General features: G+C 42.7%; 2 protein-coding genes across 2 annotated transcripts; both read left to right on the top strand.

Annotated features, from left to right (window-relative positions):
- The first annotated feature begins 35,677 nt into the window (after positions 1-35,677).
- LOC126852891 (uncharacterized) lies at positions 35,678-36,892 on the top strand. Its single transcript, XM_050598172.1, has one exon. The coding sequence runs from the start codon at positions 35,678-35,680 to the stop codon at positions 36,890-36,892; it is 1,215 nt and encodes a 404-aa protein (XP_050454129.1).
- A 2,399-nt stretch (positions 36,893-39,291) lies between these two features.
- LOC126852892 (neutrophil collagenase-like) lies at positions 39,292-40,896 on the top strand. The gene has a single exon (XM_050598173.1). It carries the CDS (start codon positions 39,292-39,294, stop codon positions 40,894-40,896), a length of 1,605 nt encoding a protein of 534 aa, XP_050454130.1.
- Positions 40,897-72,089: the final 31,193 nt, after the last annotated feature.

Genomic DNA, 72,089 nt, shown 5'->3' on the forward strand with positions numbered 1-72,089 from the left:
AGAGTCACGATTGTATCGAATAGTCGTATCGTGTCTGAGATATCGTTCGAGTTCGCGCGGCGGACGAAGATTGCCGAAGCTGTCGTAGTAGATCGCGTCGTCGTCCTTTTTCGCGTACGCCACTCAATGAGTTCCCGACCTCGATGCGTTGTCTAAATTAACGATACCGCTCTCGTTACGGCGCGCTCGCGTCGGAAGAGCGTCGCGCATAAACACGCCTCTAAAATGAGGCACGCGCGAGAATATCGCGGCGCGATTCAACTGTTCGTCCGTCGTCGCGCCGATGGATGGAAGAATCCCTAGCGTCTTCCGCGAAGTTTTTTTTTAATGCTCGTTCTTCTTCTCGAAGATGCACCGTCGAAGATGCGCCGCTTCCACGTTTGTAAGGAGCGAGATACAAACCGCGACCTTCCATCGCGCGATTGTGGCGCTTTGCCGTACAATCCAGCTCCTCTAGTCGCCGTCGCGTCGCTTTGCCATCGTTCACCGCTCTCGCGATTCCCGCCGCTCCTCCAGCCAAGGAACCGAGAACTCCTAGCAACGGTAACAGGGGCAAGAAGCCGCCGCGTTTCGCTACGGGAAGCGTTCGTTTTCTCGTAGCGATCGTTTTCCTCTTCTCGCTTTTCTTTCTCTTCGTTCTCGCGAGCGCACCCATTCCGAACTTCGTCTTTGTTTTCATAGCCGCCCATACGGCCGTCGCGGCGGCTTTCTCGCCTAAGGTCGAGTCGCTCGCTGCGATGCGCTCGCGCGCTCTCTCAGCGAGCGCTCGATCGGCAACGTGTTGATCGGCGAGATCGCCGCTTCGCGAGTACGCGATGTCGTGCTCGCGGCAGGCCGCGTCCAACGGATTAACGCCTCGATCGCCTCGCGCGAGTCTCCTCGCGATACGAATACCCGGCCCGCAGAATTGATAGCCCGGTATGTGTAGCTCGAAGGGCAGCGCGTTTATCGCTCTGTTCAATAAACCCGCACCATCGATATTACCGGTTACACCGTTCCGCTTCGAGAATTGTATTCGCAGCAATCTTTAATGAGCGGCGCAGGTTCGTCGATATGCGTTTGTTGCCAGGGACGATTGTAGTGTTCTTGACATCGACGGTAGCGCCGTACCTCCGTGTCCGCTTTTATATGTTCGGGTAGTCTCTCCCACACTAGATCCACGTAGCGACCGAAGTGTCGCAGCAGGATCGTCTTCGGAATAAACCGCAATTGTTCGGCGGTAAGCTCGAATATATCGTCGCAGTCTAGTAATAGGATGAACATCTCGATCGACCGCGCGATTCGCTACTGCGCATTCGACGATCGATTTGCATATAAATAAGAGAGTCTCGTTCCATCTCGTGAGTATACCGCGCACGCGCGCAACTATCGAGAGGGATGCGCTTCGTGCGGCAGTCGATCGCGATAAAGGTGTCGAATCTAGACGATAGAGCGCGATCGTCGGATGACGCGGGATCGCGCAGACACGGTCGTCTTTTGCCGAACGATATTCGTTGCGTCATTTGCGGCCCCTCCAATTGCGGCAAGACTAACGCGCTGATAAGTCTGCTGGAAAGCCCGCACGGTTTACGCTTCGAGAACGTTTACGTTTACTCGAAATCGCTGCAACAACCAAAATATAGATATTTAGAAAATTGTTAACACCGATGGAGGATATCGGTTATTTTACATTTTCCAATAACTCTGACGTTATTCCATCTAACGAGGCGCTTCCGAATTCGATATTCGTGTTCGATGACGTAGCGTGCGACAAGCAGAACACCGTTAGGGAGCACTTCGCTATGGGCCGACACTCGAACGTCGATTGCTTCTATCTGTGTCAAACGTACGCTAAAATACCGAAACATTTAATACGAGATAACGCGAATCTATTGATTCTCTTTAAACAAGATGGCACTAATTTACGGCACGTGTATAATGGTCACGTGAACACCGACATGTCGTACGAGGATTTTCACGCGCTGTGTCGCGCGTGTTGGCAACGCAAATACGGATTTCTAGTGATAGACAAAGACAGCGCGCTTCGCAACGGTAGATACAGACGAGGGTTTAACGAGTTCGCGATACCGTAGAGCGATCAGTAGTCGCGGATACGTCGAATGCGCGCAAGCGAGAGAGGATCGATTCGTTCGCGATGGCTACGAAGAATATCGACGAACGAGAGAAAACGACGAAGGAGATAGCTAAGACGCGCGCTTCAATTCGTAAAAAACACAGAGCGTTAAAAACCGGCAAAATGGAGAGCAAGGTCGCTATGGAGACCCGTTTCAAGCCGATCGTCGAGCCGCTGCGCCGCATCGCCGAACACGCCGAACAAGACGAGCGAGACGCAATCCAGCGCGAGACGGTCGACGCCGAATCCGCGACGAGCGTCGAGAGAAAATGGAAGAGAGAAGAGGAATCGCTAACTCCTACGCGGGAAAAACCCGAGGTGAAACGGGTACGAGCGAGAAGACGATTGGAAATCTCTACTCCGTTGGACACATCTCCCGTCGAGAGAGATCCGCTCGCGCTAGGCGAAGAGGAGACGTCCGAGGATCTCGAATCGCCCTTAACGTTCGAAAAATCCGTTAAACGAACTCTTCGAACTCCCCAGGGTCGCGAAATATTGCACGGTCAACTAGGACCGTTGGGACGAAAGTACGTGAAGGCTCTTCTCGGCGGTGAAAAATCGAGCGAGATCGATCACGTTTACGGAGTATACATCGACGAGAACGGCGCGATGCTCGGGAATAAGCGATTCGACGTTGACGTCGACGATTCTATACTCATAAATGGAATCAGATACGTCGGTACTCCCGGTTTGTGCGAATTGATCTTCAAGAGAATGCCCGACGATCTCGCGTACACCGAGAACGATAAAATAACGTAAAAAAATATACTACTAATAACGAACGCTCACAGGCGCGACGAAAAAACTAGCAATCCCATTTTAGGAAATAAAGGATACAAGTACAAGCACGTTATCGCTCCACTAATGCAATACGCGGGCGCGAAGATGGGCGCGGATCGCGTACCTCGACTATGCGAGTCACGGGAAATAGAGTCAAATACGTTCATTGGGACGATCCGAACGAGTTAGTGGATCGTCTACGATTGCTAGACGCTTCGCGTCGAGCCGGAAACAACGCTCACGATAACGAGATCCAATCGTTAATCGAGGAGCTTCGCGAGGCGGGCGCGATCCTATAAATCGATCGGTCGCGTCGACGATCGTCGCAGTCGCGCGCGAAACACGCACGATGTCTTGAACAAGTTCGGCATACCTCTGAAGAAACGCGACAACGATGGAAGATTACGCCCGGCTATCGAATCTCTGCGAAGTTACGTGCGCAATAACGCGCTGTGCGCGAGTTCCGCCGACGAGTACGACGCGAGAGAGCGTAAGATAAAGCGTTTAGCCCCGCCGAAGGAGGACACCGACGCCACGAGCAAGAGCTACGTCGATCTCGCGTTACGCGTCGCTAGAAAAGACGAGATCGAGTATCGCGTGAAAGCCGAAAAGATCGCGTCGCAATTGAGAAAGGACGCGAACGAAGCGGGGCAAAGCGTAGTGCTGTTGTTCACGAGGTTAGCTCAGCTCGAAAGTGTTTTAGACAAACGATTGGACGTCGCGGAGAGCTCCGTTTCGAAGATCCAGATGAGCGTCGACTCTTTGAAAAAACAGAGCGAAAATTTTAACAAGCGAATCTCGCAAAATTTCTCGAAAATAGCTACGGTCGAAAACCTTCTTGACAAACGAATAGACGCCGCGTGGAGAGTCATTTCGAGGATCGAATCGAGTATCTCTAAGAAAAACGTAGAACTTAATAAAACGGTACAAGAACTAAACGAGAAAATGCAGATCGAGACGAATTCCGTAGAGAAGATAAAAAGGTTGGAGGAGTTAGCGTCGCGATTAACGAAAGAATCGAACGAGTTGGAAAAACGCATAGAAGATTTAGAGGGAGCCGCAAGCTCATTCTCTAATAAAGCGAGTCCGAATTCGCCAGTTTTGATAAAGGCTCCTTTCAAATCGTAAAAAGATGTCGCTTCGATAAGGATAGAATGAGCGTCTAAAAACGAAGACTGGTGGAGGAGTTGCACGCGCCCGCGAGGAGAAACTTCTCGCGTCGTCGCGTCGCGATGCGCGGATACGACGATCTGTGGCAGGCGGATATGGACGAGATGCGTCCTTACGCGAGATTCAACAAAGGCCACAACTACATACTCACCGTTATCGACGCGTTGAGCAAATACGCGTGGACCGTACTGCTCAAGAGCAAGAGCGCCAGCGAGGTCGCTCGAGCGTTATCTAAGATAACGCGAGAATCTAAACGGTGTCCGAAAAATCTACAGACCGATAAAGGAAAAGAATTCTACAACGCCGAAATGCGAAAGTTCGCGGAGAAGCACGGGGTGAATCATTACTCGACGTACTCGGTGATGAAGGCTTCGAGAGATTCAATCGCACGCTTAAGAACTCCATGTGGAAGTATTTCACGTTAAACGGAACGTACAAGTGGATCGACGCACTGCCCCGTCTCGCGAAAAAGTACAACGCGCGAAAGCATCGCACTATCCGTATGAGGCCCGTCAACGTGACTCCCGCGATCGCCGATAAACTTTTAAACATGGTGTACAGCAATATAAAGATAGCCGTTCCCGCTAAATTTAAGCTGAACGATCCGGTACGCGTTAGCAAATTTAAGACGATCTTCGAGAAAGGTTTCACGCCCAATTGGACCACCGAGATATTTCGAATAACCAAGGTGCAGCGAACTAATCCCGTAACGTAGTTTATTGAAGGATTCGCGCGACGAGCCGATCGCCCGAGGATTCTACGAACACGAGTTGCTGCGCGTCTCCGATCCCGACGTTTATCTCGCAGAGAAGGTGCTACGTCGAAGGGGCGACGAGACTTACGTAAAATGGTTAGGAATGGACGAAACGCACAATTCATGGATAAACAAAGCGGCTGTATTATAAAAATGTATTTATTTTAAATAGTTTATTAATAAAATAATTGTATTTTATTATACGTTATATATTTATTACATAGCAATAAAATTCTATTAACTAAAAATAAAGATTATTACAGCGGTATTTTATAATGCCCCCACGGTAGAGTGTTCGTCGTTCCGGGTACGACGTACCGCTTGTCGTCGTACGGACTAAGCGCGATCTTCGACTCCGATATCGTGTATACCTTGTGTAACTTCGATCTTAAGCACGACTGTTTGCGCGTCACCTCGATATCTCGTCGCAGGCAACGCGTGTAATCGTCGAAGGTTATCGTTCTCGCGACGACGGCGCTCGTTACGCCTTTAATCTTCTTCGTTTCGTCTTTACCGTCTACTAGCAGCGCGTACATCTTCGCTCTAAGTCCGACAAATTCCGTCATAATTGCGCCATTATTCTCGTCTTTCATTAAACCCGGTACTTTCTTATTAACGAGAGGCATACCGTACGCATTGTCCGTCGCGTAATCGCTCGTGTCGAATCTATCGATATCGCGCTTCATATCCTCGTACACGTCTTCGCACTCGACGCGATAGATAAGACTGTCCGTGTACATTATTCCGCACTTGTCTCGATACAACGATAACATATACTCGTAATGAAATTCGTACAAGCGAATTTTCGATATATAGAGGATACACATCCCTACGTAAATCGGTTTGTAAAATTTAACTTCCAGTTTGCCCAGTTCTACGGCCATTAAATTCTCCGCGAAAACGCTCCTACTATGAAAGTTTAGCGATCATCGCTTCCGCGCCGTATCGCCCGTCCCACCGAGTCACTAGTCGAACGTCCGAGTGATTACGCACGTTCTCCATAGTTTTACCGAACACAGCGTTGTTCATTAATTTGTACAGATTTTTCTCGAACTCATTTTTAGCGTTAATTCGCAATCGCGTCTTCAGTTCGATGTATTCGCGCAACCACGAAGATTGCGCGAATTGTAATATTCTATGTATTTTCGTATCGCGTAATCCGTGTTTAACGCATTGTTGCAAGTTACGATAGTGCGTTACGTAACGATGCTTATCGTACAGCGTTGCGAGAAGTTTGTTCTGCCGTTTTCCGGGCGGCTTATCGCGTATCGGGCAAAACGGCAAGTCGGCGTGAGAGTCGTGAAGATTGGACGGATACGCGAGGTCGACTTCTATAATATAACCGGTAGGCGAATTCGGCATCACGGACATTAAATCGATACTCGAAACGTCCTCGACCCATTGAAAATTCTCGTAAGGCAACGATTGGCACATCGCCCATCCTTATAAGTTATTCACGTCGAAGTACATAAGATATGACGATGGTTCCGAAGGATTATACGATTGTAAGTATTTGTTATTAGAGCGCGCGTATCTATTGGAACACTGACTCAGTCCGCCGCATATTCCGCGTTCCATGAACATCACCATATCGATATCGGTTAAAAGCTTGAATCGAACGCCTGTATACTTTAACATAGCGTCCCACATATATCCGGGTAACGTGTAATAATGCGCGGGATCTAAACCGTAGCTCTTCATACACGCGTCGCGAAAATTTTTGAAAATATCGGCTAATAGAAGAACGTCGGTTTTTAAATACAAATCGCTATATTCGCCTAGCGTCCGAACGCAAAATCGCTCTCAGACTTTTATCGCGCGCTCGTAATCGCTACCGGATACGGTATCGCCGGTCAGCGAACTACGGAACGCCTCGCGCGGCGGCAAACGAGTCTCGCGCAACTTATCGAGCTTCTTACTTTATCTTGTCGCTTCGCATCGTTAAGATACAACAAATTAACGTGTCTCTCCCTCTTGCGATTGGTGAGGCGCAGAGGAACGATATCTCTCTTCTTATTCTTCTTATCTCTCTTCTTATCCTTCTTATCTCGAATAGTATATACGTTGATAGATATATTGTTGAGATGCTCGAATCTAACGATTCCGTTCAAATTCATAGGAAATTAGACATCTTCCAGATTCAATACCGCTGTATAGTGAGGATACCGCGAAGTTCTCTCCGCGTGCTTTTCAACCGGATATAGAGCGGCGACCACCGACCACGCGAAACACGCATTGTCCATAGATCGCACGTTAATTACTACTCTTTTTAACTTGATCTCTCGCAGAACTTCGACATAACATCCGGCGCGCACAGAATTATATCTGTTCACGTTCACCGTTAGATTCAATATTCGCGATAACGCCCATCCACTATCGCGCTCTTGAAACTCTTTCAACGACGCTAGAATTACATCGACTACGCGCTTCTCGTACCACTCTCGCAAATTGGACGCGGGCAAAATGGATGATTCTTCACGACGTCTTAACAGCGATCTTGTCACCCGAAACGAACTCGCCATTGAACGCGATATTGACCTTGACGCTGTCGTATTTATTCATAACGTCGCGTACTCGATCGAGCATCGTATCCCTGGCGTCCTCGAGAAACCGCAATGGTTCGATGTAATCGATATTAATAACGGCACCGGTTAAAACGCGCCTAGCGAAAGCCGTCTCGATCTCCGACCACGAGAATCCCTCGCGCCCCCCACCACCACCCGAGCGCTCGAAGCATCGGCGCAGATTTTCCCTCGCGCCCGTCAGTCGAATGACTCGAGCGATCAGAGAGCTGATCGTCCCGGTGGATCTCCCTCGACGCCCCTCTCGACACCTCTCCCGCAGAGACTCGAGACGCTCGTCGCATCGTCTCGCCCACGCGAGATACGCATCCGTCGACGCGATGTTCCGCGCGCTATCGAGGAGATCGTTCTCGTCCGTTTCTCTCTCCATTTCTCAATATATAAGACTTTTTATTAATAAATTGCGTATCTTCCTTAAACTCTTCGAGATGAAACAAAGCTCTCGTCTCGCAACCGCTGCTCCGCGATTCCTCGATCCATCAATCGTTTCTCAACGCGCGCAGAATCTTCCTACAGACGAACCACGTTTCCCCCTTCTCAAACTCCTCGATGTAAAACAAGGCTTTCGTCTCACAACCGCTGCACCAGTGTCTCGATATGTCGAAGATCTCGTCGATGAGATAACTCTCTTGCACCACCTCACCAACCGTCACCTCCGTCACGTGCGTCGATACGCTTCTGACGTAACTCGGTCGGTGCGCGCAATCCGCGCAATACCTCTCCTCCTCCTCGATATATCTCCCATTATCGAACAAGCAACCAAACTGATATTAGCAATGCACGACGTGATTCCTCTTCCACGAAAAATCCGGAACGCCGTACCAACACTTCCACTAGCGATAAAGCAGATAGAGATTGGCTCCGACGTCCGCGAAGGGTTCGTCGAACCGCGCCTCGTTCGCCTCTCGCACGAGTTTCTCCGCGAAATCGATCTCCTCCTCGCAATATAAACAGTCCTCTATATAATTTTTACGTAATTCCTCCTTCAAACAAATCGGAATTTCTAAAACGCAAATATCATCGATACTATTAATATGAGTATTAATCGCTCTTCCGGCTAATCTCGTCAAAGCACCGGGTACGCTTCTCATCGCAACGTTCCGGAAAAATATCTCCGAACGAACTAATATCTCGCGATAGCGACATCCTTTTATAACGACGAGAACAATGGAAAAAAGCGCATCTCGGTTCACCGGATAACTCCGTCGCCGGACGCTCTCCTTATCGCCGAACGACGAGAGAGGCCGAACGAGGCGATTATCCTCGCTTCTCGTCGGACGTTGCGACGCCTATTAATAAGCGGCGCGCTCGAAGCGGCGCCCGTAAAAGAAACCACGATCGACGCATCGCCCTCTAATTAGACGCATCGCGCTCTAAGCCGCGCCGATAAAAAAACCGCGAATCGTCCTTCGAAACCACACCCCCCTCGCCCCTCCTCCACCCCTCGCCTACGACGGCGCGCGCGACACCCCCGCCTCCCTCGCCATACGTACCTCGCCTCTCCTACCGCCGTGCCGTCTCCTCACCTCCGAGATATCTTTTTATCTTACTTTTTTATATACCCGTCTCTTTTACTCTTACAGCGTTTCTTAAGAGCGAAGTGGGTTAGAAGCGGCCTATCTTTTCTACTTCTATGGTTCCAACCTTGTGTTAGTTTTAACCGTGTTTTTTCAAATCTATGGAGATTTAATCATTGATAGTTAATTAATTTTTTACATACACATACATATTTATAAAATTAATTATATGTAATATAATAATATGTATAACTCTAATTACCTGTTTTTTCAAAATTCAATTAAATCAAAATTATACACATATACTTAATATTTAAATTATCAAATATGCAGCCATGACAAACTTTTATTGATATGAAGTAATGTATAGCGCAATATCGAGATAATCAATCAAGACATGTTGAGCACATGGATGCGATTATTGAGAGTTGGGATGAAATAATATCAGACAAGGAACAATAATCGCATGCTATCTTTGTTTCTCTAGCGTTTGCTTTATGGCCGAGATACGGGCTGAAAATGCTTTTTGGCTTTTTATGATAAAAAGCAGTAACGCAACAAGACTAATAAGCATCCACTTTTTGCAAATTTTATACTTGCGTATATACATATGTGAATATATATGTTTAAATTATAATTAAAATTATATAATGCAATTAAATATTGTATGATGATCAATAATAATAGTCAAATAATAGCTAACAGAATGAACAAATACAAAATATGTAAGACACGGGTGTTTTTAAACCCTTTGACACACTTATTGGACTTGATGATTTGTTGCTTTGTGGCTATCGATACTTTGTGTATCATATCAACCTAATATAAAAATAACACGGTTGTAAATTTTTGTTTGACATTATTGTTTAACAATTGTAGTTGCAATTTTATAAACTAACAATAATATTATCTCTTTTCAATTCTTTAGATATTGTGTAAATACAGATACATTAAGTATTGTGGATTACTAATACGTTCCACAAATAAAAGTATTATCAAAGTAAATCTCGATAAAACAATTCTAAAAAAAAAAATTTTATTATATAAATTTTCTATTAAAATAATTTATTTTTATATATAATATTTTTATTATTTTTATAAAATGTTAAATACAATAAAATATATTTTTCCTTTTACTATATTGTGTAACATACATATCTATTAAAAATTATTTTGTCTGTTCGGGAGTCGACCGCGACGCGAACGCCTGAATCTTTAGAAACGCTTAGAAATGAGCGAGAAGTAACGTGAATCCGTAGGTCCATTAGAGGACAAGGAGATGTGAGAAAATACGCGAGAGCAGATTGGTTTGAATAGTCGTTTATTGAAAATGCTAGGAGCGAGCGACGGCACGTAGTCCGCGATTTCGCCAGAAATCTTCAAAATGTCTTGTTAATCACTGCCTTTTACGCGGTTTGGAAATCTTGCAGAGCTTCTTGCTAGAGGCTCTCGCGAGAACGGATATGTTGAATGCGGACGCTGGATGATGTTTAGCGCGAGGCAGAAGACATGCGCGATGCGGTTAACGAGCGTCTATTCTCGGACTCCTCACTCACTTAAATATCACAATATCTTAACACTAAAGAATTAACGAATGTGATTTGAGATGTGACCAAATTGACCGCCGCGAAAATATGAACGCAACTGGATGCCAGACAATTCGGAACGTTTGAGACGAGTAAGCCTATTGAGTACGCGACACGAGTAAGAATAAGCGAAAAGCAAATTAGAACGATCGATGAATTTCGACCGGCTCGAATCGTTGTCATAGACAGATTAAATCAATCGACCGCGGAAATTCGTGTTCTGCCGATAGGAATAACAAGGTTTTTCGATATCGAACGTTCTAGAACTAGGTGTTTGTCACGGTTTTTCACTATACGAATAACGCGATTATGCACGGCGGGTGACTGCGACGCTATTTGTTCTCGTTCGTGTTTTGATTTTTAAGGCAATCGTTTGAATATAACGATGATGTTCGCCGTTAAATTTTAGACGCGAGTTTTAATGTTTCAATTTTGAACATACCGCCCTTGGAACGATAGTTCCGAAATAATTGTATGAAACAACAAGAGCGCTTGTCATAATTAACATCATAAACGCGAATAACGATACAATATGATGTGACTTATTACCGCCCGCCTTGGCGGATTGACAGTTCGCAGCTTAACAATTTTAAACTTAAATTTACGGAATTATAATGACGTGAAACGCAACGCAGCGAAAGTGTCTAATTGCTGTGCGCCTCACTTTTGATCGGTAGTGCGCACAGTTTCACAATCGGTCTTTTAAATTCAGATGTGGCCGTTTTGACGACCCGTACGAAACCGTCGGGCCTGAGATGACATTGCGTCTCGGCCAAGTTCCCATTTGCAGGGAGATAGTGTCGGATTTCGCAAGAGGACGAGTTGCCCGGTCTCGATCTGCGGCTTTACCTTTTGCCATTTTGCTCGTTGTTGCAACGTGTTGACATAATCGTTGCTCCACAATTTCCAAAATCGTTCGGTGATGTGTCGAACGATTTGCCACCTCGAAAGATGATTTTCGTTAAGATCGAGCAATGATGGTTCCGAGTTTACAGTAAGCGGGGATCCAATAATAAAATGATCGGGAGTGAGACACTCGTAGTCCTTGAGAGTGTTGAAGAGAGGTGTAATCGGCCGAGAGTTTAGACAAGCTTCTATTATACACAGCAGGGTAGTGAATTCCTCAAATATTAGCGTGTGATTGCCGAGAACGCGACGCAAATGATTTTTAACGCTTCGAACTCCTGCCTCCCTGCCAATCCGCCGAAATGTGGAGCAGATGGGGGTATGAAGTTCCACGTAACATTATCGGAAGCTATTGTATTGAGAAAGTTCGGATCTTGTAAGGCTGATAAGCGATTGATAATTCTCGGTTCCGACAAATGTAGTCCCGGGTTATCCGGGTACATAGATTGCGGTAGGCCGCGACGAGCGCAAAAACGAGAATAGGCGTTTAAGAAAGCTAGCGAGGAATAATCTGCCACTAATTCTAAATGTATAGCTTTGGTCATTAAGCAAATAAAGAGTACCGTTGTACGCCTTGCGCGATGTAATGTCTCGCCCTGCGGAGGCGCGAATTTGCACGGGTCCTGCGTAATCGAGGTCGCAATAAGAAAAACAGCGAGTGCTTGTCGACACTCGTTGTTCAGGAAGATCGCCCATAATTTCTGAGGGAATAGCGGCTCGCTCGCGAAGGTACGTGACACACTTGTGAATGACAGATTTCATGAGATTGCGCGCGCAAATTATCCAGAAGTCGCGGCGCAAGATATTTAGCGTTGCGGTCCGGCGTGTAACGCCTTTAAATGAGCGTGATGCACGATCAATGTGACGCGATGGTGAGATGATAGAAGGATCGGATGTCGAACCGGCATTGACAATGGAGCTTTGTTAAGCTGTCCACCCACTCGTAGAATTCCGTCCCGATCAAGGAACGATCGAAGAGAAAGAATCGAGATTCTTGTCAAGAGGCTATGTTTTTTGGATAGTGAATTTATTTCCGATGAAAATTGTAACGATGCGTACATCGTTACCCGGCCGTTCACCCGCCGGATACCGCCCAACAGTCACGAAACCATAGAGCGAAGGCGCTATGCACCCCAATGTATAAAAACCGTTGAGCGAAAAATTTATATTTGTTTATATTTATATTTATGCCACCGGATGAGCATACCGTATCGGAGCACGAGTCGCGCACTCGAGAAACCGCTCCGACCGTTTCCGAATATTCCCGAGTCGCGAACGGGCTCAATCGAATTGTTTAATAAACAATTATCGCGCTGAGGCGATACCACCAACGCCGGGTATAAATAAGCGTTTAACACGTAAAAAGAACAGAATTTTCTCCACCGTCTCTGAAGTCGGTAAAATGCTCAGAGCTCTTAAAGAAACCATACGCTTGAAAAGCGAGATCGAGATTGGGAGTACTCCGCCTCTTCTGGGTTTTTTCAGCATCCCGCAAGCAAAGCATTCTGACCGAACCTGCAATCGTCCGGCAATATTTCTAGCGGTGGAAATTTACTCGCCACCGACGGATATTCCCGTCTGCCGAACGCTCTTTTTCCAACCGCGAACCGCTCTTGCCGATCCCGGATTATCGCAGGTACTCCGCGAGGCGATCGGGACTCGCCATCTTTACGGCGACCGAAACCGAGCACCGAGGACCGTAAAACCGCCTTATGCGTCGAATTCGGAAGTACGCGATTTGTCAGCCGCGAGGCACCCGCCCCTTGCGGGGACATCGCCGCGCGCTATCGAACCGTCGATCCGACGAGTGATACCACCTATCGATCGCGAATATCGAATCTCGCGCGCGCCGCGTTCCGACACAACGTTATAATCACGTCGTTCTCAGGTATATCCTAGGCGTGCACCCGAGCTCACAGTACGCACGCCTACCGCACATACGTGCCGCACACTCACATTCGACACATACATACATCCTCCCATGCACATACCCGCGCAATCGCACACGCACTCGCATATACTGTATCACGACACACTGTATCTTACACGGGCATCCGCCCGCACCACGAGCGTGCACCCACGCGCTGCACACACACCCACACACACATTGCAATATTTAATTTGGACAAACAATAAACGACTATTTATTTATCTAAACCCCGTGTATTTCGTTGCTTGTTCTCCGCTCCGGACCTTGATCCCGGCCGAATTATTCCACGGAGGTCGACCGGGAAAATCGACCGTTACAAAATAATGTAGATTGAATTGTCTTAATCCTATTGGATTAACAAAACCTATTGGTTTTCGCGAGATTGCAATCTAATGCGGAGAGAGCAGCATTTTTGAAGCTGGAGTGTGTGACGATACAAGCGTAAACGACGATGAATTTGTATCACGATATGAATGATTACGAAAATCACCTACGAATTTGATTATATACGCGGTGACACGAATTAATTTTGGCCACGCTGAATATCTCGAAGCGAGGTCCCATAGTAGCATATGCTTGAAAGCATTGAAATGAACTAACCGTTTCTTCGAGAGGAGCGTCCTTGGAAAGATACGCATTGATACGCGGCTATTGATTTGAATCAAAGGGTAGCCATGGAAGACCATGCCACTATATTTCGCGATCGATGACTTCATCGCCATATATTCCGCGTGAAGCGCAATTCGCGGGGTTGTCCTCCGCTGAAACATGCTGCCATTCAACGTCCGGAAGACGAGTCTGAAAGTCATTAACGCGATTGGCGACAAAAGTCTTCCAACGAGCTGGAGGTAACCCACGCGAGCACGATCGTAGAATCTGTCCAGCAATAGCATGGAATATATAATCTTATAACTGTTCGATCCGCGAACGAACTCAACGAGTCGTGCGAATAATAATGTTGCGGATAATTCGAGCCGTGGTATGCTCATAGATTTCAACGGCGCAACCTTTGTTTTACCGATGAGCAAAGTTATCGTGATTTTATCCGCCGACGAAATGATTTTAATATAAACACATGCAGCATACGCATGTGTCGACGCATCCGCGAATCCGTGTATTTCGGCGTGATTTGTATCCGATCTGACACCGATCCAGTGTGTTATTTGCAAATTACTGAGATGCGAGAGCCGCGAATAGATTTCTCTCCATTTTGTGATGTGTGACTCGGAAATAACGTCATCCCACTCTAATTTTATTCGCTACAGTTGTTGCATAAAGATTTTTGCCGTAATCGGAGTGATCCACCCGAGGATCATAGAATTTTGTTATCGCGGACAAGATTGTGCGCTTGGTATCTGGAGAGCTATTCGCTGAGTGATACGCGAAACTCAAAAATATCGTTTGCCGGTTTCCACTCGATTTCGAGAATTTTTATCTGTTCGTCTTCAGCGAGAGGTTTTTTTGTTGCCAAACCGTGATCTGCTTTGTCGATATCTTCGAGGAGACAAGGTGAATTGCTTGCCCATTTTCATAATACGAATCCGCCACGCTTTAATATGGAATTTAACTGATCGCGTTCTTGCCGAATTCGAGTCGTATCGTCAGCTCCGAAAGTAAGTCGTCGACATAAATATTATCACTCAGGATAGGAACTGCTAACGGAAAATGTTGACCTTCATCGATGACTAAATAATTCAATACCCGAAGGGCTAGAAACGGAGCACACGACATTCCGTACGTAACTGTTAATAGTTTATAATCGATGAGCAGTTCCGAAAGCGATGATTTCCATAGGATGCGTTGATAATTTATGTCACGCGGATCGATACGAATCTGGCGATACATTTTCACGATATCTGACGAATAGACGAATCTATATCTATGCCACTATAAGATAACGGACATGAGATCGTTTTGTAATTTCAGCCTGGCGTTTAAATGATCATTTAAAGAGGTGCCGTTTGTTGTAACGCTCGATGCGTTGAAAACAACGCGAAGACACGTCGTAGAGCTGCTTTCCCGTATCATTCCGTGATGCGGGAGATAAACATGTTTGTCGATTTGATTTTGAGCTTTCGGCGCAGGTTACATATGCCCAAGCTGTTGATAATTGAACATGAATTCGCGATATTCTTTCGCGACTTCCGGTTTGTCGTGAAATCTGCGAAGTGATGAATTTAACATTTTTTCCGTCCGAAATTTTGAATTTCCGATATCAATCGGAGGATCCTTCTTGAACGGTAGTTCAAGGTCCGCACGACGTACCGTCCGTCAGAGTCATGAATGAGTTAAGCGAAAATGCTCTTCACACTGCTTCTCGTGCGGTGTGAGATAAGTTTGTCATGAGAGTTCCTCGACCTCCCAAAATCGACGAAGTTCCTCTTCAAGCGAGGGAGAGCCAACAATATAATGAGTCGAAACGCCAGTGCAATTTCCAGAAAGAATTGTCGGCGTAGAATTATTTGTTGTCGATGACATAATTGGTCCCGAAATTATCTATCCGAGGATAGAATTCTGAGCGATGCTTCCTTCGCGAACACCTTCGAGAATTGTCATTATAGAGATCTGCTCCGATTATAAGATTGATAGGATCGAGACTCGTCGAATCCGCGTCTGCTCACAAATCAGATAGATAAGAGAATGAAATCGAGAGATCCATGTTTTGTCTCGGAGTGTAAGAAATTAACGACTTCATTATGAGCGCGGTAGTCAAAAGCGACGGAGCGTGAGAGTCGCGAGGCGATATGAAAATATGTGTCGCGTGTTGAAAGGTCCCCGCGTGAATTCCGTCGACGGCGGAAACGGAGATTGGCATACGTTTGGCGCGCAAGATTTGCGCTAATATTTCCGAAATGAATGTCATTTCAGAGCCCTGATCGAGGAGGGCTCAAATGACAGTGGTACGACCGGACGGGCTGCGCACTGTGAACCAGGCCATAATAAGATGGGTGATCGCTTTCTCGTTGAAGCGTTCAACGAATTTACTTCCGGAGTCGATTTGGAAGTTTGAGGCGACGAGCAATTAGGCAGTGCATGTTTCGGTGCACTTGAGCTGGAATCTGAGTCAACGTGTAGCATTGAATGAAGCTTCTTATGGCAAACTCGACATGAATATTTGCTCTTACATGCTTGTGCTGAATGTTTTAAACTCAAACAATTAAAACAACGTTTCTGTTGCTTCATGATATATCGACGTTGACTCGCATTTTTGCTCACAAACATACATAGGACATATAACATAGGACATACATTTATAAAATAACGAGCTGGGCATAATGAGCACTGAGATTGTGCACTAACGGATGCGGTGGCGGCATTGATTCGCGAGGCTGCGACGAATTTTGCACGGTTTTTAGAAGCTGATGCGGGAGCGGATGCTTCTAATGCGCGAGTGCGAGATCGAAGAAATCGGATTAAATCATCGTAAGATTGCGAAGTGTCTGTATCTTATTTTAATATTCCATGCTTTTCGTGTTGTCGGATCTAATTTCTGTGCAATGAGGTAAATGAGAATATCGTTCCACAGCTCTTTCGGCTTTCGATCTAATTTTTTTAATGAAGCGATAGCAATATCAACTTCGTCGCATAAAGTCTGAAGTTCGGAGGCAGATTCGCGCGTTATGTTAAACAAATTAAGCAATGTCGAAAGATGATTGTTTATCGAACGCTGTTTGTTCTCGTACCGCGAAGTCAAAGCATTCTACGCTATTTTAAAATTTGCAATAGTTATCGAGATATTTGAGATACATTTCAATACGCGACCCTTTAGGCACGATTGTAAAAAATGCATGCGCGCAAAGTCAGTGATATCGGGATTTTTGCGAATGAACGTGATAAATCTATCGCAAAATTGTTCCCATCCTTTGTAATTACTGTCGAATGGAGGTCATTTAATGGGCGAAAGATGCGATAACGAAAACGTTAACGCGTCCGCGGGCAGCCTCGTTGAGGATAAAGATGGATTTGGACTTACGTCTCTGCTCCAACTACTCCAAGAGTTCTGTCATATGATCAAGAGCGTTGTTATAGCTGCGTAGATCGATTCAAATTTTTTGGTTCTCTTTGAAGTAGGTAAAGGATGATCGGGTTGCTTCAGAAATTCTCTACGATACCTCAGTATATCTGTTGCAGAATTGAATCCAGCTTTCCTTGAGCGTTGATATCCTCGAGCGCACCTTCGACGGAGTAAAATTACTCTGGCCGATTTTCTTAAAATTTTCAAGAAAGCATTTGATCGAATGCTGCAGCTGCTGTTGAGGCAGGAAGTGCTCAGACATGTTGTACCGAATATGATATGATATATAAATTTATTGAATCCCCTTGGGGTTACAATCTCTTACAATAATTACTTATAACTATCTTAACTCTAACTTACAACTAACTAAACTCTAACTTATCTTACTTAACCTCTAACTATCTCTAACCTACATATACACACCCACAGCGCTATTTGCCCTACCCTAACTTGGGACCTCCGCTTCCGACTCATATCATGTTTCCAATTCTTTCACACATCTCATTCATACATCCCACATCAATTCTCTCTCTCTCTTGCCCACTCTCTCTCTGTCTTCTCCTCTCTGTCTCTCCTTTTCTTGAATCTTATCTTCTATCTAATTCTCAATCCGATCATTTTCCCTATCATTCTCTCCCCCACGTCTTAATCTCTCTAATTCCCTCAACCACCCCTCTCCCTCACCCTTTTCCCCCAACACCTCTCCCAACATCTCCTGCCAGCCCTTCTCCACCCCCCAGTTCACACATCTTTCCCACACATGCTCCCATGTTTCCTCCTCCCTTCCACATAATCTACATTTTTTACTCTCTTCATCCTTCCAGTACCAGTTCCCCCTCATTCCATTTCCCAACCTGTACCTTGCCATCCTTTGCCATCTACTTTTCCCCCAATCACTCTTCAGATACTCTGGTATCCCACTCCCCTTGATTTTTCTTCCTGTCATCTTTCTATCCTTTCCATTCCTTCTTATCCATCTCTATGTCCTCTCTTCCACTCCTTCATCTCTTCCTCCACTCTCCATACCTCCTGTCTTCCATCTCTTCTTCCTCTCCTTCCTTCCTCTACCTCTCTCCATCCACCCTCTCTCTCCATCCTCCTCTCAACTCCTTCTCCTCCCATTCCTCCCTTACCTTACTGCTTCCCATTCCACTCCTAACACCCATCTTAGATACCTTTCCTGTAGCTTCTCCAACTCCTTCCTCTCTCTCCATCCCCAAATTTTCATCCCATACACCACCAACGTCCAGTTTATCGAAGAGCCATAATCTTCTTCCCCAATCGTTCTTAAATTTCCTTTTTCCCATTCCCCAAACCTGACCCATTACAGCAGCACCCTTCCTTAACCTATCTCTTATCTGTGCTTCCTGTCCTCCATTCTTCTGCATTACATAACCCAAATAAGAAAATTCTTTTACCTCCTCTATCACCTTCCCTTTCCACCTCCAGCTTACATTCCTTTCTCTCCCTCCTCCTTTCCTAAATCTTAATATTTTCGACTTTCCTACATTTAACTCCAACCCCTTCTTTTCCAGATAGCCCTCTAACCTTTCAATCATACTCCTCATCCCATCCTCCTCCTCCGCAATCAAAACCACATCATCCGCGTATGCCAAGGTATAAATCTTCATCTCCCCTAACTTAACCCCTCCCCATCCTCCTCTACTCATTACCTCTTTCATGTCCGCCGTTACCAAATTGAATAAGTGAGGGCTCAATGGGCACCCCTGCCTTACTCCCCTTCCTGTCCAAAATCCTGTTCCCAAATCCTCTCCCCTCCTCACACTATTTCTAGTCTCCCTCAAAATATCCTCGCTCCTTCTGACCAGCCCTTTCCTTACCCCCCTCTCTCTCATCGCTTCCACCAATTTCCTCCTATCTACCGAGTCAAACGCTGCTTTAAGATCTATAAAAAGCACCAATTTTCCTTTCTTCTTGCTCAACTGCCTATTCACTAAATAATTCAGCAAATATGTTGTCCATTGCCCCTAACCCCTTCCTGAAACCCGTCTGATTCTGCGGCACCAATCCTTTTTTCTCCACCTCATCGCTCAATCTACCTGCCAACACCGAGGCGTACACCTTATAAAGCGTCGGAGTCAACGACAGCCCTTTATACTCTTCTACCCTCTCCCTCCCCTTCTTTAATCCACTCATCCATCCATCTATCCATCCCTCCATCCATTCCTCCATCCATTCCATCCATTCCTCCATTCCTCCATTCCATCCATTCCATCCACCCCTATTATCCTTCTGTCTTCCATCCATCTTATCTCATTCCATTCCTCTCCTCCATCCATCCATTCCACCCTCCATCCATCCACTCCTTCATTCCATCCATCCACTCCTCCATTATTTATCTTCATTCCCTTCCACCTCCTTCTTCTTCCACTATCTCCATACCTGCCCTTCTGTTCCATTTCCCTCAATTCCCTCTCCATCTTTCCTCTCTTCCTTCTTTTCCCTCTATCACTTTCCATTTCCTTCCTCCTCTTCCTCCTCCTTCCATCTCTCTCCTTCCATCTCTTCCATCCTATCCATCCATCCATCCTTCCATCCTTCCTTCCATCCATTCCATTCCTTCCTTCCACCTCTTACGTCCATCCATTTCTTCCTCTTCTTCCTTTCCTTATCTCTTCCTCCTTATCCATACTATGATTCGATGATCCATCCATTCTCCATCCATCCACCTTCCATCTTCCTCCATTCCATTCCATTCCATTCCCTCCATCTCCTTCCATCCATTCATATTGTCCATCCACTTTCTATCCATCCTTCTTCCTTTCCCTCCGTTAATTCTTTGTCCTTCGACCTTCTTCCCTCCCTCCTCCTCTTCATTCCTTTCCTTCCACTTCCTTTCTTCCATTCCATTCCATTCCATCTTTCTTCCTTTCCTCCATCCATTCATTCCAATTCTTCCACTTCCTCTCCATATCCCTCTACTATCTTCCATCCCTCCATTTTCTACCTTCCACTTCCTTCCATTATCCTTCCTTTTCTTCCTTCCTTCCTCTATTCCTTCCTTTCATTCCATTCCATCTCATTCCATTCCCTCCATTCCTTCCTTTCCATTCCATCCTTCCATCCATCCATTCCTTCCATCCATTCTCTTCCATCCTCTTCCATCCATTTCCTATCTCCATCCATTCTCATTCCTTCCATCCCTTCCTTCCATTCCATTCCATCCTTCCATTCCATCCTCCTCATCCACCTCCACCATTTCTCATCTATTCTTATTTTCCATATCCTATCCAACCTTCCTTCCTTCTTCTCCTCCTCCTTGCTATCCCTTCTAAACTCCATCTCATTCTCCTTTCCTTCCACGTCCAATCCTCCAAAATTCTTTCCTTCCTACCTTTCAACAGTTTCTTTCTATTCCATACCTCCTCTTCTTCGATCTCCATTTCCATCCTTCCACTTCCTTCCTCCTTCCACTCCTTCCTTCCATCTCCATCTATCCATTCTTCCTTCTTCTCCTTCCTTCCTTTCCATTCCTTCCATCTCCTTCCATTTCCTTCCATTCCTTCCTTCCATTCCCTTTCCTTCCCATTCCCTATCCTTCCTATTCCTTCTCTTTCCCTCCTATTCTTATCTCTTCTCTTTCCTTCCATCTCTTTCCTTCCTCCTTTCTTCTCTTCTATCTCTCCACCTCCTTTCCTATTCCTCCTTAACCTCCTCTTTCATTTCTAATTTCTTCCCTCCACCCCTTCATGCCTCTCATTTCATTCATTAACTCCTCACTTCTAATTCCAGCTTTTCATCCATCTGTAACTCCCCTTCTCCCTCTATCCATCTCTAACTCCGCATCTTTTATTACTCCCGATCTTTTTCCTACTCCTTAACACATCCTCTTCTCCCTTCCCTAATCCCGGCTCATCTCTTTTTCTTTTCATTAGCTCCTCCACATTTCCGTAGCTACCTCTTCTTTCCTTCCCTTCTTTCATGACAAATTGCGCCATCTTGTTCTCCTGCGCCTTCTATGAATACTCTCGCCTCTATCTGCTAATCCGCTCTACGCTCTCTGCTATCCATATGGCCTAACTGTCACTATCCTGCACCTCCCTTTACAACCTTATATTCGTCCTTACGCCTTGCCTCCACTTTCATTCTTCACCTCTCCCCACTCTCTCACACTCACGCTTGCACACTATCACACTCACTCCTCTTGCACTCCTCCCTTTAATTCTCTACAACCTGCAAAGTACATACATCAAACCACCTCGAAGTACCCTACCTGACACCGGAAATGGAAGTCATGTTGTACCGAATATAACTCGCAAAATTATCCTCCACACACGCTTCTATCCGTTTCTATTCGAAGGACCAATATGTTCGGGAGTCGACTGCGACGCGATCACCCGAATCTTTAGAAACGCTTAGAAATGAGCGAGAAGTAACGTGAATCCGTAGGTCCATTAGAGGACAAGGAGATGTGAGAAAATACGCGAGCGCAGATTGGTTTGAATAGTCGTTTATTGAAAATGCTAGGAGCGAGCGACGGTACGTAGTCCGCGATTTCGCCAGAAATCTTCAAAATGTCTTGTTAATCACTGCCTTTTACGCGGTTTAGAAATCTTGCAGAGCTTCTTGCTAGAGGCTCTCGCGAGAACGGATATGTTGAATGCGGACGCTGCATGATGTTTAGCGCGAGGCAGAAGACATGCGCGATGCGGTTAACGAGCGTCTATTCTCGGACTCCTCACTCACTTAAATATCACAATATCTTAACACTAAAGAATTAACGAATGTGATTTGAGATGTGACCAAATTGACCGCCGCGAGAATATGAACGCGATCGGATGTAAGACAATTCGAAACGTTTGAGACGAGTAAGGTTACTGAGAGTGGTGTCGCTACGCGACACGACCGAGAATAAGCGAAAAGCAAATTAGAACGATTGATGAATCTTGACCGGCTCGAATCGTTGTCGTAGGCAGACTAAATCGGACTCGCAGAAGGAGACCGGTCCATGTGCCAACCCTACCTCCTCGTGGTGTGAGTCGGTAACGTTGGGGTATCCCCTCAACGGCTGACGGGGCTCTGGCTTCGGACGGATTGCACGTATTGTCATGCAAATCTGGATTCTGACGATGAATCCGGGTTCTTTCTACGGATGCGGTGGTCACAGTCGAAAATCGGATGAACGCCCGATTAATAGGCCGGGGACAGAGATGTTCTTAACCATCCGCATGGCCGGTGGGGGTCCGGGTGATCTTAAGAAGGCTTGCGAGCGCTAGTAGCGCAACCAGGGATTTCTTGGGTGACTGGCCAGAGAAGGAGGGACCCATAGTCCATTGGCTCAAGTCCTGAATCTGAAGGCTAGAGTCGGGGTGCCTCTCCGCAAGGGGAGTCGCTCACGGTTGGCGCGGAGCCTTGGGGGAGGCAGGCCTTGTGCCTGACGAGCTCCCTTGGGACAGCCGCTGCCTCTACTAGTAACTCCATCTCCACAATGGGAGAGTAGCAGTCTCGGGTAGGAGTCTTGCGCCGTGTGGTTCCCGCGAGGGAAACATGCGAAGCAGGATACATAGTGGCCTTTCTGTATAAATCGTTGGCCTCGGCAGTATGAAGAGAATGTGGTGCGGAAGACTTAGGTCCTGATGCAACACATCCGACCCCCAGGGGTCCGCCTTCCCCCTCGGATAAAAACTCGGAGGCGGAGACACGGGTAGGGAGGATGGATGGCGGAGGGATTCGTCTTGAAATCACACATCCTACAAACAGGGATGCGTCTTCCCCCTCGTATAAAAACGTGGAGGCGTTCGGGGCAGTGATGTATTGCGCATGGCAAACATCTCCGTTAATGGCTTGACCGTTCGGTGGATGCGTGCTTGCCTGGGCCGGCCTTCCTGCAAATGCCGCATTGCAAGAGTGGCCTCTCTCCTCTCATCGCCGGAGTGATGAGGGCCTCCTCGGGGGAGGTCCGAGCGGGTGCGTATCTGTCGGGCAACACAGACGTCCGCCTAGTGGGGGTTGTGTCTCACTCCACTATAAATATACGGAGACCCTTCGCATATTTTGACGGGCCCCCTGTAACAGTCAGGGGTGATATCGTCGTGGATAGACCCCCGGCGATGGGGGATCAAAGAAGGTAGCTCTAACTGTGAGGCTTTATTGCATTTTTCCCCTCCGATGGCACACCACCTTGTCGTGAGGTTTTCCTTCTGGCGATCCGATCGAGGGACTCCTCTTCGTTTGTTTAGAAGAGGTCTAAGAGTGTGCCAAATTTCTCGACTCAAGTATGAATACATTTATTTTTTTTATTCATTTGTATGTGTGATTGATTGAGGGAGACAAGTGGAGTTAAAGGGAGTTTATTTTTGGATTGGCGGGGTTGCGAAAATAGATGTGGGAATATATGGGTATTGGTGAGTGGTTTCTGGGAATTAGCGAGTAGGGTGGGGTGGGTGTGTGTATGAGCTTTGGGATGAGTGAGTTGAGAGGGATGAAGAGGTAGGTAACCTCGCTAAAAAATCCCGGGCAGGCCGTGCTCGATAGGCGTGGTGAAGCCAACCGGCCTAGATGAAGGACACACCGAAATCAAACCACCTTCTTGTTACAACCATGATGGACACAACGAAGGGAAAAAACTTACTGTTACAGTGGAACCCACAGTGGCCAGCGCGGGGGGATACCGTCTCGGTTTCCCCGTGTCATCATCCAACGACGGGCTACCCGCGGCGTTGCCGACGAAACCTACCGGGCGAACCTACGATCGCTGAGAGTAGAAGGTTACAGGTGATGGTGGAGAGGATGGATCCGCCTGGTCTAGCCTGCACCAAGACCAGATCTCGTGCACGTTCCAGCTCTACCAAGAGAGCCCATCCCTATGCGAAAGAGGATAGAGCGAGGGACAGGAGCCTTATCCCCACAGTGAAGACTCGCACCGATACGGCGCCACGGGACGGTAGCAGGGGCCTACTCTCTGCATCTGGAACTCCGCTCGTGAGCGCGAGCGGTAGCGAGAAGGGCTCTCAGGAGTCAATTGAAGAAATTGGCCCAGATGGCACTATTGTTAGGAAGAAGAGGGGCAGACCACTCACTACAGGCGAACACGTGAGGTCCGCGAGAAAAAAGAAAGGCTCGAAAAAGAGGAGAAAGGAGAGGGATAAGGAGGAGAGGGCCAATAGGGTCCTAGCGACGGATAACCCCGCTCCTTCCCTTAGTAAGAACCTTAAGTCCCTCTAGGCCGAAAGTGCGGAGGAGCTGGGTCAAGTTCCAACCCAAGATGTGGCGGCCAGATATCTGGAGGAGGCGGCGGCCATAGATAAGGTCGCCGTTATCTCCAACAATCTCCAGAGCACCGGAGGGGCCGCCTGTCCATCAAAAAGAAGCTGCGGGAAGCCGCAACCCTTGTCAGGGTAGCGATGGCAATTCTCTCTGAAATGGCGCAAAACATGGAGGAAAAGGGGGCCGCTTAAAATTGGCCGCCCTTAGGAGGGAGATTAAATCCCTCAAGGAGCGGAACGAAGCTCTCCAAAAGGAGATGACGGTGCTCAGGGGGAAGTTGGATTCGGTCCGCCGAATCACATCCTCCCTCCAGGACTCGCCTCTCCCCGATTCGCCGGAACAATCCCCCCGCAAGACGCGGGGGGGAGGTCCTCCATTTTGGTCGGTGGAGGTGGACACCCCCATCAGGGTGAGGCGGCTGGTGGGGGCCGCGGAATCACAAACCTCGTTGGGGTGGATGGGCGCAGAACAATGATCCACACCGCATATGCTGCGAGGGGATAATGGGGCGGACGCGGACACGTACGCAGACGCGGTCATGAGGCCCCCAGTGAGAAAGGTCTCGACCCCTCTCCCCAGGGACTACCCCCCGAGAATAAATAATGATGAGGATCGGGTCTAGTACGACCGGCTCTCCAAACAAATCTACGCCCTTATTGACATAAGGGACGGGCTGGGTCGGAACAGAGACGACAGACCCGTTTTGCGGAGGAGCCGCGCGGAAAGTCCAAATAAAACCCCTCTCTCCAATGCCACCAAGCCGGGATAAGGCAAAAAGAGAGGGAAAAAGAAGGGAAAGTGGCGAGGAAAAAGGAGGGGGGATGGCACAGGGCCTCCCCCTTCCCAGCCTCGTTTCACACGGGACAACCGGGCGTGGGGGGGGGGCGACAGAAGCCGTCCCCCAACAACTCTCCACCGGTCGCGCAGAGACAGGAGTTCCCCACGCTTCCCGCAAACCCCCTGGAGCAGGGCGTACCCTGGTCAAGGGTCGTAGGAAGACGGGAGAAGAGAGCCCAAAAGGCTGGGACTAGACAACCGGCACAGCCTAGAAGGCAGAAGACGCCTGCTGCCCGAACTTCCTCGACAAAGGGTCGAGAGAGTCAACGGTGGCGGGGGCAGGGCCAGAGAGGACCCTTCGGGCCACTCAAAAGGAGGCCTTCCTGTACGGCTGCGGTGACTATCACCTGCGCCGACGGGGAGTACAAGGAGACTCTCATCAGGGAGGGAGATCGATCTCCCCACCCTGGCGATCGGTTCCCTCCATGTCCGGGAAGCTGCGACGGGCGCGATGGTTGTGGAGCTCGCGGGGCAGGGAGAAAGGAGGGCCAAACAGCCGTCCAGAAGGCGGACACCTTCTATACAGAGCTTGGCCGGGTGCGAGGGGGTCAGACTGGCCCGCCCCGTGGGGAAGGCGGAGCTCCGGCTCAGGGGCATTGACCGATCTCTGACGGTCGCTGAGATAGTCGCGGCGATTGTGGAGACCGGGGGTTGCCTGGCCGGTGAGGTACCGGGGACTCAAGGTTTCCAGATAAGGGCCTGGGCACAGATTGGGCCCAGTGCCCCTTAAGAGCGGCCAACTAATTGGCGGAAGCCCGGGACATCCAAATTGGATGATCCCAGGTAAAGGTGAAGCTGCTGGACAGGCGCCCCCTCAAGTGCTTTCGATGCCTGGAGAGAGATCACGTTCAGCAGCAATGCGGCAGCTCCATCGATCACTGAGGCTGCTATCGTTGCGGGAAATCCGGGCACCTGGCGCGTAATTGCGCAAACATGACCAGATGCCCGGTATGCGCAGTTGAGGCTCTCCGCAGATCATAGGATGGGGAGCCCCAGGTGTAACCCCCGCCGGAGAGGAAGTCGTGGCAGAATAGAGGGCAATCGGGCCCTCTTCCTTCTGCTGCGGCTGTACCGCCGCGAACGGGAGAGCCTGTGGCGCGCGAGGAGGAGGCGGCCATGGACACCTCCGAGAATCGATAGCGCGTGAGGGAAGAACAGCAGACTTCGACCGAGGTCCCCAAAGAAAAAAGGCCTCCCAGGGCCGAGATGAAAGCCCCCCCCCGCTCCTCCACGGAGGGAGCGGAAGTAGAGCCTCAGGGCAAGGTCATATAACATGACCTTGTGCCTGCTACAGACAAATCTCAACTACGCCCGCCGGGCGCAAGATCTTTTCCTGCACACTTTGACGGAGCGTGGTTGCAGGTTGGGGATCGCGGCGGAGCCGTACCAAGTCACGGAAACCAATCCGTGTTGGATCGGGGACCAGGCGGGCTCCGTCGCGATCACATGGAGGAATGACCCTACACTCTCGCCATGCGCCCCTGTTGAAGCGGGGGCAGGAGTCGTGGCGGTCAGATGGGGGCCCGTCTCTGTGCTGAGGGGTTACATCTCCTCAAACGTGGGTCTCGCCTAGTTCGAAGCATTTCTGGACGGGGTGTCGGTGTGCTTTCGTTGATAATTGCCTCGTCCTATTATCGTGGCCGGGAACTTTAAGGCGAAGTCGGCGCGTTGGGGTTCCCGACGCACGGACGCGGGACCCTGGAGGACTGAGCAGCGGCACTTAGCCTGTGTTTACTAAACACGGGGTCGGAGAGCACTCTGGTGCGGTGGCAGTCGGTCCCCGACCTAACCTGGGCGACCTCTGCCGCCGCGCGGATGGTGACCAACTGGCGGGTGGCGACAAAGTGCGAGACACTATCGGACCACCTCTACATAGAGGTGGTCCTCAGCGCTGCCCGCCTTGGGGTGTTCGGCCGCTCCCGGGACCGGGGAGATGCCCGGCCACGGAGATGGGCCCTCAAAAAGTGAATCCGGACAGACTGATCGCAGCCGTTCTCGCGGCGGTTTGGTCGTGTCCCGAGGTGAGCGGGTTCCAGGGTGCGTTTCGGGACGTATGTGATTTCGCGAAGCCCCTGTCCGCGCAAGGCGGCGTACTGGTGGTGTGGGATCGAGCTTAGGCATATCTCCGTGGCAGTCAGGCGCTGCTTCACCCGGGCGCGGCGTTGTCCCGACGCTGCGAGAACTGCGGAGGCGTATGAAGGGTTCCGAAGTCGCTAGGAACGCCCTCAGCGCCGCGATCAGGTGGGCCAAGGCGGGAGCGTGGGATGAACTTCTGCGCTCCTTGGATGCAGACCCATGGGGGCGCCCATACAGACTTGTGATGAACAAGTTTAGATTCTGGGCGTCTCCCGTGACGGAGTCCCTGGAACCCCAGGTCCTGGACAACGTGCTGGGGGCCCTCTTTCCATTGGAGGGCTCACCCGTTTGACGCGGGTGACCGCCAAGAGACGACCATACCGTGGTCAAGAAACCTGGAGGTTTCAGAGAACGAAATGTCCGTCGGCTGAGACGCTGGTGCAACAAAGCGCCGGGCTCCGATGAGATCCCCGGCCGGGTGTGGGTCCTGGCCTTGGTCCATCTGTCCGGGCAACTGAGGCAGTTGTTTAACAACTGGCTCAGATAAGATATTCCCCCCGGCTTGGGTGGGGGCGAGGTTGGTCCTTATCCCAAAGGGGGTCAGGCTCGGAGAGACCCCCTCTGCATATAGGCCAATTTGCCTGTTGGACGAGGCGGGGAAACTCTTGGGGAGAGTATTGGCGAACCGCTTCGTCCAGTACCTGTCCCGGGATGGGATGGCCCTCCACCAGGACCAGTATGGATTCTGCGAGGGGCGATCGACCATCGACGCGATTCTACGCGATCTCCGATCCCTCGTGGAGTCCATCATGGAGGAGATGCTCGCGGTATCGCTAGACATCCGCAACGCGTTTAACCCCTGCCCTGGAGTAGAGTGGGGGAGGCCGCTATTACCTTCGGCCTTCCCCCTACAGCCCTGGGAGTCCACCGGAGCTACTTCCACGATAGGTGGTTGGAGTACCCGAACAACAGGGTACTCCTATGTAGAAGGGGCGTGTACTGCGGGGTTCCACAGGGGTCCGTATTTGGCCCCGCTTTGTGGAACCTCGCGTACAATCGGGTTCTGAGCACTGTCCTCCCCCCGGCTGCAGTGTCATCTGTTACCCAGATGACACATTAGTGCTGGCCGGGGGAAATAGCTGGGGGAAGGCCGTGCGTACGGCCAATGTTGTGGTGGCGTGAGTTTTCCGCATCATCCATGGCATGGCCCTGCAGGTGGCGCCTCATAAGTCTGAGGCGCTATTCATGCACAGGAGGAAGCTCCTCTCGCGGAGGCTCATGTCGTGGTAAAAGACACCTCCGTCCGGGTTGGGGACCAACTCAAATATTTTAGTCTCTATCTGGACGCGGCTTGGAGTTTTGGCTTGCACTTTGAGCGCTTGGCCCCCAGCGCGGAGTCGGTGGCTATCAGCCTGAGCCGACTCCTGCCCAATCTTGGGGGCCCGGATGCGCCGCCTATCTGCGAACACTGTCCGGGCAGTGGCTCATCGGTTTGAGCCGACGCCTTGATGGTCAAAAGGCGCAGCTTGATGCTGCTGTGCCGGGTCTTCCGGAGGATGGCCACCAAGGTCGTCCGCGGATACAGGACGGTGTCGCACACAGCGGCTACACTGATGGCGGGAATGCCGCCCGTCGAGCTGTACGCGAAAATGTACGCCTGCGTTTATAGGCGTATGCGTGGGCTCGGCGGGCTCGGCGTAACCTTGACCCCCGGGATCAGGGCTGCCGTGTAGCTCCAAGCCAGGCGACGCGTTCTGGAGAGGTGGAATGAATGCCTCTCCAACCCCCAAGAAAACTCGGGAGAGGCGCGTCGTCTAGGCCATCCGGCACCGTTTGATCAAGAGTCGAACGGGCCGGTGGCAAGGTATCGTACCGTATGACACAGGTGTTTACGGGGCACGGATGTTTTGGCTCGTACCTATGTCGCATCGGGAAGGAGGACAGCGCACACTGCCACCACTGCGACGGGGACGAGGATACGGCGCAACACACGCTGGAAGTTTGGCCGGCGTAGGCGGAAAAGCGCCGTGTCCTCGTCCAAAAAATAGGTGAGAACGATTTCTCGCTCTCGAGCAATGTAGCGACGATGCAAGGGCGAGGAATTCTGGAGGGCGGTCTCCTCTTTCTGTGAAGCGATTATGCTCCAGAAGGAGATCGAAAGAGATAGGGAGAGACACCCTGCGGGCGCCGGGGATCTCTCGTGCGAGTGGGTGCGGCTGGTGATGGTCGCGGGGGCCCGAGTGGTCGTCGGGCCCCGAGAAATCCCCGGGGTGGAGAGGGTCCGCGGGCGCCGGGGTTGTATCGGTCCCCGTAATCCCGCTGGGCCCCTCCCAGTCACGGGGGGCCGCGGGTAGAGGGAAGGGGCCGAGGCGCAACACACGCGCCCGGCCCTATCCAATTCCCTCCTACGCCCGCGCTGGGCCCTAGCTGATTAGGGAAGGGAGCGCTCGCTTAATTCGTCGCGAGCACCTTATCTGCAAGCTGTGCCCGGTAGTCGGTACCCAGGCCCGACCACGTCATCCCCGCCACATCGATTGCGGGAGGTGGGCGTGAGAGTAGCGGTGGTCCTCCTCTCCCCCAATACAAGTTGGAGTCCCCATAACAACGGGGACGCTGGGGGAAGAGCAACATCTCTCCCCTAGCACGGACGGCTCGTGGGTGGAAAGTCTCTCCGAAGTGTAACAGCCAGTTTCCGGAGAGGCTCTCATTAACGCCCAGATACAGGCCACCCGGAGGGATTTTAGTGGGTATTCCTCTGGCCGTTTGTTTAGGCCAGGGAAGAGTCCCACATAACCCCGCCTCGAACTCCATCGAGGCAGGGTATTCAAGGCATTTCCTCTCCGTTACAAAAAAAAATGACTAAATCGACTAACCGTGGAAATTCGTGCTCTGCCAATGGGAATAACAAGGTTTTTCGATATCGAACGTTCTAAAACCAGGTGTTGTCACAGTTTTTTACTATACAAATAAAGCGATCACGCACCGAGCGGGTGACCGCGACGCTATTTGTTCTCGCTCGTGTTTTGATTTTTAAGGCAATTGTTTGAATATAACGATGATGTTCGCCGTTAAATTTTAGACGCGAATTTTAATGTTTCAATTTTGGACACTGCGTTTTTATTATCTGTGAAATAAGAATATTATAAACGTAAGAAAAATATAAGTATGTATGTGCGCGAAAGTTATAGTGAGCGTGCGAGCGAGCGTGCTCCAAAAGAGACAAGCGCGAAATGAGACGGCCGACGGACGACACTCGCGAGTATCGAGACGCGCTTAAGTCTCAGACGATGACACTAGAATACGTGCACGACTTATGATTACGCGTGATCGTACGCCTGATACGATCGTAATTCGCACGCGGCGGATAAACAGCGATAAATCGTCTGTCTCAGAATAATTCCGGTAGTCACACAACGGCACTGAAATATGTCTATTTCTGTAAACGAGACCGAATCTTTATTTTCACTTGAACAGCGTACACGCGTCGAAGTACTCTGAGCGGAACGCGCCGCGCTCGGTTGTCGGCTCACTTTTATACGGTCGTCGCCTTCTCGAAGGATCCAGAAGGTTCCAGAAATTTACTCACTTCCGCCGACAGTTTTTATGTGACTTGTTTGTCACAATTTTATCTTGGATCCTTCGAGAAGGGCGACGATGTTTGTTGTTGCTGCGCGTTTTCGCTCGGTCGCAGAAAACGCTGCCTCGCATCGCGCGCGCGGCGATGACGCGGTCGTGCGGCGACAACATGCGAGTTCGAGATTGCTGCAATCTCGAACAATGTAACATAAGTAGTAATTAAATTGATCTTACTTCCAACAATATGAAGTAGCTAAGTGAGAAGCACAGCTTTCGGTTTCTGCCCCCACCACTACTATTGCGGTCACTAAAGGATAGTTGCAGCTTTTCAGACTTGTCTGCTTTTAGCCGTGAACTACCATGACTGAAAACAGCCTACAATCACACGCGATCTTTGATGCCATGCGACAATTTATTTCTATGGTTGAAAACATTAAGAGGCAGAGAATTAAAATAAATGTAAAAAATAGTAAAGTGTATTTTAAAAAATTGGACATCAAGCTATAAAAAACATAGGACTTAATTTTTACAGGTAACGAACGGATGGTACATCTGATCGAGAAACCTTCACTTGCGCAGAGTACAATTGGACACGTTGCAATTGCACACTGTGCTATTAGACACATAAAGTTGCGCACTGCTCGATTGGACACATTTCATTTGCGCACTGTTCAATTGGACACAACACATATTTTTGTATAATTTAAAATACATACACACGCATGTATATATGTATAATTTTGAAATTTATTGACATTTATTATTAATTCCATTTGGTTAATAAACGTTTCTTGCAGTTCGTTTACACACAGTTCTTTTGCTCACATTCTTTTTGCGCATATATCTTTTGCGCATATATCTTTTGTGCACATTTCTTTTACGCACACACACACACACACGGGGGTGCAAAGAGGGCCTTCCCCCCCTCTCGCACCCATCCGCCGATAGGCTGGATGGACCTCGCTTTACAACTTACAAAGTACATGCTACAGTGTCCGATCGGACCAGAAATGTGTGCAAAAGAAATGTGCACAATAGAAATGTGCGCAAAAGAATTGTGTGTAAACAAACTGTAGCAAATATTTATTTACCAAATAGTCTTAATAATAAATGTCAAAAAATTTCAAAATTATTTATGCATACATGCGTGTGTATGTATTTTAATTTATACAAAAACATGTGTTGTGTCCAAAAACAACGTGTCAATTGGACGGTGTGCAAATGAAATGTGTCCAAACGAATTGTGAGCAATTGAAATATGTCCAATCGAACGGTGCGCAACTTTATGTGTCTAATATCACAGTGCGTAATTGCAACGTGTCCAATTGTACTGTGCGCAGGTGAGCCGCTCCCCATCTGGTCACGTGGTCGACGTAGTTAGATAAACAAGAACAAATCTGAAAAGCGACAACTCTCGCGGTCCCACATTTCTAACCGCCAATCAGCAGAGCCGTGCACGTTCCAATATGGTATGTTACTCAATGGTACTGTCACTATCGACAATATCGAAAAGTAGATGTAGCACAGACCCAAAATTGAAAAGTAGATGTAGCATGGAAATGAACCATTCGGCTGTTTTATCCTGTCTAAAAATGAACGTGGCCATATAGTTCCAAACGGTCGTAAAATGGACGTAGAGCACTGTTGTACGAGATCGAGAACTATTGTATGAAAAACGCTGGTATGGCCGCTGTCAGGCTTCTCTCTGTTGCTAGAACGCTAACTCTTTTAAAAGCCGTATTACACTACGGGTTGCAGACTTGGAGGTCTATTACGGTTTTCGAAATAAAGTGAAAAATACGAGTGAGGAGATTCACTAGAATATCTACAATTTTATTTGTTGAAATCTAGTAAATCTGTTCACTTTTGTAATTTTCACTTCGTTTCGAGAACCATAATAACTCCCATTGAGTTCATTCTTTATCCTTTTGCTGTTCCTCATAAAATTCGTCTGTAGTAACTATTACGGGCATGTTGATTGCTCCACACGTGATAAGGCGTCTGCAACCTAATTTTTGTGCCTTGCAATGTAGACAATATTAGTGATGATTTGACTTATGAAGTCTTCTTTGTCGTGTTGAAGTCTTATCAGAAGTTTGTGCAAATGCGTATTGCAATGGTCTGTGATCTGTCAGTATTGTCATGTCTCGTTCTTCTGTCCTGTGCCGGAAAAATTTCAATGCATAATAAATTGATAGGAGCTCTCTGTCGTATGTACTGTAACATTGCTGTGTATTCGATAACTTCTTAGAATAGAATCTTAATCTATCTTCGTATCTTCCTTCTTGGGATTGCCTCAATATTGCCTTCATGGCTGCGTTCGAGGCATCGGTCCTGAAGAGGAGTATGATATTTTACTTTGAGTGTATTAAAAAGGTTGTTTCTGATAGGCATTTCTTGCTCTCCTGGAAAACCTCTTCTGCTTGTACGGACCATTCTATTAGTCGTCTTTCCCGTTTCTTCGCTCCAAAGAGATATTTGTTCAGAGGAGCCAATACGATTGCTGCCTCCTTGATGAATCTGTGAGTGGACCCGTTTGACCACGTTGATATTGACTACGTTGATGTTGACCACAGTCTCGATTGACTACTGTCCCGATTGACCATGGTTCTGAATAACCACGATGACATTTACTATGGTTCTGATTGACAACTGTTGCGATTAACCACGGTCCCGAATGACCACGATCCCGATTGATCACGTTGAGATTGATCTCGTTGATATTGGCCACATTAAGATTATTTACGTCGATATTGACGACATTGAGATTGATCATGTTGATATTGACCACATTGATATTCGCCTCCTTGCGATTAACCTGAGTTAAACCACGTTTTGCATGAAAAATTGTAAATCCATATAAAACCCATATAAACTCATATAAAACCTCACTTCACGTGGAAAGTTTTAAATCAATGTGAAATCTCACTTTGCAATAAACAGTGCATGCATGCAGGCAATATGTTCCGCTCCGGGAGCGGCTCACTTGCGAACAGCACAATTGGACACATTGCAATTGCGCACTGTGAAATTAGACACAAAGTTGCGCACCGTTCGATTGGACATATTTCAATTAGTAGTAGGTAATCTAGGCCGGTTCTAACCCACTTCGCTTTAAGAAAAGCTGAAAGAGTAAGAGAGATGGGTATATAAAAAAGTAAGATAGAAAGATATTTCGGAAGTGAGGAAACGGCACGGCGGTAGTAGAGGCGGGGTACGTATGGCGAGATAATAGACGGCGCGCTCGAAGTGGCGCCCGTAAAACCGCGATCGACGCGAGCGCGCCGTAACGAAAGCGGTATCGTTAATTTGGACAACGCATCGAGGTCGGGCACTCATTGGGTGGCGTACGCGAAAAAGGGCGACGACGCGATCTACTACGATAGTTTCGACAATCTTCGTCCGTCGCGCGAACTCAAACGATATCTCGGACGCGATACGATTATTCGATATAATCGTGACTCTCAACAAACGAGTGATCTGCAGAGTATCTGCGGACAATTGTGCCTGAGATTTCTCCGAGAGATCGATTGGAAAAATTTTCGATCGTAATATCGGATCGTTCGTCGAAGAACAGTTCGCTTGCGTTCGCCAATCATGTCGCTGACTCTCACGCTATCCGGACGAAGCAGTGACCTCACGGCGAGTTATTTTCCGCCTTTGGATCTAAGCGATGGCGATTATGAGTTAGGTCTCACTAATTTCGAAACTTACAATACGATACCGAATGTAAATTCCCCGAATAATAAATTTTACTTTGACGATAACGATGAGGTTATCACGGTTCCTGTCGGATCTTACGAGTTAGACGCTATAAACGCGTATCTAAAAGCCGCAATTCGTCGAAAACGGCCGACGAAAGAAAAGGATAGAAAGCGAGACGAGAGCGAGGAACCGAAAACGAGAAGCGAGGATGACGACTACATATACAACGTCGACGACCGCGACGACGATGTTTTCGACGACGAGGACAGCGAGAGGAGCGAACGCATCATAGCGCTTCGCGGAAACGATAACACCATGAGAAGCGAGATCAAATGCGCGTATCGCGTAAATTTTACTAAACCCGATAATATCGGTTCGTTACTAGGTTTTTCGTCTCGTGTACTACAACCGAACAGATGGTACGCTTCCGATAAACCGGTAAATATTATGGCCGTTAACGTTATTCGCGTAGAGTGCAACGTCACGACAGGAGCGTATCACAACGACAAATCCGCGCACACTATACACGAGTTCGCGCCGAACGTTCCGCCCGGATATAAATTGTCGGAAATTCCCGCGCGAATCATTTACCTACCGATCATCGCGCGAATCATAACTGATATAACCGTGCGCGTCGTGGATCAAAATGGAAAGTCGATCGACTTTCGAGGCGAGGAGATAACGATTCGTCTGCACGCGCGACGAAGAAGATAGACGGACGCGCGCGATGCTCGTCATGAACGAGTCGAACGCGAGAAGCGCGCCGTAGCGTAACCGTAGCATCGTCTCTAGACGCGAAGAGAAGAAAGAGAAAGAGAAGCGGAAAATTAACCGTCGCCAACGCGACCTTTCTGTGCTCCTTGGGTTTCGTCGTTCCGAAAACTGCTTACGCGTAAGAGTGAAATGAGCGATATCTTGAGTATCACCGGAGAACCAATCTTCGACGATCGCATCGTCAAGATCGAGACTCACACGTACAACCCTTACGCTAATACCACATTTGAAAATAGCGACGAGATACGAATTCCTATACAACAACAGGATCTGTACACCTTACCCTGCGAGAGTTTCCTCTACATCGAGGGCAGACTCGAGTCGAAGAAACCATCGGACGCGGAGAGCGAAAGCTCGGCGAGACTGGTGAACAATTGCGCCGCGTTCATGTTCGAGGAGATTCGCTACGAGCTCGATGGGGTAGAAATCGATCGAAGCAGAAACGTTGGGATAACAAGCACGATCAAGAATTACGCGTCGCTGACGGTCGAGAGAAGCAGCATATTGCAAAACGCCGGATGGGACTTCGCGGCGAAGAATCACGCGATCGACGATTTTAACTTCTGCGTACCTCTCAGCGTGTTACTAGGTTTCTGCGAGGATTACAAGCGCGTCGTGATCAACGCGCGACACGAACTTATCTTGATACGAGCGCGCAACGATCACAATTGTCTCGTATCGCGCGAATCGCACGAACCCAAGATCGTTCTATTAAAGATACAATGGCGAATGCCTCACGTAGTGTTAAACGATATTAATAAATTAGCGCTATTGCGTACATTGGAAAGCGGAAGATATCTGAGCGTCGCTTTTCGTTCGTGGGATCTCTACGAGTTTCCGCTTCTTCAGAGCACGACCAAACATTCGTGGGCGGTTAAAGCGGCAACGCAACTAGAGAAACCGCGTTACGTTATCTTCGCGCTACAATCCGGAAGGAAGAACGTTCTGCTTCAAAATGCCTCCATGTTTGACGATTGTAAACTAACTAACGTCAAACTGTATCTTAATTCGGATTTTTATCCCTACGACGATATGAATCTAAATTTCGAAAAAAATAAAATCGCGGTGCTGTACAATATGTATTCGAAATTTCGAAAAACGTACTACGGATGCGATAAAGACGAAGCACTCTTTAATTTAGCTAAATTTAAAACGTTCGGTCCGATAGTAGTTATCGACTGTTCTCGACAGAACGAATCCATTAAGAGCGCTACCGTGGACGTTCGTATAGAGTTCGACTGCAAGGAGAACGTTCCCTCTAACACCACAGCCTATTGCCTCATTATTCACGATCGCGTAGTAAAGTATAATCCGCTCACTAACGTTGTGCGCAGAATCGTGTAGAATAATCTAATATAGCGATAAATAAAAATATGAAGGAGAAATAAAACGCTTAAAAAGAGGAAATTTAGAGAAGCGAGCATTCTAATCTCGACTCGCGTCGAAGATGGACACGCCGATCTTCGCCGATCTTCAAGGTTTTATCATTAACGAAAAATTTGTCGCGAAAGAGATAGCTATATTGAAAAACGGCAAAGAATTAACGCATCATATCTTTCGCGCGCCAATGTCGTGGAATTTATTAACGAAAGTGGAAAAAACGCAAGCTTGCTGGTTGATCAATAATAATCATCAATTGAAGTGGAACAGCGGACACGTTAATTACGGGTCGATGAAGAGACTCGTTCGAGACGCCGTTCGCCGTGGAACTAGTCCCGATTTTACAGTACGCATATACGTCAAGGGCTACGAAAAAAAGAAGTGGCTCACCGAGATCCTGGAAGGCGTGGAGGATCGCGACGTCACCGTCGAGACCATCGACGCCGATTTCGAGGACATCGGTCGACTAGAGATACTGAACGCTCCGCGAGCCCTTCGCTGCGGATATCACGCGAAGAATTGCGCATTGGAGAACGTTTGCAAATTGCGCGATTGGTGGTTGGAACGAAATAACTGTTTAAGCTATATAACGATTTGAATTATATTTAATTAGCATATATTATTAATATACTATTAAATTGTATATTATATCTTATGTCATATTATATTTTATGTTATATTATTAATACACTATTAAATTGTATATTATATTTTAGCATATATTATTAATATACTATTAAATTGTTTATTATATTTTATATCATATTAAATATTATATATGCTATTAAATTATATATTATATTTTATATCATATTAAATATTATATCATAATATTATATCATAATATTATATCATAATATTATAAATTGTATAATGTATTACAAATCTTTCAATTATATATCTTATTTAAAAATATACATATTAATACAACGATAATCGTTGACCGCGTATCCTCTATTTTCGCGATTGTATATTATATCATAATATTATAAATTGTATAATGTATTACAAATCTTTCAATTATATATCTTATTTAAAAATATACATATTAATACAATGATAATCGTTGACCGCGTATCCTCTATCTTCGCGATGCTTATTACGCTATATCATAATTATATCGCGACCGCGATAAGAGCGAAGCGCGACGCGAGGCGAGACTAATTAGAAAAGGATAGACTATATGAGAGAAAGGAAGCGAAAACGGAAAGAGTTAAATCACATCGTTCATTCATAATTATAAACGATTTTATTTTACATCATAATAAAATATATTTATAATAAAATGTATAATAAACGTGTATAAATATTAAAATATAAATGTAATAATAAAATGTATAAAAATTTATAAAATATAATATAAAAAATTGAGTAAAAAATTATATAATAAAATTATATAATAAAATTATATATAAAATACGCTCGAACGCGCGCGAGAAACTCTCCATTTTATCCGCAAATAAAACAACCGTTATTAACGAATACATTTTTTTACATTATAGATAATTTAAATTATAAAATAGCGCAAAATACTCACCGCGCTATTTCTCGCTCGCGGACTCGATATCCTCGAGACTCACCGACGGTTCGCCCTCCTCGTCGCCGCGATCCCGGGAGTCGCGCAATGCCTCGCGAACTCTCTTGGCCTGCTTCGCGATTATTCTCGATTTATTTATAAGCTGAAATAGCGTCTCTCGAGCGATCTTCACCGAATCTTCTATTTTGCGTCTAAAGAAACAAAAGTAAATAAATTTATAAAGAAAGATAGGAAAAATCGAATAAAAAGATAAACGTTTTCGCGCGTTTCGGTAACGATTTGCAAGAGGAGGCGCGTTCGGGTGTAATATATTAGCCTTAATGGCTATCAAATCGCCATTAATAGTTAAATACTCCGACGATTTTACTACGCGATTTATCAAATCCATTTCTCGAACTATACTATTCCGCGAACAATAACACATTGATGTTCTTTACAACGGTTGCGCATTTTATAAAGATGAGCACGCTGATGCGGATATCGCGATACGATTCAAACCGCAGATAATAATACTAAAAATAGAAAATCGCGAAAAACTCGAGAATCTTCTAAATATTCGAATCGTCGTAGAAAAGAACTTTCGAAATAAATATACATTTTTTACTAGATATATATTCCAGTCGTATTTATCGCATAAATCTCGAATACCCGATCGATCTTCATCGCCGTCGAGGAAAACCCGCTTCCTCGATCGAATCGTCGACGCATTCGCGTCTATCTCTTTTCTCTCGCTCTAATATCCCCCCACCTCATATTCTAATTCGAAAAGGATAAAAATAGGCGTGTTCTTTAAAACGCGAATCAATCGCGTTCGATATTTCGCGCGATGACTACGAAGACGGCTCTTCTCTTTCTAGCGGCGACGCTCATCGCCGCGACGTTCGCGACGCCGGTCGATCCGGAAAGGACGGAGGCGTTCCGCTTTCTGCGAACGTACGGTTTTCTGAGGGACGGCGGAAGATCGCTATTATCCGATAATGCGACGTCTCTGCGTCGCGCGCTGTCGCTGTTTCAAGAATATTATCAACTACCTAGTAATGGCGCGCTAAACGCCGATACGCTCAATCTCATGCGCAAACCGCGATGCGGTCTAGCGGACATTCCCGATCGCGCGTACAGCCCGTTCGCGAAAAAATGGTCGAAAACGAGACTCACATGGAATTTTCAAGTGGCTAGCGAGGAACTCCTACGAACGACCGAAGCGGCGTTCGCGCTATGGGCGGCGAGTTCGTCGTTGAGGTTCGCGCACGACTCGCAACGTCCCGATATATTGATATCGTATCGAACGGGCGCTCATACCTATGCGAACGTCGAAAACGGCGACGTCTGCCCAGCGGTCTTCGAAGGTCCGGGCGGGAGCCTAGCTCACGCGTTCCTTCCTACCGGAGCGGCCGACTTCGCCTCGGAGGTGCACGTCGACGACGAGGAGCCGTGGCACGTGCTTCTGAACAAGAATCCTTCCGACAAGTATCATCTGCTACTAACGCTAACTCACAAGATCGGACACACCTTAGGTCTACAGCACAGCATGCGTAACGACTCGGTGATGTTTCCGTATATACCCGACAACGAGCTTCAATATCCGGTTAAACTAAGCGTAGAGGATATCCTCGCTGTACAAAATCTGTACGGATCTCACGACGACGGAGATCGGCCCGCGATTCCCGCGACCACCGCGGCGCCCGCTACCACCGTAGCGCCGACGACCGGCGTCGCGCCGACCGATCCGTCGCGCGCGGATCTTTGCGCTTTACGGCGCTTAGACGCGGCCTTAATAATGAATCAACATTTATACGTATCTAATCGACGCAACGTATGGTCGATCGATCTAATCGATAAACGCTACGGTAGACCCATGACGCTAACGGAATACGCGACGTTTCTTCCGAACAATTTCACGCGTCTATCTGCCACGTATCAAAGACCCTCGGGCGATCTCGCTCTATTCGCGAACGACGCGATCTATCTCGTGGAATATCCTAGTTTTAAATTGAAACCTAATTGGCCTAGATCCCTTCACAGTATCGGATTTCCTCGAAACGCTAAGATTAACGCTGCGATAAACACGCACTCGGGACGAACCTACGCTATCTACGACGACGACAAAGTAGCTGAGATCGACGAGTGCCGCATGCTGGTCGTTAAACACGCTCCGTTAAAAGATATATTTCCCGGAATATCATCCGCGATAACGTCAGCCTTTCGATACATCGACGGTAATCTTTACTTCTTCGCTAAACGTCAATTTTACACGTTTAACGAATTTAGGAACATCGTTACCTCGGCGGGTCCCTTCGACTTGCGCGTTCTCGATATAGAGTGCCCCACGGACGGACTATTACGACAATTACGGGATCTCCTCAGTCGCGTCTATCGCCTCGACGACTCGATCGAGAACGCCGACGAGGACGACGAAAGTGACTTCCAGTAATATCTTTAAAAATAGAATACGAAAGGGCGAAGAAGGGGCAATTTTGACGCGGATATATAAAGACCATCCTATCATTAAACGCTTCATTATTAACGGCGAAGCTCGCGAACAAAACAACGAACGAAGATATACGCGGAAATGGGATCATCGCAACAGCAACACTCCTTCGAGGATCGATCGAGATTCCCCGAACGAAACCGCGAGGATAACGCGGGATACGCCAAGAAAGCTCGAACGGATAACGGGTTAGAACATCGAGAATCTTCTCTCGAATAAATATCTTTTATCGCTTCGATCTCCTCTCTCCCTAATTATCCGCCTTCTATCCTCTTTCAGACAAAACAGCGACAGAACGCAGAGACGCGACGCGATCGCGCGACCTCTCAGAATCTTGGGAAGACGCTACCCATTAACGAAAACGGGATACAAACATCTTGAAGTCTGCATCAACGTCAGTCGATCGTCGTTCGTGGAAATCGTTCTCGGAGACACCCACGGTAAAGAGATCTCGCTAACGCCGGATACGTGGAAGAAGCTGCTCGATCTACGATCCACGCTCACGTCGTACTTTCATCCCGACGAACGCGAGGAGACGCGCCCTCCGGCGCCGATATATATCGGACAATTGACGCTTCGATTCGGCAGACTAAATAATCTTCGAATTCTCCGTCTCGAAACGCCTAATACTCGATTAGCTATATCGAGAAATACCATCGTATACTTATTACATCTGGAACATTGCGTTAACTGCCTTGTTACGTCTTTAAACTGTTCAACCGCCTACACCGACAACAAGCTGGCTCGTTTCCTCGACGTCGCGGCGAGTGTTCGCGACCCCGCGCTCATTCCCGCGACGATACACGACAGCGAGAGCTTCGACCGCGACGAACTAATCGATTGCGAGCTACAGGCTCTGTTCTTCGGAAATTCGTAACACTATCTACGTATTCGCACCTTTGTATTATTAATATATTACGAAATACTTATACGCACGTTTATCGTAAATTACACATGTATCACGATACAAAATAAAATCTTTTATAACTCGAAACGACACTATTTAACTCCCCTCGTCTTCTCTTCCTCTCCCGTGAATAATCTATCCTTTTCTAATTAGTCCCGCATCACGTCTCGTTCAAATTTTATTTAAAAAATATTTATAATACTTTATCGTTTAATATACTAAACCCTAACATTTATACTATAGTACACAAACGCACGTTGTATATTATACTCGCGTTTTATCTTAAATAAAAATTATTATAAAAAAGCACTCGACGCCTATTAATAAACGGCGCGCTCGAAGCAGCGCCCGTAAAACCGCGATCGACGCGTCGCCCCTCTAATTAGACGCATCGCGCTCTAAGCCGCGCCGATAAGCAAACCGCGAATCGTCCTTCGACTCGCATCGGAATACGTATAGTCTCACGTTCTCCCGTTGGTATCTATGATTTCAATATTTTGAAATAAATATCTCTTTCTAAATCATAATATTTTTTCGTAGGCCGGTTCTAGCCCACTTCGCTTTAAGAAAAGCTGAAAGAGTAAGAGAGATGAGTATATAAAAAAGTAAGATAGAAAGATATCTCGGAAGTGAGGAGACGGCACGGCGGTAGCAGAGGCGGGGTACGTATGGCGAGATAATAGACGGCGCGCTCGAAGCGGCGCCCGTAAAACCGCGATCGACGCGTCACCCCTCTAATTAGAAGCATCGCGCTCTAAGTAGCGACGATAAGCAAACCGCAAATCGTCCTTCGACTCGCGCGAAACACCCCCCGTCCCACGCCTCTCTCACCATACATACCCCGCCTCTGCTACCGCCGTGCCGTCTCCACACTTCCGAGATATCTTTCTATCTTACTTTTTTATATACCCATCTCTCTTACTCTTTCAGCTTTTCTTAAAGCGAAGTGGGTTAGAACTGGCCTAGATTACCTACTTCAATTGCTCACAATTCGTTTGGACACATTTCATTTGCGCACCGTCCAATTGGACACGTTGTTTGTGGACACAACACATGTTTTTATATAAATTAAAATACATACACACGCATGTATGCATGTATAATTTTGAAATATTTTGACATTTATTATTAACTCCATTTGGTAAATAAATATTTGTTACAGTTCGTTTACACACAGTTCTTTTGCGCACATTTCTATTGGGCACAGTTCTTTTGCGCACATTCCTTTTGCACACATTTCGGGTCGGACACTGTAGCATGTACTTTGTAAGTTGTAAAGCGTGGTGCACCTAGCTTACCGGCGGATGGGTGCGGAAGGGGGACCGAAGGCCCTCCTTGCACCCCCATCCGTGTGTGTGTGTGTGTGTGTGTGTGTGCACAAAAGATATGTGCGCAAAAAAATGTACGCAAAAACACTGTGTAAACGAACTGTAAGAAACGTTTATTAACCAAATGAAATAAATAATAATAAATGTCAATAAATTTCAAAATTATACATATATACATGCGTGTATGTATTTTAAATTATACAAAAATATGTGTTGTGTCCAAAAGCAACGGTGTCCAATTGAACAGTGCGCAAATGAAATGTGTTCAAACGAACTGTGCGCAACTTTATGTGTCTAATAACACAGTGTGCAATTGCAACGTGTCCAATTGTACTGTGCGCAAGTGAAGGCTTCTCTTCCGCTTCACTTATGGGAGGCTCCACTACCATTAAAATTAGACACATTAGTTTCGATTGAACCTCGCTTCGTGTGAAAATTTGGGTTTACGAGATATGATCACATTGATATGGTTTTACATGTGGAACTTTACTTTGCATCAAAAAGTGTATGTAGTGAAACAATGTGTTCCCCCTCGTCCTTTTATGGGTGGGGATTCCATTAAAATTAGGCATAGATTTGCCTTGAATCTCGCTTTGCGTAGAAAGTTTTAAACCCATGCAGAACCTCGCTTTAAAAAGTTTATGGTAAAAACCTGATCAAATGGGATCGCGGCCAATCGGGATCGTGATCAATCGAGACCATGATCAATATCAATGTGGTCAATTGCAACGTGGTCAATCTCAACGCAGTTGATTGTAACGTAAATATCAACGTAGTCAATAGGGACCGTAGTCAATATCAACGTGGTCAATCGCAACGTGGTCAATCTCAAAGTGGCCAATTAAGATCTGGTCAATATTTACGTCGTCAAACGGAACGCTCCCATAAAAGTTTATGATTTTGAGGTATCTTCTGAGTTCGTTTATGTTGTCCAGATTTTTAATGTTGATGATGGCGTTGATTCTTCGGTAGTTAGACGTATTCCCTTTTTGTTTATTATGTATTCGAGATATTTTAACTTTTCTACTGTAAATTTATTTTTTGTTACGTTAATTTACAGCCCGTGTTCTTTCAAATGCTGAATTTGCTCAAGGTATCTTTGATATTCCTCTTCGTCTCTCGATGCTACCAATTGGTCGTCAATGTAACCGTAACAGAAATTGAGGCTTTGTAGCACTGCATCGATGAACTTTTGAAAAGTTTGCATCGCATTTCGCAAACCAAATGGCATTCTATTGAATTCATACAACCAAAATGGCGAAGTTACCGCAGTTTTGTGACATTCCTCCTCTATCACTGGAATCTGGAAGTATGCTTTAACCAGGTCTATTTTGGAGAAAATAGTGCATCCGGCTAAATGGTAAGTGAAATTCTGGATGTGAGGATGGTTATTTATCTACAATCGTCACGCTGTTCAACTTACGAAAGTCACCACAAGGTCTCCATTCTCCATTTTGCGCACCAAGTGCAATGGATTTGCCCGCTGTGATGAGAAAGGTTGACATATTCTTTGTGCCATCATCGTCTCGAATTCTCACCTTGCTGCTGCGTATTTTTCAAGAATCAACCTGCGTAGTCTTTCTGCGACTGGTGGTCAGTTTGTGATGATGTGATGCTTCACGTCGTGTACGGTCTTCTTGAACGCCGTAGAGTAAGTGATCTCAATGTATAGTTCGTAGAAGTTTCTTGACCTTGCATTTTTCGTTTATCGTTGCGACGGTGGTCTATTTCCCTGTGGTTACTCGGGCTTTGGAATTTAACAAGATTTGTTCACCAACGAATCTCTTATTTTTAAGATCCGGCAGGATACCATGATGCGCCAGGAAGTCGGCGCCTAAGATCGGTTGCTTGACATCGGCTACTATAAACTGCCATCTGAATGAATGCCGCAATCCAAGATCCACTGTTCGCATCTTGCTGCAGTAAATATTTATGATCGTATTGTTTACTGCAAACAATTGAAAGTCTACGGGTGTGAGTTTTCCTCGTATGATTTTCTTTTGAATTACCGATATATCCGCTCCGGTATCTACCAGATATATAACGCCATTCTTTTTATCTGTTATTGCCAAGTGTTCATTTCTTCTGATTGCCCCGTCGACAATCGAGGCACAAATGCCTTCGTGACAGCAGTTTTAGTTTTCTACCGCCTTCGGCTTGTTATATGTGTATAGATGTGAACACTTAAATGCCTTATCGCCAAATCTATTGTGATAATAACAATATTTATTTGAGGTGTTAACGTTATGACCCTTCCAGTGGTGTGAGCGTTCTCGATTTTCCAACCGTCTTTGGCTTCCGGAACCTCCTTGTGATTTGCTACGTCGTCTCTGTTTGTCCCCAAGGTGAGTTTTTTAACCTATTTACTTAACTCTGAGATTGCTTGCAGGATCTTATTATCTTTGTCGGCCTGTCCACCGTTGATTATCTGAAGAGCTGCTGATGCTGATCTCGCCATCTCGACTACTTTATATGCCTGAGCTGCTAGTTTCACTAGATCATGAACTTCGCTGATTGCCAAGATTGTGCGCACGTTCTCTGGAAGTTGTTTCATAAATATAGATTTTAAAATTTTGTCCATTACCTGACCCATTGCCAGGTTGCGTAAACGCTGAAGAAAGATAGAGCATTTTTCGTTTCCTAATTCGTGTGAGCTTAAGTCTTCTCATTTTTGTCGCACTAGTCTTTCCCAAAACTAAGCATATATATTCCTTTAGTATCTGGTATTTATCTTACTCAGGGTTGATTATCAAATCTGTCACAAATGGCAAGACGGATCTGCGTGGAGTATTATATAACGAAACTTTGATTTGTCACTTGTTATACGATGAATCGCGAAAGCTGCTTCGACTTGTGGGAACCAAAGCTGGATTATCCTTTCAAAATGGTGATAAGCGCACCGTCTGTGCACGCGTCGATATTCGAACGCTGCGGGCCATCTGCATCGCTCTCCATATTTTCACGCTACAAGGTGCTGGGCGGTTTGTCTGCAAGCGTAGTATGCTGGGTTGTTCTTCCTTTCGATGATTTAGTTGGCGAATACCCGAGCGGCACCTATCTTGATTGATCTTATCACGTGCTGCGCGGCCAAAAGATTTTGTTCCGACTTACGTCGGAAAGTCACCACTTTGGGAATTTTGTCATATATATTTATCATATATATTTTATTTAATTAACGACGGGGATCAGGATTGAAGAACACACTGTATTTTTAATTAACAAAACGTAAAATATATTTTAATTCAGTACAAATTCTCTTCAGGTATTCGTAACGACTTGCCGTATCGGATGCATAGACATGGGGTGCGTTCCGTTTCCCGCATGATGCGTATACGAACGCACAAGATCGTTCCGTTTCAATCCATGCACCGTTCATGCGCGCAAGAGAATGATCTCCCATCACAACGTCACGCCATGATACTACAGAACATGAGAACGCATGAACTGCCTCATTTCCCGAGGTGGTTTAGTCCATGGGGAGCGGCTCACTTGCGCACAATACAATTGGACACGTTGCAATTGCGCACTGTGATATTAGACACATAAAGTTGCGCACCGTTCAATTGGACACATTTCAATTGCGCACAATTCGTTTGGACACATCTTATTTGCGTACCGTTCAATTGGACACGTTGTTTTTGGACACAACACATGTTTTTGTATAAATTAAAATACATACACGCATGTATGCATGTATAATTTTGAAATTTATTGACATTTATTATTAACTCCATTTGGTAAATAAATATTTGTTACAGTTCGTTTACACACAGTTCTTTTGCGCACATTTTTTTGGGCACATTTCTTTTGCGCACGTATATTTTGCGCACATTTTTTTTGCGCACATTTCTTTTGCGCATATATCTTTTGGGCACATTTCTTTTGTACATATTTCGGACACTGGGTCCGATCGGACACTGTAGCATGTACTTTGTAAGTTGTAAAGCGAGATCCTTGCCTACCGGTATTGCGGGTGCGAGAGGGGGGCCGAAAGTCCCTTTGCACCCTCGCGTATGTGTGTGTGCGTGCTTAAGGAATGTGCTCAAAAGAAATGTGCGTAAAAGAAATGTGCGCAAAAGATATGTGCGCAAAAGGTATGTGCACAAAAGATATATGCGCAAAAATGTGCGCAAAAAAACTGTGTGTAAACGAACTGTAAGAAACGTTTAACCAAATAAAATTAATAATAAATGTCAATAAATTTCAAATTTATACATATATACATGTGTGTGTATGTATTTTAAATTATACAAAAATATGTGTTGTGTCCAATTGAACAGTGCGCAAATGAAATGTGTCCAATCGAACGGGGCTCAACTTTATATGTCTAATAATACAGTGTGCAATTGCAACGTGTCCAATTGTATTGTGCGCAAGTGAAGGCTTCTCTAATCCATGTGTAGTCCATACGCAAGAATTATTTAGGTGGGAAAGAGACTTGCTACAAATTACAGGAATTTATTATTCCAAAATTTATAACAGATGACTTTGAAGAAGCTATAAATTTATGTTAATAATAAAATGTGTATATTCAACGTGTCTGATACTTAAGAGATTTCGTCATTATTATCTATCAATATCAACCTGGTTGCGAATATGTATAAAACAACAAAAATAACACGTAAAATTAAAAGGGTTTTAAATATTATTTCTGAACAAAATTAAGTTTATAAAAATATCTTAATATTTATTTGTTAAATGGGAACAATTGCAATAACTTTAACAATCTTATACTTAATAATTATCACTAACAATCATATATTATACGCAATATAATTTAGTACGATATTTAGTCGATAGTCAATACCGTCGACTATTAGAGCCAAGCTTGGTTATTGACAAGAGCACATAGAATATGAATGTAATATTCATATTTGGTATATTTTGTCCCATATATTCTGCTTTTTTGCTCATATTATCTCGTTTCTCCCAATTATTATTAACTGACCGGCAATATGCGATTTAGTGTCCCAATCCTTTTTGAACGTTAAGTTCTATAAATTGCACTACACCGGACAAAACATAGCGGATATTATTTATTAATAAATGGACTGGTATATCTTTTGAATTATTTTTTATATTACCATTGAATCCATAAGCACGTTCCAACATACTTTGGTATACATACTCAATGTCAACGCACATATATAAGCTAAATATTTTTTTGCTTATTGCACACTTTTCTTGACAATGTTCACAGTTTACAATCTGATCTTGAACAACTTTGTGTATACAATTTTGAAGGTATTGTATGCCTTGCTTTAAAATAAGTTGGGTTTGTACTAAAATTATTTGTCGAGTTTTTTCTTTGCTGTATCCACATTTATTGCAATATTTATTGCAAATCTTTTCTATTGGACTTGGATAGTTTTTCATTTCTTCAAATAGCATATATTGTTATGTCCTGGCGACTTCACGATTCCTTTCTTTCGGAAGTTGCGGCAATTGTCTATTGGTAATAAAAAAAATGAATCGTTTAATAAATAAAGCATCCTATGCTACGCGTTTTGTAAACTCTTAGTCACTTGTCAATAACCGTATATCTATGAATAATCGTGAGAAAGACGCGAGAAGATCGGTGATGAAGCCACGCCGATTCTCTCGAATAAATAAAAATAGATAAATATCCCTTGCAGTAGAATTTTCCGGCGAAAGAATAAAACAATACCGAGAAGATAATAAATTTTCTAACAAAATACTTAACAAATAAAGCCCCATTTGATAAAAAGTAATCATAAAAAAAATTAATTCTTTCCTAATCATAAAGAAATAAACCTTTTTCTAATCAAATCATGTGCACAAGAGTCCGCCAGGAAAGGCAACAATCAAGGGACTTTGAACCGATATCACACTCATCATCGACGATCACTGCGAGTAAAAAACGAAAAAGTAGGAGAAACACCCCGCCTAATGAGGATACTGGGATTTCTAATTCGTCAATCCTTACTTCAAAAAATTAAAATACACCTTTGAAAAAGCCCTATAAAAAGGCTACTCAAAAGTCGTTTTCTTTATGCTCCGTACGTTCATTACATTCAGATCAGTCTTTACAAGCATCAGTTTTTAAAATCTTTTCTCGGGTTTATCTTTTATTTTAAATTTTATTCCGTGGTTTAACTCGGCGCGAAAGTGCAACCAGTGTCTTCCCTGAGCGGCGTCCCATCTCCAGAGCAACCTACCTGCAAAGAGCATCGAGCTACCGACATAAGACACAGAGCGAAACATCGCACTAATTCGCCATTCCTCCGACTCCGAATAGCTATTCTTAATAAGTAAGTCTCATTAAATAATTCTCTCTTATTCTTTTTGTTTTATGTCTTATTTAAATTAAAACAATTCCATAAGATGTTTTATTCTTTTAAATCATTAACTCATTCCGTAATAGCCATAGTAAGCTTTAGAAAATTTTAAAAAACCTAATTTAACTCATATGCAAGCGATTCTGCACACACACACACACACACACACACATATTTATCTAATTTTATTTACCTATTAATGAAATTATTGTATAATAACCGGTCAGGATTAAATATTAACGATAGAATATGCTCCCTCACTCACTCTGAGCGACGTCCTCCGCATAAATGTAACACCCGCGAATAAATGAAACACATACATTTACACTCACACATACGCTCAGATAAAGATTAGTTTTTCTTATTATGTATAAACGTATATGTATAAATCTAATGTTTTCTTATATCTTTGAATAAACCAGAATGTTTGTTAATTAATTAAAAATATTTCTTTAACCCCTTTCTCTCATTTTCAAAAAAGCATTTGGTCCGGAGTAATAGGGATTAAATTCTTTGACTAAAAAGAGACCATCGAGCGAAAATTCGAACAAACAGAGTAACAGCGATCCAGTCGTTTACCTGTTTTCCGAACCTTTGAGTTCGCTCGACTCGATTCTTACGTCCGTAAGGCGTTTTATTTCAGAATATTTAAAATAGTTATTGCATCCTTCCTTGCGACTCATCCTTCCGAGAGTCTGGACATAACACATTTGTAACGCAAGATCCTACATCACTGTCATCTTGACGCTATCTAAGTATATTCATAGAGAAGATTTGTTCATTGTTGATAGAGTGATTTTGCAATTCCATTTCTTGCATAGTTTGATGCAATTTTCAAGACAGAATCATTTTTATTAAACTTTGTAGCTATGTCTACAAATTCTTTAAATTCTTTGAAGTTACAATAGCATGAAGCTAAAATTTCCATGATGCTGTTAAAAGCACAAGTGTTTTTTAATGGAATCTTTTTGTTGAATGTTTTTACAGGTGTCATTTATTACCATTTTGAATTATTCCTCTTGTACGATTTCCTGTTAGTCTCTGATGTATAATTGTAATACCCGGAAATGGTTTTAAAAATTTTCCACGTTTCGCTTTGTTTTATACATGGCAATAATTTGTTTTTATTACACTTTAATGCATCAAATTTCAAAGAATAATTATGGTAATTATGTCCTGTATACGCTGCATCTTTAACTAAATTGTTTATAACAAAAAGATAATAAACGTTATAGTTTAATTACCTATTATATATATATATATATGTATATATATATATATATATATATATATATATATATATATATATATATATATCAATAAACACAAAGTACTAATAACATATAACATTAATTACCTACAAAACATATTATATTGCAGTTATATCGTTGAGTGGGAAATTATAACGTTATGTTATGTTTGATGTTATGTTATTGTTGCTTTGTGTGTACTGAGATATTGTCTAACAGAAGATATTGGTATGTATACAGGGTGTCCCTAGACCACCCGTATACCCCTTTTCTTTTAAAAACTAAGCATTTTAGAGAAAAACGTTTTGAACAAAAATTGTATGGTTTTGAGGAGAACATGGTGTCATTGGTTTGACCTTGGATGGCATCGTTAAAGTCAAGTCAAGGATACCTTTATTTCTTAAACTTGAACCCTTATTTTTTATTGCATATTCTTATAGCTTATGACGAGAGCTTTCCAAAACACTATAATAAAATATTTTTTCATTAAGAATTTTTTGAGTTATTTTGTATATTAATTTGATATATTTTAGTATAAAATATAAAATATCTTGAAAATTATTTAGTGTTCGATAATTGTATCGTAATATTTTTATGTACAGAATAATAAGAATTTTTATACATATATATATATATATATATATATATATATATATATATGTATATACAGGGTGCATCAAAACAAGTGTAGTGTTCTTAAAGGATCGTATTCCTGAATGAATTTTAAAACGATTTTTCCTTTACGAAAATTTGATCTGAAGCTTAGTTTTTAAATTATAAAAGGAAATAGTGAGCGAATTACGGGATGGGTACATATGGTAGGCAGCGGCGGCGCAACTTACTATTCGATGCAGGCGCTTACGCGAGACGTTCGATACAGCTGACTCGAGCGCTACAGCGTACTCATTCCGTAAATCGCTCACTATTTCCTTTTATAATTTAAAAACTAAGCTTCAGACGAAATTTTCGTAAAGGAAAAATGATTTTAAAAATGATTTTAGAAATCATTCAAGAATACGATCCTTTAAAAACGAACGATTGTTTTAAATCACCCTGTTACAGCATTCGATCAGCTGTTTGCTATACGCAATAAGAGTGCGTGTGCGTGTGCGCGTGCGCGTGCGCGTGTGCGTGTGAGTGTGTGCGTGCGCGTGCGTGTGCGTGTGCGCGTGCGCGTGCGCGTGTGCGTGTGAGTGTGTGTGTGTGTGTGTGTGTGTGTGTGTGTGTGTGTGTGTGTGTCTATGATGAGAACGTGTACGCGTATTACATACATACATACACGTTTACACATACTTACATTATTTAATGACACAAGCAGATTATTTCGATACTAGCGGTGTTTGCAATCGGCAGCGGGCAGCGCTACTATCGACATAACTTGCTTGTTGTCGTCGCGCGCTCTCCATGTCAAATAATATGTACACGTATAACGCGTTTTTTCAAGTGATTAAGTGAATCGGTAGTGATCTATTGTGAATAAACGCGATCGTTATAATCGTTATAATCGTTAATCAATTTATCGATTCAGTGCGTGAGTATAAAAGTGTAAAAGTATCGATACAAAATAATCGATAAAAAACTCGTGCTATCGGCGGCCGTGCAGCAATTATTTGTTTAATTATTTTATTTATGAAGAATCTCTACAAGGTAAGAATAAGTGAGTGAATGAACGAGTGAGAGGGTGACTGAGTGAGTGAGTAAGAGATAGAGAGAGAGAGAGAGAGAGAGAGAGAGACAAAGAGAGAAAGAGAGAGAGAGAGTGAGTGTTTGTGTGTGTATGTATGTGTAAACGTGTATGTCTGTATGTAATACGCGACACGTTCTCATACATGCACACACATACACTCATCGCGTATAGCTGATCGAGCGCTGTAGCGGGATGATTTAGAGCAATCGTTCATCTTTAAAGGATCGTATTCTTGAATGATTTCTAAGATCATTTTTTCTTTACGAAAATTTCGTCTGAAGCTTAGTTTGGAAGTTATAAATGGAAATAGTAATCGAATTACGGGACGGATACGCTGTAACACTCGATCAGCTATAGCGAGCGCCTCGTGTAAGCGCCTGCATCGGACGGTGAGTTGCGCCGCCCTTGCCTACCATATGTACCCATCTCATAATTCGCTCACTATTTCCTTTTATAATTAAAAAACTAAGCTTCAAATCAAATTTTCGTAGAGGAAAAATCGTCTTAGAATTCATTCAGGAATACGACCCTTTAAGGACACTATACTTGTTTTGATACACCCTGTATATACATATATATGTATATAAAGGAAAGAAGGAGATACAGAAATCATTGACATTTTTTTATATATAATGATAAAAATATTTACTCCAAAAATTGTGTATAATATAAATGTGTGTGTGTGAAATATAATAATGATAATAATAATAACAATAATAATAACAATAAAAATAACAATAATAATAACAATAATAATAACAATAATAATAACAATAATAATAACAATAATAATAACAATATCAATAACAATAATAATAACAAAAATAATAACAATAATAATAATAATAATAATAATAACAATAATAACAATAATAATAACAATAATAATAACAATAATAATAACAATAATAATAATAATAATAACAATAATAATAATAATAACAACAATAATAATAATAATAATAACAATAATAATAATAATAATAATAATAATAACAATAATAATAATAATAATAATAATAATAATAATATGTGTATGTATATATATATATATATATGTATATGTATATATATATTGCGACGACTTTTCCCTTCGCGAGTTCGGAGCGCTTCCGCCGTCGCGATTTCTCCGTCGCGCGGATGTTTCGTGGCGCCGGCGAACGGGAGTACGATTCGCCGGTCGGGAGATACGGGAAAAGGGTCGATCGTCGTCAAAAACACAAGGAAATCGAGAAAGGGTTATACGCCGGGGAGGAACGGGATGGAGGGTGTTCCGCGCGTGCCGTGACGAAGCTTTAATACTCGCGATAATTGCAATTGGGCGCCAGATACGGTCTTGCACGTATCAATTTTCGTCGAATACGCGAGATAAACACGAAAAAGACGCGAAGAAAGAAGTCAATTTCGTCACGGGCGGACTAGCTCACCTAACGGTAGAGGGGCAGGGCGGATGTTGAACTTACGCGATATGGAAGCAAGAGGCGACACAGATAGATCGACAGACACGCGAAAAAGAAATTAAGTTCGTCAAGCGTAACACAGAAATAACAACTTTATTAATTTGGAAACGGTGCGTCCGAATGATGAACAAAGATAAACGGAGTTATGCCCGATGTCGATAATTTTGCCGAAGCGAGACTGGGTGTTCGAAACGACTTAGCGCCACCGAAACTAAGACGCCGTTAAATCACAATCGATCGGGCCGGGGCCCGAGCGCAATTATACCAGGTCGATTATCGGACCCCTCGTGGATCGATAATATTCCGCTCGCTGTTCGGACAGGCTATGCAAGCACCACATGCATCCGGTGCACCTCTAACATGCACCGCGCAGACGTCGCTCGAAACGCTCCATACACTATTACACATTAATCGCGAATTCACTCGATCGCTAATCCACTTCAAACGAGGCATTTGACACATAAACCGAATTATTTTCGCGCGAAACACACTCACACTCGACGACTAACCGATGACATACAGGATCGCGAAACACACTCACACGGCACGACAGACTACTCACACATACCGGACTTAAACGCTAGACGAGCGACAGATTTCGCGACTATCAGATTACGCCATATTATCGAACCGCGATCTCCAGAGAAACGACTTACGCTGACTCTAACGCACGGTAACAATCGAATCCGCGAACCAATGATCCAGACGCTTCGGGGCTCGCTTCGCTTGCCGACGTGGTCGTGTCACAATCGCACTTACGCTAATGCCAACGCGACAAACACCAATAATTTCGAGCCGAGCTCGAACGCACAAATAACGCGAAATCGCAGCCACGACGGCAGAACGAAGGATTCCGATCGCGATCGCGCGTGGCTACTTTATAGCGGGATAACCTTACCGGCAACGATGTTCTTTTCCTCGGTACTCCGGGGCTTGGCAGCTTCTCGCCGGTCGCCCTCTCGATATCCAGCCGCTATCCCCCGCACCCGCTTATCTCTCAGCCGGGATCCCTCCTCGCTCTCGCTCACGCTTCACAAACTCGCTCTCGCTCACGCTGTTCGCACCCGCTCTCGAATTTTTCTCGCCACAATCCGTCTACCGCTTTCTCCCGCTCGCGCCAGTCTGACCCAGGAGCACCGCGATCTAGAATCGGTAACGCCGGGCCAGCCGGGGATGCGCAATCGGGGTGCGTGTTATCACGGCCAATCACGCGATAACACGCGAGGCAGCCGCTTGGCGGCATGCTCATGATCGTACCGGGGGCTCGCGCACCCCTGAGATCGCGATCCATATATTTTCCACGGGGCCCTTCGGAGAGGGCGAGTTTCGCCGGGATCTCGGAAACGAGGAACGCAACGGTGTCCCTCGCCGACCTCCTCTTTTTCTCACCGTGTCTCGCGACGGTGAAGCTCCTTCGGGATCAAGAGGAGGAAGGTAGAAAGCGACCAGCCAGCCACTAGCTTCCGACGCACGTTCGCCGATGACCACCGGCGCTCGGCCGCCAACAATCTTCGGCGCTAAGTCGCCAACGACCATTGGCGCTCAGTCGCTGACAACCTCCAGCACTCGGTCGCCGACAATCCCCGGCGCTCGGTTGCCGACAACCTCCGGCAGCAGGCCGCTGATGATTACCGACGCTCATCCACCGACGTCTCCTGGTGCCTGCTCGCCATCAATCACCTGCGACTGTTCACTGATCTTCATCAGTGACAGCTCGCTGTCTCCTGTCAGCACCAATTCCCCGGTGGCTGCCGGAATCTGGCCACCATTTAGTGCCAAAATCGGCCGTCTAGAATTCTCCAATCCTTAGAGGCCCAGAGGCAAATCACGCAGATCCTGGCATCGCCCATGATAAGGTGGGTCCTTTCACAACTAATCTTGCCTATCAAGATCTCGCCGATCAAGAGATCACCCCGGGCCAGTACGTGTGCAACACAGACCAACCTCGTATAGATTACTAGTCCCTACAAGGCCACGAAGGATGTCGCAACCCAGACGAAGAAGCGTGGAGGCAAACGGAGAGTGTGCAGTAATAACGTTCCGTATGCATATATCGCAATCTTAGGTATTAAGCCCATGTATATTGTGACGTTGCCGTCCCGCGCACGTCCGCCGGATCCCTCTCCGATCGCTGAGCGCGGAAAACGCATCCGCGCTAGTCTCAAAACATTAGAGCCGTACCGAAATCTCCAGAGGGGCGTTATTTGTCGGATATATTTCATTTTTTTAATTATGATATTATTTCCTTATTTCGATACGACACGGGAGCCTTACCGGAGAAGCAAACACGGCCGCAACAAAAACCCAGATAACAACAACTCGGAAGAGGACGAAAGAAAAAAAACAGCAAAGGAATTATTAACCATCGAATTCAGCAGCGTAGCGAAAAGCGTGCGAGGACAAGGAGGATTCTCGCGCCTCGGCGCAGGACCGTGCGGAGACGTACCCCGAAGGATCCCGAAGGAGCTTCATCGCCGCGAGACACGGCGGGAAAAAGAGGAAGTCGGCGAGGGACACCGTTGCGTTCCTCGTTTCCGAGATCCCGGCGGAACTCGCCAAGGCCCTCTCCGAAGGGTCCCGTGAAAAATTTATTGATCGCGATCTCGGGGGTGCGCGCGCCCCCGGTACGATAATGAGCGTGCCGCCAGGCAGCGGCCTCGCGTGTTATCGCGTGATTGGCTGTGATAACACGCACCCCGGCTGCGCATCCCCGGCTGGCCCGGCGTTACCGATTCTAGATCGCGGTGCTCTCGGATCAGACTGGCGCGAGCGTAAGAAGGCGAAGGACGTGTGTTGGCGAGAGAAAAAGTCGAGAGTGATTCTGTGAAGCGTGAGCGAGAGAGCGAGGAGGGATCCCGGCCGAGAGATAAGCGGATGCGAGGGATAGCGGCAGGACCTCGAGGGGTCGAACAGGGAGAAGCTGCCGAACCCCCGGATTCCCGCAGGAAGATCATCGTTACCGGTGAGGTTATCCCGCCATAAAGTAGCCACGCGCGATCGCGTTCGGAATTCTTCGTTCTGCCGTCGTGGCCGCGATTTCGCGTTATTTGTGCGTTCGAGCTCGGCTCGAAATTATTGCTGTTTATCGCGTTAGTATTAGCGAAATTGCGATTGTGACACGGCCACGTCTGCAAACGAAGCGAGCCCCGAAGCGTCTGGATCATTGGTTTCGCGGATTCGATTTATATCGTGCGGTAGAGTCAGCGTAAGTCGTCTCTCTGGAGATCGCGGTTCGATAATACGGCGTAATCTGATAGTCGCGAAATTTGTCGCCCGTCTAGCGTCTAAGTCCGGTATGTGTGAGTAGTCTGTCGTGCCGTGTGAGTGTGTTTCGCGATCATGTATGTCGACTGTTAGTCGTCGAGTGTGTTTCGCGCGAAAATAATTCAGTTTATGTGTGTCGAATGCCTCGTTCGAAGTGGATGAGCGATCGAGTGAGTTCGCGATTAATGCGTAATAGTGTATGGAGCGTTTCGATCGTCGTCTGCTCGGTGCATGTTAGAGGTGCACCGGATGCATGTGGTCCTTGCATAGCATGTCCGAACAGCGAGCGGAATATTATCGACCCACGAGGGGTCCGTCGAGTATTCTCGACTAATTGCTCTAGAGACGAATCCCATCTTAGCATCCGTACAGGACAGAGAGTGGACGAGTTCGCCGCTTTCCTCGAGCCTCTACGATCCGAACGCCCGACCGTCCGAACTCCGCGCACAGACGCATCCCACGATCTTTATCTGGGAACACGCGCCGCGTCACCAATACCGACGCCCAAGACCGACTATATATATATCTCCGAAGGATCTTGGGGCTCGATCCAGAGTTTAGCGGATATGATGAAGAAGAGCCTCACAAATCAAAACTATTAAAATCTGTTTATATGTATTTTTTTAAATTTATAATATATTATTACTCATTTATATAAAATTTATTTTTTTCTGTTTTAGTTGATGACACCCTATAACTATATATATATATATATATATAGTTATATATATATATATATATAGTTATAGGGTGTCATCAACTAAAACAGAAAAAAATAAATTTTATATAAATGAGTAGTAATATATTATAAATTTAAAAAAATACATATAAACAGATTTTAATAGTTTTGGTTTTTGAGGCTCTTCTTCATCATATCCGCTAAACTCTGGATCGAGCCCCAAGATCCTTCGGAGACCGTCGCAGCTTTCAGTCATGATCATATCCACTCTTATTTAAAAACATCTTGCTAGATTATGTGTATTCGTCGAAACAACGTTTCCCATTACATATCTCAATGCTCTCTAGATTCCACACATCGTAAAAACCAGCGTTAAGGGGATTCTTAAGCGACTGGTGAACTCCGATGGATTAGCGCCCTCATCTAAACGTAACTAAATTTGCCGATAATACTGGCATTTGTAGTTCCGCTATTATTGATAAAATTAAATTAATTCAAACATGCATAATAGAAGACGCAATTTTTGCATTGTGTTCCATATATTCAAATGCGAATATTACAATATATTTTTACTGCTTTATTTATCGTCTGGCATATATATCCAAACATATCTAAGCGTGTGATAGTAAAATACGCGTGTCTTTATTGCATTGAACACAATTTGAATATTGCTTACATAATAACATGTACTCTTCTATATATTTTTTAAGAGAAATGCCATTTGGACATTTGTGTCCATATTTTTATATATACATGTTTATGTATACATATATATAATATATTATACACATGCATACATATATATAATATTTTATATATGTATAAAATATTATATATATATATATATATTGTTACGTCCGCCTTCTATTTGTCCATCTCTGCATGTCGCTTGTCCTGGTGTTCCGTCTTCGGGAGATGATTCCTTGACGCGCCGCTAAGAGAGATGTTTATAACGACGGCTGATATTTGGACGTTTTAAGTCGCTATCTTAGTCTCGCGGCGGATTCGATTCGGTGCGGAAGTTTCCGCGATTGATCCCGTTCTCTTTTTGTATCGGGTTTATCTGTTCTGTTTTGTGTATTCTGTGTTCTGTTCTTTTATTAAAGTTCCTTTACTTATTTAATAATAAGTGTTATTATTTGCGACGCGAAGTGAGTGTGCGGATTGTGACGTGCATTTCGATAAAACTCGAAGTCGATGCGCGGACGTAACAATATATATATATATATAATTGATATATATGTAAATGTTTATGTATTTTTGTAATATAAATTTGCAAACATTTACAATACATTATATATTTATCTCAATCGCTACAAAATAATGAATTTACAATATTTTGAATATTGAATATTCGAATATCTTGAATATTGTAAATAAAGAGTAGGCCCCTCCATCGCTTATTCTTGTGAGACACAACCATATATTCTTTTTGTCTCTGCAATAAAGATAATCTTCGCATTGAGATTTTTTTCTTAATATTTTTTTGCATATCATGATAAGCTTTATGAATACAATAATAAATATTTATCATCGTTAGTATATCGATATAACCGATATGATCGAGAGCTCAGTATTATAAACTTTTTCACCGCATAAATGTGAATGTTTATATATTAGTAGGATATGAGTACACATATTTTGAGATTTTTCCAAAATATTCTTTCGTACTCACGAATGATCGCCTCTGGCATTTATTTTTTAACACACATGCAAATTGCACCTTATGTGAAAAAACAACCAGCTCACGAATTGATCGCCTCTGGCATTTATTTTTTAATCAAAGCGCACATGAAAAACGCATTTGATATGAAAAAACAACCAGCTCACGAATTGATCGCCTCTGGCATTTATTTTACACACATGCAAATTGCGTCTTGTGTGAAATAACCAGCTTACGAATTGATCGCCTCTGGCATTTATTTTACACACATGCAAATTGCATCTTGTGTGAAATAACCAGCTCACGAATTGATCGCCTTTGGCATTTATTTTTTAACCAAAGCGCACATGCAAGACGCATTTGATATGAAAAAACAACCAGCTCACGAATCGCCTCTGGCTAACTAACTACTGTATCAGTAACTAGTATTTTAAAATACTAATATAATAAAAGAGGCAAGCTTTTCTGATTATATTTGTGTCTCATTGCGTCCCCACACATCATATATTAAAAATAGTACACAAAAAAAATTTCAACGTGTAATAATGTGCTATAACAATACGCGATAATCTCTTGTTACGCGTATGAACAAGACACACACGACAAACTGAGACTGAGCCTATCGCGCACTGGTACGATCGCATGCGCTGTTTGCATGTATGTGTGTGCGTACAGCTGACTTACTGCTTGATACATATATATTTACATATTGATTGCTATAGATATCGCGATAGATATAATGATGAAAATGAAAACTAATCTTTATAAATGTTTATCTTTATAAATTAATATTCTATGACCGAAACATTTGCAATATAAAAACATTATTTTTATATTATTAAATTAATTTCATAAAAACAAAAAGATTATTTCTATTTTACGAATAAATTATATAAAATTAATTATTTATATGTATATTATGGATTATTCTATATAATTAATAATCACAATAAAAAAACCTCACAAAGGTAAAAAAAAGTACGCCAAGTACATAGAAAATATTCCTTGTACACAATAGAAAGTTGAAAAGATACTTATCTCTGAAAAATAACTAATAAAAAAATTTTTCTCTAAAAAATAAAAAAACTAAAAGAAATCAATAATTAACTGGCCAAGTATTTATAAGTAATTCAGTTTGTAAAGATTTGTAATTTGAAATAGTATATATCATAAAATCAATTTTTGTAGAACTGTTTTAGACAGATTTTCTCCTTAAAATTAAAACACATTTAATTTTTATTAACAGAATGATTTCCGAAATAAGTTCAATTTTGAATAGTATATTACAAATTACATTACTTTAGAGTTTATTAAAGGTGTTATATAGTATAATATTATAAAGTTTAGTTTCAAATCATATTGTTAATGTTAAGTGCAATTAGAATTCTTTTGATTTACAAAGTATATCTTACAGGATATATAATTTGAAAGAAAATTTTTCGTAAACTCTAAGTCGGGACGCGCGTATAAAACAATCTTGCAAAGCAAAATATAAAAACTTGGCATGCCCATCGTAAACATAGAACTAGATTTGCGTTGTCTATACAATATTGCATGTGATATGAAAATTATTTGCATATTATATCATATATTTATTAATATAATTATATATATTTTATAAAATGTATTTTGCAAATCAAAAGAATTTTAATATAATTATATATATATTTTATAAGATATATTTTGCAAATCAAAAGAATTCTAATATAATTATATATATTTTATTAGATATACTTTGCAAATCAAAGGAATCTTTATTGCACACAATAATGATAAATGATGCAAGTAATTTTTACATAATATGAAATATTGTACAACACGAATTAATTGTATATGTTTATGACCCGGGCACGCCAAGTTTTTATATTTTGCTTTGTAAGTTTGTTTTATACACGCGTTTCGACTTAGAGTTTATGAAAAATTTTCTTTCAAATTATACATCCTGTAAGATATACTTTGTAAATCAAAAGAATTCTAAATGCACTTAACATTAACAACATGAATTCAAACAAAAATAATTAGCAAATAAGAGTCAGCGCTGGAGTTGGTGCGCATACTTTATTTAAATATTAAATTAATCTAGTGCCGAATTTACGACATTACAAAATTGAACGAACGTTTCGGTCCTTTTTTGGGACCTTCTTCAGCGTGAAAATTAGATGCAAACATATAATTAAATCAGCAAGTCAAGGGAACTAATCCATATCAATTATATCGTAATATGCATTAATTCGTTATCACCAAGATATCATAGGCGCCTTCTTCTCTGATGTCATGAGAATCTCAATTATTTAAACCCGGTCCACATCTCTCCCAAGTTGGCAAACCAGGAAGTGCATGACACGTTATGTTTTTAAATTATTTCAATAGCAAATCTCCTGGAATTGACAAGATGAGTTGAATTTAACATAGAGGGTATAATACTTAAATCCCCAAATTTTCTTATTCAAAGACAATCATTTATCCTTTCAAAAATTAAACAATAAATGATTTAAAAAAATGACAAAATATAAAAAACTCATAAATAAAAATAAATAAAATTAAAATTGTAACGATGAATCCCCCATCATTCCCGACACGTCGCCCGTCGAAAGTCTGCCGCCCGGCGAACACCAGCCGGGCAAGGGCAAAGGCGCTTAGCACCCTATTTTTAATAACAACAAACACCAACGGTGTTTGTCACAAACAACCGATCGCCGAACAGCGCCGAGCGTTCCACGTCAAAAACCCCACGTCGTTTCCCCCACCCCGAGGGGGACGTAAACGGCGCGAATGTCGCGACCGCTCCGTAACCGAAAGGGTATAAAAAGCCCGATAGATCACAGATCTAGACCAGACCAGAATCCGACAACTGAATCCGCTCGAGCTGTACGCCCGAGACACATACAGAAACCGTTCCGAAATCGTCAAAAAACAGTAAACCGGAGATTGACGAGTTCGCAGCCTCCGTCGAGAACTCTCGATTATCTGCTTCATAGACGACTCCTGTCACCATACCTCCGTAAAAGACCGAAAGTGGACGAGTTCGCCGCTTTCCTCGAGCATTCTCGAGCCTTACAGTCCTCACACCCGACCGTCCAAACTTTGCGCACGACGCATCCCACGAACCAGTATCTAGGAACACGCGCCGCGTCACCGACGCGCACGCCGACTGCAGGCCGCTGCCTTGCAGTCCGCAGATCACCCGGCACATATTGTACGCGAGTACGCGTGCACTTATAAATATCGCGCCGCGAGATATCGAAGAGAATTTCGCATAAGGTACCGCAACAATACGGGATAATCACACCACCGCCCGCACCGCGCACGCCTCGCGCCCATAAGCACGCATAGACAACACACGCCCGCCTTGCCGCGCGCACTCCGCGCCAACCAATTCGCACCGGCAGGCAGGCGCCCATCTTACCGCACGCGCCCGTTTTACCGCATGCGCCCCGCGCCTCGAGCCGGGACCTTTAACGAGACGCACAAAACTCCATCTAGACCGGCGTCACAACAGTAAAAACACTATAAGCGAATACGAAATAACATTGTACAAACGTAGATCTTTATAACGGCTGACCATTGCCATTGAGAGGCAAATAAACGACGTATCTTTTAACTAACGTCTCACAATTGTGTTTCAACCCCTTCACGAACCCTGATCCCGATTGCGCTGTCCGCGCATGCGAAACCGCTCGTGAAGCGGCCCGTTACAAAATTAACGATGAATAAATAAGTCAGAGGTAAATAAACATAAATAAATAATGTTGGTAAGTGAACATGTCAGATATATAAAATAAAGTCATAATACGTTAAACCAAGGTATGTCATAGATAATAAATAAACACGATAAAATTACAATAATCTTATAATGACCACTCTCGAGATAGAAAACTGAAGAGAAATAATTAATGTGTGGTGTCATTACCTTAACATATCTTGGTATACATCAAACTGGATGGAAACGACCATCTTCATCGGGATCTCAATATATACTGACAATTTTTAACATTGAGAACGACACGTTGGGAGCGCCAAACTACAATTATTGAATATTAAAGTTTTGACATCGTATCGATGACGGTCATATACATGTCGGGTAGGCATTCTGCGTCTGTTAATTTAGACTATTTACTTGTCTTTTTATAAAAATCATCTCTGACAACAATCGTTTATGAAAAGATGGTTCATTATCTAAAATTTCCACGTTCTCCCAATTAAAGTGTTGATTAAAATTTATCCTATGATCGGTAACAACTGATTGAACCGTTGTGTTGCGTTTTATGTGATTACGATGTTCTGAAATTCTTTTTGACAATTGTCTGCGTGTCTGTCCTACGACGACACAGACTACATGCGTTGCAATCTAAACACCCAATCCTATACTCAACATTTTTACAAAGGGATTTTGGGGTGATGTCTTTGTGCATTTTAATATATTTATGCAATTTATTAAGACTGAAATACGATAATTTAACCTCGAGATCTTTTATGATATCAATAAACCGTTCCGATATAGATGGAATGTACGGAATTGTAAACAGTCTTGAGTTGATCCTGTGTATTACTATTCATTTTTACATAATGTGAATTCTTAAACAACATTTTGAGCCGATGGTGGATAGTTTCGAAAATGAAAGATAAGGGGTAGGAGTTATTAAACAGAATCTGTATAATAAGATTGATGTTTTGATCGCATTCGTACAAATCTTTAATCTATATCGAGCCATTAATTGTTACATTCCAGTGTCTGTTTGTAACTCATTTTTTAATAAACAAAATGGGCCCCTTATATATCTACTTTACTAAAGAAAAAAACAGGTTGAATAAGAAATTCCATTTTTTATTGATGAAACAGAATAATTCCCGAATTAATATCATACCTATACATTATACTTATAACAATATTTCTCATAGTTTTAAAAAATTTACATATTACTCGAACTCTCAAAAATATCCGTTGATCGGCCATAGTGATCAAAACAATAACATTAAAATTAAAATAGACCCGAACTCTTTAGATAATAACAAACAATTCTTATTACAAATAAAAGACAAATGATTCATCAATCTCTTCAACAATCTCTCATCGACCTATATCCCGATAGATACTCAATGTTTATTACAACTTGGCGAGAATTTTAGCTTATCGATATTTAATACAGATAAATTATCATTGGAATTTATTAAGAGCTTTGAACACAATTTAAAAAAACTATCCTCGAGATCACATTTTAGTATCAGAAATCGTGCCACAAACATTATTAACAATTTACCATCCTATTCATTCCTTGATGAAATTGAAAAATCCTTGATGAATTGAAAAATATCATTGAAAAATAACATAAAATGTCTAATTACTGTCACTAACAAATTTCTTAACCAACATCCGAACTTAATCCTTACACGTACAGATAAAGGTAACATCACGGTCGCTCTTGATAGAGACAAGTATGTAGACAAAGTGGAAGATCTACTTAATGATAGAGACATATGTGATTTTGAAAAAAGACCCTACTAATAAAACGATCAACACCTTACGAGATTTACTGATCAAATGGAAAAATACTGAATTTATTTCCATGGCTACTTATAAGACATTATTCTGTGGTGATGAGATCTTACCGAGAGTTTATGGGCTACCGAAAATACATAAACCTAATTGTCCATTTAGATTGATAGTTTCTACTCAAAACAGCCCTCTATATTACTTAGCTTCCTTTTTACATAAAATTATGTTCAAGAGCTTTCCACTCACACAAAGTCATATCAATAATAGTTTCCAATTAGTTAAAAAACTTTCAAATATATAAATAACTGGTAAAGTTAGTTTGATTTCATTGGATGTCATTTCATTATTTACGAACATTCCAATTGAAGCAGCAATGAATAGTGTTGCAAAAAGATGGAATTTCATATCCACAAATTGTGACATCCCCGAAATTGAATTTTTACTGGCAGTCAAATTTGTCTTAAATTCAATTTTTTTCACTTTCAACAAAGTCATTTACCAACAAATCTTTGAGACTCCGATGAGTTCACCGTTGTCACCAATTATTGCAGACATAGTGTTACGTTAAGATTTGGAAAACAAAGCACTTACAATTCTGAAATTCACACCATCTTTTTATTTTAGATACGTTGACGACGTGGCTCTTGCAGTTCCTACTGAATTAATAGACTACACATTAAATATTTTCAATTCTTTCTTTACAAGATTACAATTTACAGTTGAAACTGGTTTAAATAACAGCTTAAATTTTTTGGACATAACAATGTTTTTAGACAACAATCGCCTTATGTATGACTGGTACCATAAGGAGACGTTTCCCGGCAGATACCTGAACTTCCTTTCTCAACATCCACTCTGTCAAAAAAAGAGGCACAGTTACCGGTCTCTTAGATAGAGCATTTTTATTGTCTCATCCCACATTTCAATCAAAAAACATCAATCTTATTATACGGATTCTGCTTAATAACTCCTACCCCTTATCTTTCATTTTTGAAACTATCCATCATCAGCTCAAAATGTTATTTAACAATTCACATTATGTAAAAATGAATAGTAATACACAGGACCAACTCAAGACTGTTTAATTTCACAATTCCGTATATTCCATCTTATCGGAACAGTTTATTGATATCACAAAAAATCTCGAGGTTAAATTGTCGTATTTCAGTCTTAATAAATTGCATAAATATATTAAAACGCACAAAGATATCACCCCAAAATCCCTTTGTAAAAATATTGTGTATAGGATTGGGTGTTTAGATTGCAACGCATCCTACGTAGGATAGACATGCAGACAATTGTTAATTAAAAAGAATTTCAGAACATCGTAATCACATAAAACGCAACACAACGGTTCAATCAGTTGTTACCGATCATAAATTTTAATCAACACTTTAATTGGGAGAACATGGAAATTTTAGATAATGAACCATTTCTTCATAAACCATTGTTGTCAGAGATGATTTTCATAAAAAGACAAGTAAATAGTCTAAAATTACAAACAGACCGAATGCCTACCGACATGTATATGACCGTTATCGATAAGATGTCAAAACTTTAATATATAATAACTGTTGTTTGGCGCTTCCAACGTATCGTTCTCAATGTTAAAAATTGTACATATTGAGATCCCGATGAAGATGGTCGTTTCCATTCAGTTTGATGTACACCAAAATATGTTAAGGTAATGACACCACACATTAATTATTTCTTGTCAGTTTTCTACCTTGAGAGTGGTCATTATAAGATTATTGTAATTTTATCGTGTTTATTTATTATCTATGACATGCCTTGGTTAACTTATTATAACTTTATTTTATATATCTGACATATTCACTTACCAACATTATTTATTTATGTTTATTTATTTTTAATTTATTTATTCATCGTTAATTTTAATTTTATTTATTTTTATTTATGAGTTTTTTATATTTTGTCATTTTTTAAAATCATTTATTGTTTAATTTTTGAAAGGATAAATGATTGTCTTTGAATAAGAAAATTTGGGGATTTAAGTATTATACCCTCTATGTTAAATTCAACTCATCTTGTCAATTCCAGGAGGTTTGCTATTGAAATGATTTAATAACATAACGTGTCATGCACTTCCTGGTTTGCCAACTTGGGAGAGATGTGGACCGGGTTTAAATAATTGAGATTCTCATGACATCAGAGAAGAAAGTGCCTATGATATCTTGGTGATAACGAATCAATGCATATTATGATATAATTGATATGGATTAGTTCCCTTGGATTGACTCGCCGATTTAATTATATGTTTGCATCTAATTTTCACGCTGAAGAAGGTCCCAAAAAAGGACCGAAACGTTCGTTCAATTTTGTAATGTCGTAAATTCGGCACTAGATTAATTTAATATTTAAATAAAGTATGCGCACCAACTCCAGCGCTGACTCTTATTTGCTAATTATTTTTGTTTGAATTTGTGTCTAATAGAGCCTGTACTTTTTGTTTATTTTATTATTTTATTAACAATATGATTTGATATTATAGTATATAACACCTTTAATAAACTCTAAAGTAATGTAATTTGTGATATACTATTCAAAATTGAACTTATTTCGGAAATCGTTCTGTTAATAAAAATTAAATGTGTTTTTATTTTAAGGAGAAAATCTGTCTAAAGCACTTCTATAAAAATTGATTTTATGATATATACTATTTCAAATTACAAATCTTTACAAACTGAATTACTTGTAAATACTTGGCCAGTTAATTATTGATTTCATTTAGTTTTTTTATTTTTTAGAGAAAAATTTTTTTATTAGTAATTTTTCAAAAATAAGTATCTTTTCAACTTTCTGTTGTGTACAAGGAATATTTTTTACGTACTTGGCGTATTTTTTTTTTACCTTTGGGAGGTTGTATTATTGTGATCTCATTGCTTTTTGTAAAAATTTTTATTTTTTCTACAAAGAATATATATGCGTTTTTAACATTTCGAGGCCAATTGCACTTTTATACTTTTAAATCATTTATTAATTGCCACTCGGTACCTTTAGTACGTGCTATGCTTGCATAATGTCCATCGGTTATACCTTTACCTTGATAAAAAATGCCACTAATGACTTTATATACAGGGTGTCCTGCAAAGATTGTGCCAACGCTCGTGAGCGGGTAGAGGACAGTAAACTGAACAGAAAAGTCTTTTACCATTTTGCAATTTTCGTAATAATTATTGAAATATTAATTAAAAAATATTAGCAAATGGATACGCGTTTCGCGCGGCTATTGCACGGCTAGACCATGGGACGTATGCTCTAGGCGTGCCAGTATATTCATACCAATACTTATCTTTTCCGTAGGTACAGTTTCAATTTTTAAATCTGTTACTTTAATAATTTTTATGTTTAATTTTAAAAATGTCGCCAGTAAATAAATTAATAAACAAGTGTTTATACGACCAAACTGGCAATTTATTGTTTGATTATTATATCACGACGTTTCGACCATATGGTTTTGGTCCTTATCAAGTGAAACTAAAATTACAATACAATAAATAATGATAGTCATGTTACAAAGAAAAAATAAGATTAAGCAACTTACGTTATAATTAAAAGTAGAAAGAAAAATCGAAATGTCAAACTGACATTGTGTCAACCACTATGTTTGGAATACTGAGATCAACTAAACGACCTTTATTAATTTATCGTATATGTTGTTTAAATTCTCTGTATCTTTTGGGAATTAATAGTGTTGTCAAATTTTTTAATAAAAAACATTTCAGCTATTTCTCTCTTTCTTACATGTTTTTCGTTATGTAGAATATCAGGCGCTGACCAATCGAAGTCATGATCAAATTTTAATTTGTGTTTGCTAATTACGGATAAATTACTTTCGTGCATTTTTATATTATTACAATGTTCCTTGACTCGGGTGCTTAAGTGTCTTTTGTCTGGCCAATATACGAAGCGAATATTTCGTCAAGGAACATTGTAATAATATAAAAATGCACGAAAGTAATTTATCCGTAATTAGCAAACACAAATTAAAATTTGATCATGACTTCGATTGGTCAGCGCCTGATATTCTACATAACGAAAACATGTAAGAAAGAGAGAAATAGCTGAAATGTTTTTATTAAAAATTTGACAACACTATTAATTCCCAAAAGATACAGAGAATTTAAACAACATATACGATAAATTAATAAAGGTCGTTTAGTTGATCTCAGTATTCCAAACATAGTGGTTGACACAATGTCAGTTTGACATTTCGATTTTTCTCTTTCTACTTTTAATTATAACGTAAGTTGCTTAATCTTATTTTTTCTTTGTAACATGACTATCATTATTTATTGTATTGTAATTTTAGTTTCACTTGATAAGGACCAAAACCATATGGTCGAAACGTCGTGATATAATAATCAAACAATAAATTGCCAGTTTGGTCGTATAAACACTTGTTTTTAATAATTTTTGTATCACTAATATTAAATAACAATAACTGCAAGATGATAATACTTTCTGTTATTATTATATCAGTCTTTTCAAGTATTGAGACAGCATCACAATTGGTACATATTTTTTCAACATTATTCCAAAAAATTGTGAAAAATTATATAGTATTAATTCTTGTAAAGTATATGATTTTTTAAATTTATAAATGAACATATACAAATAAATTGAAATTTTATTAGACTAGCTAATTATTATTATATCTTTTTTGATGTTTTTATATAAAACTTTATAAAATTTTATAACTTTATAAAATACAAATATTTAATATAATAATACTTATATTATATAACATAACAATAATTTTCATATAACGTGGAATATTGTATGGACAAGTTTGGATCCATATACATGACTAAAAAAATAAAGAAAATTTTTCATATTCTAAAAATTGGATTATTTTCAAACCTAAATTATACATTACTAAAAAAAGTAGGAAACATTTTTCATACCTAAAAATTGGACTATTTTCAAACAAAGTTAAAACTCGACGAAAAATCATTGTACACAAAATTAAAAAAACATTTTAAAGCTTGCAGTTTGAACGCACTATCAGTAATTTTTAATATTTTTTTATCTTGTTATTTGTACTTTAAAAAAGAACACATTGTTTTCTTCTTTAAAGTTACATATTTTTGATTTTGCAGCTCGATAAAAAAGTTCTCAAAAAATTCAACTTAAGTTTCATAAACTACAATATTTTGCTTACAAAATGCTTTTTTTTAAATTTTTCTATAATTTTTTTTGACTGAGTTACACGAGTTTGAAATCTGTATTTTTTTAAAATGAGAAAATGATAAAAATTTTTTAAAAATCACCAAGCGTCAAAGTTAAAATTTCAAGCTTTATAAAATGCTTTCTTCATTTTTTGTCTACGATGATTTTTGGTGGAGTATCAACATTATTTCTAACAAATACAGTTTAGCTTCAAAATCATGTAACTTATTAAAAAAAAAAGAAAAATTTTTAAAAAAACATTTTGTAGGCAAAATAGAAATGTTGTAGTTTATGAAACATGAGATAAATTTTTTAAAAGAAATTTTTTTATCGAGTTGCAAAGTGTCAAAAATACGTAATTTTAAGATACAAAACAATGTATTTTTTTTTAAAGTACAGAACAAGGAAGATAAAAAAATTTTTTAAAACCATCGATAGCGCGTTAAAATTGGAACTTCAAGCTTTAAAATGCTTTTTTAATTTTGTGTACGATGATTTTTCGTCGAGTTTCACCGATTTGAAAATAGTTCAATTTTTAGGGTATAAAAAGTGTTACTTTTTTTAGTAGTATATTTTTATGCAATCTGGGCACGTCAAATTTTTATACTTTGCTTTAGTATAAGTGTTTTATGCGACATAGAGTTTATGAAAAATTGTCTTTCAAATTATACATCTTGTAAGACATACTTTGCAAATTAGAGAAATTCTAAACACAAACACTCTCTCTCTCTCTCTCTCTCTCTCTCTCTCTCTCTCCCTCTCCCTCTCCCTCTCCCTCCCTCCCTCTCCCTCCATCTCCCTCTCCCTCTCCCTCTCCCTCCCTCTCCTTCTCCTCTCTCTCTCTCTCTCTCTCTCTCCTCTGCTTATTCTTTATTGTATTTATTGCCATTATTATATTCTTTTATTTGTTTTATTTTTATTGTTTGTATTTTTGTTTTCCTACATGATAATAAATTAATTTAATCATCTTTATTTTATAGAGCATAAATGAAACATTGTGTATTTGTATAAATAAAAGTATTATACATGTGTGTGTTTTTGTATATACATTTGTTGTATTTAACTATAATAAAATAAAAAAAGAAAATAACTTGTATTGTATATCTCATTTTTGTTGTATAAAATAAAAATACATAAATTTATTTATTTATTTATTTACGTGTAGAAAGATAAGAATAAAATAGAAGAATACATGTTGAACAAATATAAAAATATAATAATGGAAATGAAAGAATAATAAATGAACAAAAGAAGAGAGAGAAAGACAGAGAGAGAGAGAGAGAGAGAGAGAGAGAGAGAGAAGTGTAAGTGAACGTATAAGTGAATATACGAGAAGCATAAAACGATACGTAGTACATAGTGAGCGATTAGAAAGAGACAGAATGTATGATTAAAAAAGAAAGATAGAAAAACTGCAATAATGTTAGTATATGCGTACTCTGCATACATGTATTTTGTTCTACAAACATGAAAGAGACGAAGATAATACGATTATGTCTGTCTTTGTCATGTAAGATTGCAGCTCTGTCTATCGCGACATCACGCAACTAATCTACTGCTCTGTTTTACTCTTGAGCCTCGATCTCGCACACACACATATGCACGAAAATTTTAGATTTCATTATCTTTTTTACAAAGCTTCTAAACTCATTTCTCTAAGTTCACTGATACTCTTTGATGAAATGCCAAGTCGGATTGTTACTGATTAGTCGTGCAGATTACAAATTTTTTATATTAAATAAATGTTGACGGCAGAAGCCGATAACAAAACTGTAATTATGTAATTTTTTTCACTTTTTCACTTTTATATGAAATCATATCTACCAGAAAACATTATTATATATACTTTAATTATGAAAAAGAATTTGTCAATATTTATAATAAACAAAAAGATTATACACTTTAACTTAAC

This window comes from Cataglyphis hispanica, chromosome 11, assembly GCF_021464435.1.
Source record: "Cataglyphis hispanica isolate Lineage 1 chromosome 11, ULB_Chis1_1.0, whole genome shotgun sequence".
Lineage (NCBI taxonomy): Eukaryota > Metazoa > Arthropoda > Insecta > Hymenoptera > Formicidae > Cataglyphis > Cataglyphis hispanica.

Bases quoted from the DNA above. Each gene is read 5' to 3' on its own strand.
- LOC126852891 (XM_050598172.1), top strand. From the start codon at position 35,678: ATGAGCGATATCTTGAGTATCACCGGAGAACCAATCTTCGACGATCGC.
- LOC126852892 (XM_050598173.1), top strand. From the start codon at position 39,292: ATGACTACGAAGACGGCTCTTCTCTTTCTAGCGGCGACGCTCATCGCC.